The 71238-nt window shown below is 38.1% G+C and overlaps 5 protein-coding genes across 8 annotated transcripts in view; 1 reads left to right on the plus strand and 4 right to left on the minus strand.

Moving 5' to 3' along the window:
• Positions 1-5223: 5223 nt before the first annotated feature.
• LOC117296443 lies at positions 5224-9691 on the minus strand. Its single transcript, XM_033779382.1, has 3 exons — positions 9603-9691; positions 6885-7976; positions 5224-6126 (listed from the first exon to the last, which is right to left on the minus strand). The coding sequence occupies exons 1-3, from the start codon at positions 9656-9658 to the stop codon at positions 5967-5969; spliced, it is 1308 nt and encodes a 435-aa protein (XP_033635273.1). The 5' UTR covers positions 9659-9691; the 3' UTR covers positions 5224-5966.
• A 6002-nt stretch (positions 9692-15693) lies between these two features.
• LOC117296445 (transcription initiation factor TFIID subunit 13-like) lies at positions 15694-18179 on the plus strand. The gene is made up of 4 exons (XM_033779383.1): positions 15694-15743; positions 16340-16418; positions 16803-16900; positions 17317-18179. Exons 1-4 carry the CDS (start codon positions 15726-15728, stop codon positions 17479-17481), a joined length of 360 nt encoding a protein of 119 aa, XP_033635274.1. The 5' UTR covers positions 15694-15725; the 3' UTR covers positions 17482-18179.
• A 3734-nt stretch (positions 18180-21913) lies between these two features.
• On the minus strand, positions 21914-39336 carry LOC117297077 (uncharacterized protein C6orf118-like). Of its 3 annotated transcripts, none has more exons than XM_033780207.1 (7): positions 39215-39336; positions 36836-37622; positions 36107-36238; positions 28873-29060; positions 26322-26643; positions 22667-22728; positions 21914-22081 (listed from the first exon to the last, which is right to left on the minus strand). In XM_033780207.1, the coding sequence occupies exons 2-7, from the start codon at positions 37571-37573 to the stop codon at positions 22024-22026; spliced, it is 1500 nt and encodes a 499-aa protein (XP_033636098.1). In that variant the 5' UTR covers positions 37574-37622; positions 39215-39336; the 3' UTR covers positions 21914-22023. The 3 variants fall into 3 exon arrangements, with proteins under 3 accessions (XP_033636098.1, XP_033636097.1, XP_033636096.1); XM_033780206.1 differs by lacking the exon at positions 39215-39336 and adding an exon at positions 38973-39050; XM_033780205.1 differs by lacking the exon at positions 39215-39336 and adding an exon at positions 38891-39038.
• A 1002-nt stretch (positions 39337-40338) lies between these two features.
• Positions 40339-50345, minus strand: LOC117297079. Of its 2 annotated transcripts, XM_033780208.1 has the most exons (7): positions 50215-50345; positions 47559-47707; positions 46706-46908; positions 44806-44924; positions 43986-44027; positions 42642-42752; positions 40339-41163 (listed from the first exon to the last, which is right to left on the minus strand). In XM_033780208.1, the coding sequence occupies exons 2-7, from the start codon at positions 47678-47680 to the stop codon at positions 41065-41067; spliced, it is 696 nt and encodes a 231-aa protein (XP_033636099.1). In that variant the 5' UTR covers positions 47681-47707; positions 50215-50345; the 3' UTR covers positions 40339-41064. The 2 variants fall into 2 exon arrangements, with proteins under 2 accessions (XP_033636099.1, XP_033636100.1); XM_033780209.1 differs by lacking the exon at positions 42642-42752.
• A 4922-nt stretch (positions 50346-55267) lies between these two features.
• LOC117297080 (ubiquitin carboxyl-terminal hydrolase 16-like) overlaps positions 55268-71238 on the minus strand; it is a 19945-nt gene continuing 3974 nt past the window's right edge. The window contains exons 5-17 of the mRNA XM_033780210.1: positions 70534-70738; positions 69776-69888; positions 68547-68594; positions 67842-68012; positions 67392-67525; positions 66709-66796; positions 66038-66214; positions 65021-65077; positions 64273-64443; positions 62081-63005; positions 60882-60988; positions 59340-59426; positions 55268-58340 (exon numbers count right to left, since the gene is read on the minus strand). Coding sequence (XP_033636101.1) covers positions 57945-58340; positions 59340-59426; positions 60882-60988; positions 62081-63005; positions 64273-64443; positions 65021-65077; positions 66038-66214; positions 66709-66796; positions 67392-67525; positions 67842-68012; positions 68547-68594; positions 69776-69888; positions 70534-70738 — 2679 coding nt within the window. The 3' untranslated portion in view covers positions 55268-57944. The remainder of the gene's footprint in view (positions 58341-59339; positions 59427-60881; positions 60989-62080; positions 63006-64272; positions 64444-65020; positions 65078-66037; positions 66215-66708; positions 66797-67391; positions 67526-67841; positions 68013-68546; positions 68595-69775; positions 69889-70533; positions 70739-71238) is intronic.

Consider the following 71238-nt stretch of genomic DNA (forward strand, 5'->3'; position numbering starts at 1 on the left):
AAATAAAAACAGGAGGGGCGTAAAAAGTTATGTTAGTGAGTTGCTGCTGGGGGATTAGCGAATTGTTTTTGGTTTGAAGTTTCTAATTCTAGATTCGTTTGCAATTCTTGGATATTTTAACTGGCGTTGGCGAGAGCAGACAAGTGAAGGAGACCGTTGCAAATACGCCTAAAATCAAGCAATAACGTTTTGTCACAAACTTCCATCCTGTCTGCGCCTCTTTCACCCACTGTATTTAGCAAATTTTTCCCATTTTTTAAAGGCAGTGGACATTATTGGTAATTACTCAAAATAATTATCAGCATAAAACCTCACTTGGTAACGAGTTATGGGGAGAGGATATAGTATAAAACATTGTAAGAAACGGCTCCCTCTGAAGTGACCTTGATTTCGAGAAAAAAAGTAATTTTCCACGAATTTTATTTCGAGACCTCAAGTTTAGAATTTGAGGTCTTTAAATCAAGCATCTGAAAGCCCACAACTTTGAGTGATAAGGGTGTTTTTTCTTTCATTATTACGATCTCGCAACTTCGACGACCAATTGAGCTAAAAGTTTCACAGGTTTGTTATTTTATGCATAATTGTGTTGAGATACACCATGGAGCAATAAACTCCATGGATACACCAAGTGAGAAAACTAGTCTTTGACAATTATTACCAATCCTAGTGTCCAGTGTCTTTTACAGGTTTACAAACTATTGTAAGTCACTGAACCCAAAGCAACAGACGTATTACCTTTCTCCAGACATACAAACTTTCAAGAAAAATCTACACTTACTTACCATGTGTTTTTTGCAGTTTAATTGTGACCTCCACACTGGACGAGCAGACGACAGTAGGTTGTGTTTACTCAGCAGCTGAACACCGACTGCACGTGCGCAAAAATTGGCACAGCGCCCTTAATTAATGGTCAATGATCTTGGGGCGTTTGTTTATTATTTTTGTATATTTTTTGCACTTATCTGCCCTACTAATTATTCCCGTACCTACGGGGGACCAAAAGTGGACAGCGCAATTTTCCATTTTTTTCATAGAAGAAAATACGAATTTACTTTTAAGTGAAACCATTTTTTTTTCAAAATCTTCATTTTCTGCCTAGCAGAAATTCTGACTTTTTTTCCAATGACTGGCGGTCGAAAAGTAGACAACAACCCAAATTTCCAAATTTGCACTAGCAGAAATTTGGATTTTACATTTTGCACCAAACCAAATTTCAAAATTCTCTACTTGCAGAAAATCAATTTGGTTTGAACGTTGAGTACAACGTCCCATCTTTCAACTCACGAACATTATTCGCACCGCTGCACTCATAAACATTCATTATTTTCTATAATAATCCACTGCAATAATACAAAACTAATATCAAAAGGCGACATCTTAAAGGCAGATTGGTAATTGTCAAGACCAGTCTCCTCACTTGGTGTATCCAACATTATGCATAAAATAACAAACCTGTGAAAATTTGAGCTCCAATTGGTCGTCGAAGTTGCGATAATAATGAAAGAAAAACACCATTGTCATAGCACGAAGTTGTGTACGTTTTAGATGGTTGATTTCGAGACCTCAAATTCTAAATCTGAGGTCTCGAAATCAAATTCGTGGAAGATAACTTTTGTTTTGTTCTCGAAAACTATTTGTCACTTCAGAGGGAGCCGTTCCTCACAAAGTTTCATAATATCAACCTCTCCCCATTACTCGTCACCAAGTAAGATTTTATGCTAAAAATTATTTTGTCATGAGTAATTACTAATAGTGACACTATTAGTGTCCACTGCCTTTAAACACAAACTCCACAAATTACTTGATCTAAAAATCTAAATCAAACAAAATAATACTTTCTCAAACCAAGTTATCAAACACAACAAAATATGATACTTACAGGTCATTCTTTCGATCCTGGCCTAGAGTTTGTAGTACACGCCAATGAAACTGCTTTTAATGATCAGTTGGAAATATATTATTAGTTCCTCCATGGTTAGGCCGTACTTGACGCTCTCGGAGCACTCAATATTGCTCATTTCTAAGACATAATTCTACAGAATTTAATCTGGAAACTGCTCAGTTCTCAATGACCGGCTCTATCATCGAGGCTGACAAACACAACGTCCTTTCCTCGGATATCTCAAGTCGCAAATAAAATTTGCTTCCAAACGATCTTTACTGTTTGTTGCATCCATGTGACGGTTCCAAGTCGTCCATCCAACGCCTGCTTGGTCTGCCTCTACGTCTCGTCTACGTCTTGGGGTCCATTCCGTAATGCAATGTGTCCATCTTTTGTCGTGGCGTCTTGCAAGGTGGCCTGCCCACTTCCATTTCTCTGTTTTTATTTCCTGTATGATGTCCCTGGCATTTTTTTTTTCGTAAGTCCTCATTTCTGACCCTGTCCTTTCTTGCAACTCCTACCATGATCATCTCCATTGCTCTTTCTGAGACTCTCAGTTTCTTTTCCAATTTCTTAGTTGTTGTCCATGTTTCTGCCCCGTATAGCACTGAAATGAGGATGCATTGATTGAAGATACCCCCGACTTTTAAGTGAAAGTGTGAGAGTCTTGTCAAGGCTCTCCCAATGTTTTGTTACGAAAGGGGTGCATCATCGACACAGAAGCACGCACTACTGGGCACACATAAAAATTACAGCCAATCACAGAGGATTCTATTATCTTTAGCAACTCCCATTCTTTAAAGTGAAGTCTACGAACTTTACGGGCCCATTGGCCAAAAACCCCAAAATCTTGTTACTCTTAAACGCAAACTTAACTTTGTACAACTACGTAATTTCTCTAAATCAATTCACTTCGTGACATGTCGAGGCATTTTCAATCTGTTATTAATCATACTCAATATTCTCAAATCCAATAAAAATATATAATTGTAAAGATAAAACTCTAAACTTTGTTAACACCCCATCAGATATTTTAGCTTCAACCATTAATTTATTATTAAATATTGGGTTTTGGTTCACATTTTCAGATCACAAAATTGTAATAATAACTTAGTTTAAAAGAACATTACAGAATTGTTTTTTGCTAACAAAACAGTTGCTGGCAGTGTAAGCACTTTTTGTAATCCATCATGTACATAAACTGACAAACCTGTAGAAGTTTGAGATCGATCGGCTAACTGGGTCACGAGATAATAGTGAAAAACCGATTACAAATTTTGCATTGCAACGATGCCAAAATATCTGCTATGTCAGATTTTTGGCCCCAAACGTTAAAAAATAGATTTTTTTTGAGTGAATGGTATTTCAAAGAGTATCACCCGCTCTAACGAAAAAAAGGTTAACTTTTACTTTTAATGGTCAGGAACCATGACAACAATTTAAAACGTTTCTTATTAAACACACAAGAATTGGTCACGTAATATAATTGTCAGGATCCCGACAAAAACTAATTTTGAGCACTTTATTTCACTGCTACTAATAATTGGCGGACTTTTTCGAGCAATGGCTCAAACGAAAGCTTGTAACTTTCTCGACCCCCATCAAAATACCTATTCAATTTTAAGTCAAAATTGTTGGGTCAAATCGGCCAAAAATCTGACATAGCATCTTTAATAATGATCATACCAGCACATTAAAAACAAAATCTATGACCTTACTTTTTCTCTTTTTGTGAAACCACTCTTGCTGTTTAAATTAATTTATAAAATACATTTTTGTACTAAAAGTTCCCTTTTTTATTGACAGAACGATACTTTTCCAGTGAATCCCTGATTATTACTGAACAGGGTGTGTAATTCATAACTAAAAAAATAATTGTTTGTTACAACAAAATTATAAACAAATGATGCTCTAAATATTTTCATCTATTTTGATCTAGTGGTCTCTGTGAGACTATTTTAGAGGGAGTTTAAACTAAGTTCCCACTGAAAGATGATCTATTGTGTGAAAGACACAAGCTGAAACATGACAATTAATCTTTCCAGATGAAAAGTAGTTCGCAAGAACACAATTAAAGAAATTATTATTGACCACATTACATTTTCTTTAAAGGCAATTGGTAATTGGTAATTACTCAAAATAATTATTAGCATAAAACTTTTCTTGGTGATGAGTAATGGGGAGAGGTCGATGGTATAAAACAGTGAGAAACAGCTCCCTCTGAAGTGCCATAGTTTTCGAGAAAGAAGTAATTTTCCACGAATTTGATTTCGAGACCTCAGATCAGATTTAGAACTTGAGGTCTCTAAATCAACCATCTAAATGCACACAACTTCGTGTGACAGGGGTGTTTTTTTATTTCATTATTATCTCACAACTTCGATGACCGATTGAGCTCAAACTTTCACAAGTTTGTTATTTTATGCATATGTTGAGATACACCAACTGTGAAGGCTAGTCTTTGACAACTACCAATAGTGTCCACTGCCTTTAAACTAAGAGCAGGAATAAGTAATACAAATTATTATATCATTAAAAAACATTCTCAAACAGCTGAATGTAAACTAGTATGAAAACTTCACTCACCGCGAACTTGTTAATAACTTTTGCTCCAGACATGCCAGAAGAAATGATAAGGCACACAACATTAATTATCAATGAAACATTAGCCTAGATATCAACAATGAGTCTGTCTCATAAAAAGTAGTAATTGTTTGCACAGAAACACTAAATAGTATACATGTGCAAAACCTGAGTATAATGTAGAAAAAAGTTGCTATTTTCTAAGTTCATGTTAAACATTATCTTTGTAACACATCTCTCGTCGCGAAAAATATTCAAGTTCTCTTTGTTGCCAGACTATTTCACTACAAGTATCACTACGCAACCTGCAACCTCAATTTCTGGGCCCATGTACATCGGTTTTTAAATTTAATGAAATAAATTAATAAAGGAATCAATGTGTGGTGAAGAGGTTTTCTACTAGTGGTTTAATCCAAACGAGGCCTGGTTCTTGATAATTTTACCGAGACGAAGTCGAGGTAAATTATAAAGAACCAGGCCTCGGCGGGTTTGAACCACTAGTTGAAAACCGATTCAACACACTTTGATTCCCATTCATAAATACCTTTTCAGTCAAAAACATCATCACTTTTTAGTCAAAAAGTAAAGTAAAATAAATGCAAAAATTATAATTGTTAAATGATTTCTTTCAACACAACACCCCTCCAGCTATGAAATGGTAAAGCCCTCCGCCGCCCTCGGGTAAACAACTCCTGATAAGGGAATGCTGTGCGCATCACGCGTATCGCTTGATGTGGCACAACTGTTTCAGCCGTTGCTCTCGACCAGTAGAAATGAAGAAACTGTCTAAAAAGAACAGGTGCAAGGTCACGCCCATAAATTAACACTTGTTACCGGTCATAAACAGAGGTTTATACACACCCACGTGGCGCGCTCTCCACCAATAGGAATAGCGAAACTGTCTGAGGTATTTTATGAATGTACATTTAAAATCAGTTTCAAAGTTTGAAGCATGCAAGACATGCTCAATCTATCTGGCCTTCAGTTTCAAAGTTTGAAGCATGCAAGACATGCTCAATCTATCTGGCCTTCAGTTTCAAAGTTTGAAGCATGCAAGACATGCTCAATCTATCTGGCCTTCAGTTTCAAAGTTTGAAGCATGCAAGACATGCTCAATCTATCTGGCCTTCAGTTTCAAAGTTTGAAGCATGCAAGACATGCTCAATCTATCTGGCCTTCAGTTTCAAAGTTTGAAGCATGCAAGACATGCTCAATCTATCTGGCCTTGAACTGCCCTCTTGAAGGAGCACAACAATTTCCCTCTGGTAACGGGACCACTATAAGGAAAATGTCAATTGGTATTGGACCTAATTTGGACCTAAGGTATGATTTCAAAATAATTTGGGGTTGAACAAAGAAAGATTTACATGGGACTTGAACCAACGACCTCAGGATTAACGTGCAGGCACTTTACCAACTGAGTTATCTACCCCTATGTTAAGGGTCCCCCTATTGTGATATTTGTCCGGGTCGCCGGTTAGAAGCCTTAATTGAGTAGTCTTCAATACAAGGATCCACCAAGATTGGATTGAGAAAAATCTTTTGAAGATTTTGACAACTGTTCTCGATAGTCCATCAAACTCTGCCAGTCCTTCTTGCTCTCCAAAAGTTTGTTGTTTTTATGCATCTCATATGTGAACTGTGGTGTCTTCAGTTCATACCTGTTAACAAAAAATACAAAAATAATCACTTGAATATTTTACTGTTACAACTTACTAAACATGGAAATAAAAATTGAAAAGGAGTAATGAAAAAAGGACAAAATAGAAACTAAAGTTCAGTAAAGAATATTTAAGAAAAATCGTATTCAGTTCAATGCACATCTTTTTTTCATTACCCTGGCTGACATCTGATGGCACGGCAAGGTCGAGTGATTTAGTGAATTGGACTCAAGTTCTGGGTGTTGACTCATCAGGGTATGGGTTCGAATCCCATTCATGCTACTTTGTCCTTGAGCAAGACACTAGACTTGTGGACAAGTCGTTAAATCGGCCCCACGCGCTGAGATAGTGGTCTCGCGAGATCACTGCTCTCGCGCGAAGAGGAGTCGAAATCGGGGAGCCATCAGTTCGCGCGAGAGCAGTGATCTCGCGAGACCACTATCTCAGCGCGTGGGGCCGATTTAACGACTTGTCCACAAGTCTAGCAAGACACTTGACTTTTTTGTGACTATAATTGCTTCTCAACACCCAGGGGAAATGGGTATCAGGGCAGAGATGGGTTCTTGTGATCGATTTAGCTTTAGTCGGCTTTTACTGTGCTACATACTTGGCAGCACAGACTGTAAACTCCCCAGGGAGCTCAGATGGTTTAAGGAATGAACTGACGGCCCAGTGACCAGGGGTAATGTTGGAGCGCAATGCTCATTCTGTTGAATTGCGCTATGTTAGAGTAGATATTATTATGACATCTGACCTACCATTTAGGTGTAGGGCCTCTAATACGTTCGAGTTCCTCCTGCCGTTTGGATTCCAGCATCCGTTGTTCCTCCAGTCTTAATCTTTCCATCTTGAGTTGAGCAAGTTCATATTGATAAGGAGTTACAGAGACAGTCTGATCTACCAAGGGCTGCGACGCTCTCAGGTAGTTATAGTCATACAGGGCACTTGCTTTAGGGTCGTCATAAGTACTAACACTACTCCGGCCACTGCGCTGTCCAAACGTTGAATTAGACCTCATTGTTGATGATGACCGTCCACTTTTATTTCTTGATTCTTTTGCTGATTGAGCTCGTGCGTATTTTTTAGTGACTGAGTTAGGCGGCTGTGGGGTCACAGTTCTCATGATGGATGGCATTTCTCCGAGAGTTACCGGAAAATAACTGCGTGTGAAATCATCCAAATGCATCTGGTTTGCGATCTTACGCTGTGCGATTTCAGTGCCTATCATACCAGCAGTTCGATTGACTGGAGAGACACGTGGAATGTCAATACCTAAACTTTGAAATATCGGATACTCCGAGTCTTTGGTTAAATGGACAGGTCCTGTAAACCACTGAGATTCTTCTTGACTCTTCGGCTTTCCAGCAAGATCCTCTTCAAATCTTTGATTTTCTTTTCTGTCTTCCTCAATTAATTTGTGTAGTTCATCTTCAAAGCTATCGTCCAATTCATCTTCGTCGTTGTACTTGGAGCCATTTGTGTGAATTAAATGTTCACTGAAGCTGACACTTTTATTAAGACTCTTGCTTAGACTGTTACTCAGGTTTGTGAGATCTAAACTCAACTCACTGTCCCTTGGGAATAAGCTTCGTTCTCTCCGTTGTTTTCTTGCTTCGGTACCACCATTCATGGATCCAAACAAACTCTCTGCATCAAAGACGGAATCCGTTTCCTCATGTTTTCTTGACGAGTGCTCCTTATTTTGTCGTCTCTTTGGGGTGCTATGAGAACTACGTAAAGTGTCTCGAGTTGATGTTCGGCTGTCTGGACGGTAGAGGGTCGTCTGGGATAAGTTCCTTGTACTTATTGTTCGCTGGGAATTAGTCAGATAATCCTTTGGTTTGTCAAAGCTGCAAACAAAAATAAAACACTTTCTAAATTAAAAAAGAAATTGCTGTTAAATGTTGTATTAAATGTTTAAAAACATTATCCTTTGTCCTTGTCGAAGAATTGAGATCACAATTTGTTTTTGGGACTGCCAACCTTTGTACAATTCTGGCAGAACAGTTGTGACAGTACTTCCTAATTAAAGCCATTGGACACTTTCGGAACAGAAAAAAAAAGTTCACAGATTTACAAACAACTTACAACAGGGTTTACAGAAGGTAATGGTGAAAGACTTCTCTTGAAATATTATTCCATGAAATGCTTTACTTTTTGAGAAAACATTAAAACAATTATCAATTCTCGATATTGAGAATTACGGATTTATTTTAAACACATGTCATGACACTGCAACACGTGCAGAAACAACAAGGGTGGGTTTTCCCGTTATTTTCTCTGGACTCCGATGACAGATTGAGCCTAAATTTTCACAGGTTTGGTATTTTATATATTAGTTGTGATACACGAAGTGTGGGCCTTTGGACAATACTGTTTACCGAAAGTGTCCAATGGCTTTAAAGGCAGTGGACACTATTGGTAATTTTCAAAGACTAGCCTTCACAGTTGGTGTATCTCAACATATGCATAAAATAACAAACATGTGAAAATTTGAGCTCAATCGGTCATCGAACTTGCGAGATAATAATGAAAGAAAAAAACACCCATGTCACACGAAGTTGTGTGCGTTTAGATGGTTGATTTCGAGACCTCAAGTTCTAAATCTGAGGTCACGAAATCAAATTCGTGGAAAACTACTTTTTTCTCGAAAACTATGGCACTTCTCACAATGTTTTATACCATCAACCTCTCCCCATTACTTGTCACCAAGAAAGGTTTTCCTATACCCCTTTATATAATTAATACCCCACCATTTATTTTCCAACATTCTATAAACGGATCTTGTACTTCTACTTCTACTTCTAAAATTATTTTGAGTAATTACCAATAGTGTCCACTGCCTTTAAATAAAATGCATATTAGATTGTATTACTAGTACTCCCTACGATTAGGTATTTTTGTGTAAGTCATAATTAGCCCCACTTGTGTGGCCAAGGATAGCTGAATCTATCCTTGGCCACACAAGTGGGGCTAATAAGTCATAATTAGTAGTTATATAAATTTGCCTCATTATATTATTTACAGTACTACTTTAAGTATTTAGTCTCACTCAAATAATTTCGGGATAACTTTCCGTATGACGCCACCACTTTTTCACTCATTTTTACAAAAAGGGATATATCAATCAGGTAAATTAGATACTACTATATTATTTTATTTCGAATGAAAAAGTGGTGGCGCCATACGGAAACTTTTCCAGTTGCGATAACATAACCCTCCTCCCTGGCGGCCGTCGGGAGGAGGGTTACGTTATCGCAACTATGTCACATACACATGTAGAAAATAGCATTGCACTCCGTGGAAAAAAAACAATAGTTGTTGCAGCGCCTCGCCCATTCTAAACCAAAAACGGCAATGAGCGCGTCCATAACAACGAAAACAACTCGCACTGTTTAACACTTCGTACGTTCAATTCAAATGTTGAAATTGTCCAAATATATTCCTGAACTATTGATGATGAAATAAGTTTTTACCTTATTGGGGTTTGACGCCCATGAAGGACGAAATTACCGTCTGGATTTCGATTCATTTTCCAGACTTCTCGCTATCTGGCAACCATTAATAAAACAATCTTGATAAACTATTTACGCTGGTAATCGTTAATTTGTTACACACCGTATTAGCTTTACGCAGAACAGCGAGCACCAGTGAAATAGTCTGGCAACAAGTGATGTTGACCTAATATAAGCGTTTACAGAGTACAGGTATAATTATTACTGTAGAGGTTTTGTAAATTCCTGCGTCGTCTGCTAGTGTTATACAATCATCGAAACCAATGTTTTATAGGGTGCGTTCGTTTAGCTTCCCTGGGACGACACCCCGGTGTGTGGCGGTTCTTTTTTCCAGGACGAACGTGGGTAATTATCTGCACACGATCGTCCTGGGAAAAAACCCTGTCACACACCGGGGTCGACCCAGGGAAGCTAAACGAACGCACCCATAGACTTTTACTTTTATTTAGGGCTAGAGTCAGGCTAAGGAATGTCAGAAATTCGGAAATCACCACAAAAGGACGGAGTAAATTTTAAATTAATTTGGGTTGAACAAAGAAAAATTGACTGGAGTGGGACTTGAACCTCTGGCCTCCATATCAAAGTGCCGGGCTCTATCAACTGAGCATATCTAGCCCCGTTTTCCCTGGTACACTTTGGTTAACATATGGGTTCTGTATTAGTATTAAATGCTTGCAGTAACCACCGCTAATTACGGAACTAAAACTACCCCCTCGCACCGTCATACTCGGTAGTCTACTGGTTTGATACCTGCTCTAGAATGATGGGGGTTGTGGGTTCCAATCCCACCCAAGAAGTATGTCTGTGGATTTTCTACGGAACCCTGGGAAACCACCAAGTGGTGTTTAATTACCATGAATCAGTGAATGGGAAACCAAAGATACATACAGGGGGGGGGGGGGGACCTGGGCCAAATTCTACACCCCAAATTGTGAAAGCTTTTTGTTCAGTTTCCTTTCGTCAGTTATGCCTCTAGTTAGATTGCACCACAGCGCATCTCAAATTTTCCAGGGCCCTTAAGCGGGCCCAGACCCCACGCTGTAATGTAAAGGCTTCGCACTTGCATTCTGCATCTTTGACAGATTTGTCCCCTCCCCCCTAATTTTTTTGTCTCGATCCGCCTTCAGACTACTTTAGTATTGCATGCTCCCACTGGGAGAAAAAAACCATGGGGCCAGGTAGGCACTAAAAACCCAATCAACGTAGTAACCCTAGATGTGATTCGAACCAGGGTCCTTAGAGGTGGAAAGTGAGGAACGTTACCACTGGAGAAACAGAGCACTCCAACTCCAACAACATGGTATTCAAGTTTCATAGTTCAACAGCAAAAGCAATAAAGCGTAAGGAAACACAGAAATACAATGGAACCTCTCTTTAATAAACACCATTAATCAATTTTATTACGACATGCATCATCCTTCACGAGATAAAAATCGATCAGGAAAATATTAATTCGACAACATTATATTTGTATTCAAACTATTAAATTTGAATACTTTCTCACTTATTTTTACCCCGCTTAATTTTAAACAAAATTCACACTTAAAAACCCAAAATATAATTTTGTAAACCACTGTGTAGCACTAAAGACCACTTCTAAACTGGAGTTTTTTCAAAACCACTGCACACACACAAACATAGTATGGAAGATCTCAACTATGGTACAAGCTTGAATAATTGGACCAGCAACATTCACTTGACAGACTTTGCAAATTAAGATTCATGAAACTGACTGTGCAGCAAGATGGGAATGTACAACACAAATTGAGTACATGACCCTTGTACTCTGATCAAATACAAATAAATTAAATGTTGAATCTAAACTCCACATTTCTAGGTTTCTTATAATTCACTGTCCTTTAAGTAAAACCCTTCAAACTCACTGCATTTGAAGTGAAAACTCTTTAAAATCGCTGTCTTTGATAGCACTGCATTGATGCCTTTGAAATAGTTTAAAGGTGACTCAGAACAATGACTATTTAAAAAAAAGACTGGTACTTTTAAAGGCGTGCATTTAAGTTCACTTCCTCATTGGAAGACAGGGTACCAGCAGATCTAACTTGGTGTTCAAATCACCCGCATTACTCTCATAATTGAAACAATATACACAGGTGGCTTTATAAAACAGCACTGAAAAGGCTATATACGGTATACTGATGCATTTACTCCCAAGAGAACCATGAGTGTACAGTCAAACCCCTAAGGTTATTTTGAAAGTTACAAAACTCTAGAATTTATTGCATTTAGAGTGTCAGGCAATTGGACTAGTATTGAATGTATTTTCTCTTAAAGATTTTGAAATTAAGAAAACAGATTTATTAGCTAAGGTAAGTAATTACATCACACACCCAAAGAATCTACTAAAATAATCTATTCATCTATGCTACTGCAATCAAACAAAATAATCAACTCAAAATAGAAATTTAATCAATAAAGACAATAAAGAAGTATTAAAAAACAAGTTTTCCTAATTGTTATTTACAAAGTTTTGTCACACTAAAAAAAAAAGTGAACTAAATCTTTGCCTGAGGACAATCTCTTTATTTCCCAATACTCTTCTTAGTTTCCGTGCATTCTTCATCAATCCAAAGTTTCCTCACAGTGGGGTACGGGCTTGATCCTGATCTAGAAAATTAACAACAAAACAATGAAAACCAAAAGTGATTATGTTCAGTTATGCTAATCAATTGCAATGAATGAAATGTTTGGTTATAGATGTGGTATAAATTATGGTGTTAAGCTCTCTTATACTTCCAACCCAAAGTTTCAAGTCCAACTAGTTGTTTCTGAAATTAAAACAGTTATGCCTGGAAACTTTACTTAAAATCATGGATACTCTATTACAAAACCTGAATACTTTAACTTCAAAACCCGGGGTCGATTTCACAAAGAACTTGGGACTAGTCCTAGGAGATATTAACACATGAGGCTAGTCCTAAAGTCAGGATGAGTAACTCATTCTAACTTGAGATAATTAAGACTAGTCCTTATACAATATAGTACAATATTGTACATCTATATGAGGTATGATATTATTAGGTACACAATGGTTCACAATAAGCAGCAATTAGGGACAGACGAACACATGTAGGTGTACCAACAATATACACAAATGTGAGCCATCATTGAATTAATAATAAGTAATGAACATTTATAAAGCACCTTAAGCAAATCCTCAAAGCGCTTTACACAAATATAAAAATCAGCTAGATTAAGTTCAAAGAGAAAACACTCATAAAATCTTACAATAAGCAGATAAACAAAAAACATACTCATAACAAATAGGAATGAAAAGAGTTGCATAGGTTTATAATATACTCCCATTTTAAAATAAATCACTTAGAAATACATACCATTGAAATTGTAGGTTTATCTGTTACTATATATTGAATCCCATTTTCCTCATGCAACCTAAGTGAGCTTCGATGAGGTCGCCACATTCCGATTCACCTTTCTCCATTATACTAAAAAAAGAAACAAACAAAATCAACATTTTAGAATTTTAACACTGGTTGGCGACAATAATTAGGGAATAACAGTGCGAGTACCCGGTCTTCATTGCTTGGTAATGACCGGGTTGGTGGCTGGCGCTGTTAACGGACCGAGTTGGAGGCGAGGTCGGTTAACAGCGCCAGCCACCAACCAAGGTCATTACCACCCAGTGAAGACCGGGTACTCGCACTGTTATTCCAATTAATAAATACCTTTTTTAGTGAATTAAACGGCTAAAATTGTCAAAATTGTGTGACTTTTCTCTCGGCGGTACTTCCAGACATGTTCAGGGGCCATATTTGAGCTTTTGATGGTTCCCATCTCTTTCGTGCGTTAATCACATTACTGATCTTTGAGACCAGTGACTCTTTTAAATAATGATCTGTTTAGCGCCTTCACTGGGGTCAAAGGAGGCAAATGATTGGACGATAGCTGTTCCTTGTGCATTAAAACACGCGCATGAGCTCGGCGTCAGTTTATACGCGCGCACATATTACATGGCGCACTCAAAATTGGTACATTGTACACAAGCACTTAAAGCCATTGGACCCTTTCGGTACAGAAAAAAAAAAAAAAGTTCACAGATTTACAAATAATTTACAGGGTTTACAGAAGGTAATGGTGAAAGACTTCTCTTAAAAAATTAGTCCATGAAATGCTTTACTTTTTGAGAAAGTAAAACAATATAAATTCTCGTTTAACGAGAATTAAGGATTTGTTATAAACACATGTCATGACACGGCGAAACGCGCGAAAACAGGAGTGGGTTTTCCCGTTATTTTCTCCCGACTCCGATGTCCGATTGAGCCTAAATTTCCACAGGATTGTTATTTTATATATAAGTTGGGATACACGAAGTGTGGGACTTGGATAATACTGTTTACCGAAAGTGTATAATGGCTTTAACAAGAGTTTAGAATTTAACACCTGGTTGGTGATGGTGACTAAAACAATAATTAACAATTATAATTAATTTACTTAGGCCTATAGGCCTATTGTGCCTACATATAATGCACACAGGCAAAATAATACCACAAATAATTAGACAATGGATAAAAAGCTAACAACTGTTAAAAGCAAGGAAATACCACAATCCAAAAAAATGAAGAAAAAACCCCCTTATCAAACAATGTCATCAACAATGTAAAGACCAGGGCCAAATGAGATAAAGCTGTTTAACAGAAAATGCTGCTCAGAAAACGTATTTGCTGAGCAAGAAATGAGTGGGGCACCAGTGACAACAGTACAAGCTGTATTGAATATTGGCTGGTGACCTGTTTCTGTTGAGCAGCATTGTCTGTGCTTAGCTAGAGTTTGTGCTTACAGGCTTTATGAAATTGGGCCATGGCTAATTAGCCAATAATAGCTTTGGCTTCTGCTGTCACTAGAAACCAAAGCAAAGCTGTTGAGAAGAAGTGAAAAAAAGAATATTTTAACAATAAAGTCATCAAAACATAAACAACATGTGTTTATTCATGCTGTTGTGCAAACTGCTAAAAACAAATGAATCTGTTATGTTTTGAGATTTCAAATAAAGAAGTAACAGGATTTAGAAAATGACATAATAATAAAAAACATTTTCAGTTTATTTGGGCAAGAGAAAATAGGGGCAACAGAAAATGGGGGCAACAGAAAATAGGGACAAACTCCAACCAGTAATACTAATAATATGAAAATATGTTTATAAAAATGGTCTGATCTCTGATCTGTACAAACTGCTACGAACAGAAAGATCATGGGGGGGGGGGAAGGGAAATGGAAATTACTGGTTGAACTGGGCCTACTTCTAGAAACTATAGTAAGGGAGCCTTATAAATAAATAGTTTCTAGTACGTACTTAGTGTAGTAGTAGAACTATGGTTGAACCACCAGTTGATGAGGTGGTAATTAGTTGTCTACCTCCATCTATTTCTATGGTTGAAGTGTACCCTTCCTCATTGAACAAGGCTAAGCCTATACCATTGCAAGTAGAAATTTACTAATTCAATTGTAAAAGTTGTACTTCACGATCCATTCTTTTCGTATGCCTGGCTGGCTGATGACCACCAGACGAAGTCGAAGGTTTTTACACTCACCAAGCATCCCTTTCCTTTTTTGTTTCTGGACAGGCACAACATGCTTTCAGCTTCGGTTTCTCAACTTCAGCTTCGACAGCTACTGCTACAGCTTCAGATTGCGTTTCAATTGGTTCAGGCATTTTCCTTCTGGCTCTGGATTCACGTAAATTGTGCTAAAACTTTTGACTCAACTCGATCAGTTGTCGCAGAGAAGCAAGAGTGACTAGACGAATCGTAGCCAGGCAGCGTTTTCAAGGGACCTTTGGCCCTGAAGTTACGTAATCAAATCGCACAAAACTAGACTGTACAAACAACTGAACAATGGTCAATACTCCGAAATTGATCTAACACAAGTCAAGTCATGCAGTGCACATCAAAGCTCTTACATCATACTACGTACATGTAACGTACAATGTACGTAACACACACATGTGGTACAGAGGTCATCGTGTCGTGCCAGAGAAAAAAATATTACCGTGGGTTTGGTCGAGCGCCCTCTATTGATTCTCATCTTGAGATTTGTTGACATCTAAAAATGGCGGAACCCACGGAGGTAAATTTTGTTAAAAGCTTTATTAAATTATTGTCTGTTGGAGGACTTTCTTTAAGATTCCATGTATACAGATTGATACAAACTTTTACATCGAAATTTGTGTTATTTAATTTTTTAAGATGGACAGCTTCGTTTTACAAAAAGAAAAGGAATAATATAAATTTATGTTATGTTTACTTTAAAATTAAATAATTAAATTGGAGGGGGGGGGGGGGGGGCTGGCCCTTTTTTTGGGGGGGGGGGCGGTATTTAGGGGGTATGTGAATCAAATAGTTAAATTGATACTATTTTGACTGATTCAGTGATTGTCAGACTTCACTTGTCTTTTAAGACTCAAGTATTACAATAACAATCAATGAGCAAAATAAATACTATTTTATTTCATAGCAAATGAAAAAGGTGATGGCGGGGGATCGGATACGGAAACTTTTCCAACTGGCAATTGCTAGTGTAGTGTCTGGGTGTGAGACTTTTGTCAAAAGAAACATGTTTTTATCAATAAACAGATTCTTTCCACATGGATTGAGTAAGGTTCTCATAAGTTTGCGATAATTTGAAGTTAAACACCCTTTTGCCTCTTGCTGTTTATATTTCAGGATAGCGGCGATCATGCTTCAGCGAGTGAGACAGAACAAGGAGAAGGAGGCAAAAAGAAGAGAATGTTTTCCAAGGAATGTACGTAGCCCCTGCCTGTAATCCAATCCTAGAACTATGGTTTGTTCTGTTATCATCATCATACTCATAAAAGTCATAGCAGAACAAATCATAGTTCTAGGATTACTGTGATAAATCAGTCCTGTTGAATTCTTGACATTGTTTTTATGATTTAACATTGCATGGCGACAGAATGTACTTCATAGAGCAAAAACTCTTAAGGCACCTCGATGAGGGAAATTAAGTTTTAAATAGAAACTTAAAACTGGTAATTGTTTGCATTGCATTTGGGTCAGCATGGTCAGGCCCGGTACTACAAATTGAGTTTATGTTAATAATAGTTATCGTCTCTTAATACACATAATAATACTAGCAGTTTTTATTTCATTTTATTGGACGCTACAGTGAGGTGCATGATGTACGGCTTTGGTGATGATCAGAATCCTTACACCGAGTCTGTAGATTTACTGGAAGATCTGGTGCTAGACTTCATCACAGAAATGGTAAGAAAATAACCACCAACTTTATTCTGATGACGACTAGAGCAAGCTAGTAAAAACACTCAGACTAAGAACTCACTCCGCCAAGGTAGTAGTAAAAAAAAACAGGACATTAATTTTCAGTACTGAGAAGTCTTCCAAATTCCAAAAAATCTACTCCGCGATAATAGTAGAATAGAGCAAGACAAGTACCTGAAAGAATATAATCTACTCAGCAAGTCACACATGGTTTTGGTGTTGGTTTTGTATCAATAGACACATTCAAGACTTGGCTAGATAAAATTCAAATGACCACTTTCATAAGGGGAGCTCATTACTAATTTTTGTCCACTTGCCACACCACTGTAACTTATATATCCTGAGAGGAGTTTGTTGCAGTATTCGACTGACCATATTTATCTTTGTGTCTTTATCTACAGACTCTTAAAGCCATGGAGGTTGGTCGTCCTGGAAGAGTACAAGTGGAAGATATGATCTTCTTGATTCGAAAAGACTCTCGGAAATACGCCCGGGTCAAGGACTTATTGATGATGAATGAAGAACTTAAGAAAGCCAGGAAAGCATTCGATGAAGCAAACTATTGAGTTTGGATGTAGATGCAGTATAGACACTGCGCTTATTTATATGATAAGCCTTACAGGACTTATAGAGGCACCAGTCTTGGAACATTGTAGCCTCATTATGAATCGCATTGGGATGTGTGATAATAATCCAAGATGGAGACTTGTCTGGATTAATGGCTTTGACAGTCAGCCTGCTACCTATTGGTATTAAAGTGCGCGGAGTGGAGCAGAAGATCCTGATAGTGATAGTTGAGTGAATAACAGTGTCTTGCACCCAGAATTCATGCCAAGTGTGGAGTACATTCATCATACCTCCCTAAAACCCTACAGAGTGAATTACTTGAATCCTTCTTCCCACTTTGATCAAAATCCAACACTATTTATTAAGCCAACTCAAAACCAACTGTTTGGACTCTGATTAGGGTGGTATGCCTAAGCCAATATAAAGCATGATCAGTTTACTAGTGTGCAGTCCTCAGTCCAACACCATTCAGTTACTCAACACCCAAAGTGTTAGACTCTGATTAGGGTGGTATGCCTAAGCCAATATAAAGCATGATCAGTTTACTAGTGCAGTCCTCAGTCCAACAGACAAACAGACAAACAATGGCCTTGTGGGTTACTATTGTAAAAACTGGGCAACCCGGTTAATTAAAATGTTCATACATGTACTCCTTTTCAGATGTGAATAACAAATTAAAAAAATGTGACAAATGAATTTTGACCGTGTAAATTTATCTTTCATTTGACTATTACAATACTGGTTTATGACAATCACATTGCTATCTGGGTAATACATAAGCTTCCTGGCAGTAAGTAAAATAGTCTGTCAGGCTACGATAGAAACAAGCTAGGCAGTTTTCCCTTAATAGACGGCACATTAAAATTCCGCTGGCAACTTTCAATGGGGCTCCAAGGCACTGACCAGGGGCATTGTTTCTGTTGCGTTTCAGGCCTGATGTTGCTTAAGGAACAATTTAGTGAAAAGGGAAAAATATACACAATTGATTGAAAGGTCAATCTTGTAATACAAAACAAAAACCCAAATGAGGATGTCGATTAATTAAACTGGTAGTATTTTAGCACTCAAATAACACAACACCATGACTCAAATTATTGGATAAAACCTTGAAATGGCTTGTTTTAATAAAGGAAAGACCATTCGTATTAATTGGGTGGATACGCAACTTGTCTTGAAACTAGGCATTAATATAGTATTTACAAATCTCAACAATTAATTGTATTAAAACGGAGAACGCTTTCATTTGGATACTCAACAGAAAACCTTTTAATTTAAATGGAAAATTGTCATATTTTTCAATCGGGTTATTCAATCATAAAGTTTTAGCCCTATGTTTTACATTTAGGGAAGTACCTTTGTAAAAAAACAAGAGATAACATTTTGTGATCAATATGGGGCAATATGGAGTAAGATTTGAGTAAAGTCTGGTACAATGAATTGCTAAGTCATAAGTTACATCTTATGTTTGAATTCCTCCTTATAGAGACGGTTGCTGTGCCAAATGGTTCAGGGCAAGCCTTTGCATAGCAACCTCCAGATGAGCAGCCCCTGGTGCCATTGTCCCATACACATCCATTCAGACTTGTGTATGGGTGAACGTCTCTAATACGTCACTATAGCTTGCCCAAAATCATGTGACATAGCAACTGTACTGAAAGTCCGGAGTTCAAATTAAAGCGGTAACTTGTGACTAAGCAGGTTATTGTACTCGCATGTACAAGACAATATTATTCAAATCTTAATCACAAATGGCTCATTGTTTTTTGAACCATGTGATTTGCTGAGCTCACTCTGTGATGACGGGCCAGCTAGAGTCCGATTGTGATAAATCTAATATTAATTGTTACTCTAAGGCAAGAAGTGAATCACATTAAATGACAAGCCTCTCGTGAAATCTACCTCATTTGAGTTACCTTGTCATTTGATTATTAAATGTCGGAACCGAATAAATTAATAAGTGATTAATTTTCTTTTAGCTGAAGAAGCTTTTAGCTTATTAAATTTATTTACAATTTCTTTTTAATTTTCAAAGAAATGTATCAAATGGTTACAAATTAAGTGATCTTGTGTGTGTGGGAAAAATAACACAAACATCTAACTGAAAAATTCGCCTTTATGCGCCATACAAATGCAGTTTATTATTATTTTAGTTTTTATTATTATTAAATATAATTCGCTTCTGCAACAACTAGCCAACCTGCCAACCAAAAGGGCCGATGGTAAGAAAAAAAGAGTTAATGGCCTGATGTTCCATACCTAGCAGAGTCTTTCACGAAGGCTAAAAATATTATTATATGAGCTACATACTTTCTGCTCAACGCTATTCTTTAGAGAAAACAAGTAGAATTTCCTCGTTAGACGGTAGAGCAGTGGAGGTGATGGAGGTGTCTGTAATGCAATAAAGATGAGACCCAGGTGGACGTTATAAAAATAACAAGATACAACATCAGCCGCATCTTGATTATAAACTTCCATGTGGATTAGAGGATTAGATTGGAAAGAGTCATAGGTGTCAGATTAGTACGAGAACCAATCATCATACAAATAAATTTGCCTTACGCTGGGGGGGGGGGGGGGGGGGGGGAGGGGGGACGTTTTCTATTAGAGGAGACTAGATTTGTTGCTTAATTCTCTGGTTTTTTTCCTCCCACATCTAAAACTGAAATTTGTTCATCATGTTCTCTTCTAGTTTGGTTCTAATTAGAACTTTGAGAATATTTATCCAGATCCAGATCTTAAAAGAAATTTTAAAGGGTTTTGTTTGACTACTTTGTGAAATCGTATAAAGCTATGCAAAGATGAAACTAAATATGAGATATGCACTCAACTACAAACTTGAATAACCTTAATGACATCTCAAATCAGGAAACTATGTACACACATGTATATGAATACTAATTATTTGAACCAAGTCTATGCTTTTTACCCATTTGAAGAAAATCAATAAATGTCTGTTGATTTTGTGGCATGGTTCCTACAAAAAAAGCAAATGATATCGGATTGCTCTCAATACTGGAGCATTCCTGGGCTAGATTTCACAAAGGGCAGTAGGTTAAAAGTGTACATTTGGTTTTGGGGACCATTTGATTGTTTTAATCTTATATAAATGTCAATGTAAACAATACAACCAACATCTAGAAATTTCATTTCTAAAGGTGCTTGGGTTTTTCAGATATAACGCTGACAAATCCAGAGAGAATGTATACACGCAGGAAGAAATAATTTATATAGGATTAAAACAATTGTAGGTTCCAAAAACAAAAAGTTACTTTGCCTTTAAGATATGCACATGTAGTGATAAGAGTAACAAGACATTTGATTCGCCTGGCCATAAGTCACTGACTGACTAATTTAAGTCAACATTAGTTAATGATTTGTTTAGTTTGGCTTGAATCCCTCGGGTGTCATCAAGATATTATTAAGATACCCAGCCGGACGGAGCGTTGATTTTACTATCCGTGTCTGCCACTTAAAATGATCTTTATCCTTTAAAGTGATTAATTTCATGGCCCTGCTAAGCCAGAAATCATCTTTAAATTAAGTAAAGAAAACCACCTGATTTCGTCATAAAAAAAATGAAAATAAAATGTTAATTTTGTAATTAAAATGGCTTAGAAACCCACTTTCATGGGTACAAAAAAATGTTGGTTAATATTTAGAACCAGCATAGTGACACAATCTGAAGGTCGAGCTTTGTGTGGTCAATTTTAGGTGAATTGAATTAGGTTGAGTAAATCATGATAAAAGACAAAATTGTGATGTCAAATTTGGTTTGCGGGGCATTCAAAATCTTGTTGTTCAACAAACTTCTGCTTAGCACACTTTTTAAGAGCTTTTAAGCTAAAATTAAAATTATTAAACTTAAAAACAAATACAGAATGAACATCATTTGTCAATGAATAAATAATTCTTGGTAAATTGTGTACAAATCATGTACATCAGTGTTTTACACTAATGTGATGAAGCAAAACACATTCAAAACAAAACTGCATTTTGAACCTCCAAAGTAAGCTCCAAGTTCATGAAATTGGTTCCCGCCTTCTTGGATTTCTAAATTCTAGATCTCCTTCTTGGCAAGATGTTTATTTTGATCACCGAGCACCTCTCTGCTGAATGAGCCACAAAGTAACATTACAGAACTGGTAAGAAAAACAACTTGTCCTAAAATCAAAGATTTACATAAAACTTACACGGTCTAATGGTAATGATAGTAGAATACATCCCATGAAATAGTTCTGTCTGAAATGTCATTATTTTATGAGAAATAAATAAAACTAATTACCCGTTTGGAGTTATCTCTCAATGAGCGTTTTATTAATTTTTTTAATCGTTAACATGCAAAATGTGTAGTCTCTATTTTCTCACGACCCAGATGGTCGATCAATCTCAAACAAAACTTCTACAGGTTTGTCAGTTTATGTATATGGTGGCTTACATAAGTTGCTTACACTGCCAGCAACTGTTTTGTTAGCAAAAACCAATTCTGTAATGTTCCTTTAAGATGGTTCTAAGAAGGAAGACCCAGCTCTTGCCAGCTGAAGTTAATCATTTTCAAGCGATGTCCCTGCTGATAACATATTAATGCTCTTCCAAATTTTCCTGCATCCGAAGAAAATGAGAAAAACAAATCTATTCATTAGGAGTTTCAAATTGAATTGTGACTGCCTCCTTTTACCATGACTACATCAAATTAAAGCCTAGAACATCCCAAACCTCTATTAACACTACAGAGAAATAAAGAAGCGACTATGATGATGTGTACTTTCTTAATCTCATCAAGTGATGTAATCTTTGCATGTCTCATAAGATGCTACGGAAAGCTTTGCCTTTCATTATTAGTGACTTCATCTTTTCATACTCACCTTATAATAGATGTTAAATTTTGCATCGGGGATAAAGAATATTTATTTTTGATTTTTACCCATACACTGATGTGTGTTAGCACTGTATACTCAGTACTTTCCCGAGTCCTGTGGAAAAATATCACAGGCATGTTACTTGGGTGGGATTCGAACCCACGACCCTTGCAATTCTAGAGCAGTGCCTTACCAACTAGACTACCGAGGTTGCCCGGTAGCTAGAGGCAGTTCAAATCCTTTGTTTTGGCAGCGGGTACCGCAACGATATAATAGATGTTAAATTTTGCATCGGGGATAAAGAATATTAATTCTTAATCATACTCACCTTGATTCGTTGGAATCAGCATTGGATTTATGCATCAATTTCTCCAAATCTGCTTCAAGTTGCTATGGAAATTGAAGAGAAAAAAAACCAAGAATACAGTTTAGCCTAAGGGAAGCTCTAGCATTGCAGACAAGAATGTTTTTTTCCTAATGGTACACCTTGCTTTCGTATGGTGTACTAACACGGTATGCCATTTTGTAAAACTAAATTTTGGACTCCACAAAATTACGGACGGTTTGAGTTCATGAAGTAAAAGAAAAACCACACAAAATCAAGGGATTAATGAAATAATATTAAATTTGCACCGGGGAAAAACAAAAATGAATTTTTTCACCCCTGATGAAAATTTAACATCTAGCATGATATTGATCGAACTGTTGAGGTGACAACCCATCCGTTGTTCTTAGAACTTTATGCAATATTGGTGTCCCTGCAAATCTAATTAAATTTTGATTAGCCAGAAATAAAACAGGTCGGCCTGACTCATCTTGTTTTATTGATTGATAAAAAATGTACGTAGGTTACAAGTACAACCTGACTAGACGAAGATGAAAGTCATGGCTGACAAAAAGGTCAGAACCAAGGATCCACCTTTAAGGAGCAGGGCTTGCTCTTAAGCTTTTTGTTTAGTAGCCAACTGGGCTCTGGGTTTTACTTTCCCCCAGGAAGTTTTATTCGCCCTGATTTTAAATATGTACTGTCATAAATCTTTCTGATGCATTACTTATTATAAAGGTATTATAGTAGCAATCACAACAAAGTATTTTAATAGGCAAATAAAGTTCCACTCAAACACCTAAAAATAAATTAAAACATTTGAAAAATGTAGGCCTATTATTCATCTGAATGGAAGAAATCTAACATTTTAAATAAGTAGGTTGCACAGTTTTTAAGTAGCCCACAGGACAATTTGAGAGGTGATGTTTACTAGCCCATAGTTTTTACTAGACAATGTATGCCGGGCTAGTGTTAAGGGGTGAGCCCTGAGGAGCTACGTTGAAATGATGGCAATTCCACCGTTTAGTACGAAACCTCTGGAGTTATAGATTCCAGGAGCTTTAGGGAACACTATCCTCAGAGCTAGAGAAATTTATTATGGAGCGTGACTTCTTTGTATTTTTGAAGAAATTGAATGCACTTTTCAAGGCGTAGACATAAAAAGTCTGAGAGGCCCCTTGGCTTTGAATTAAGTCCTTCACAATTCTAGAATAGAACCCTGGATGTTAAAGTGGATTGTATTATTATTTTGTCTTCTTTAAGAATACGCAGTCCTTGAATTATAAGCTGACTACGGCCTTCAATGCCCCATGTCTTGGCCTTCTTTTGGTGCCCCTTCAAAAGTTTCCCATCGACTTAAAGATTTCCAATGGAAGTGCCCTTTTCAAAAAGAAAAAATTGCCTTGCCCTTTCAAACATAAAATTCTAAGCCTGGAGACGGTCAGAGCAATCTGATCGTTGACACACCGGTTCTTCTCGTCAGAGCTGACGCTAATCACAAAAGAGATTTTCACATGGTGTCACCCCAAACCAAAATGTGGATTGTCTTTTGCAGTGTTTAAACTATTACAAGGTTTATTGATCTCAACCAATGCATCTCAAGTTCCCACGTGAACAGAGTTTGATCACCCATGGGAAATCAATGGATTGTCATTAGACTTTAGTCAGAATCTTTATTCAATTCTGCTCTTTCATCAAGAACTTTTTTTCTTTCTGATTACAAAAAAAACTCAAAGGCACTACACACTAAATTTCTCCAAATAATTTTTTAGCGTGAAAATTTATTTGGTAACGAGCAAGGGAGAGCTGTTAATGGTTTAAAACATTATGTGAGAAAAGGGTAATTTCTCGCTGAAATATTAACAGAAGGTTTCAGGCATGAATTGAAGTATATTTTAGGCATCTAAAAAGACACACTTATGTGCAACAAGGGTGTTTTTTCTTTCAAGACTTGCAACTTTGATCAGATTTGTTATTTTATGCACTTTAAAAGCAATGTGTTCTGCTTCTACATTTGTAGCTGTTATGCATCTGGAATTTGACCCATATAAGAGGCTGTCTGAACACATATTGCTGACAAGCTGACATAATTGACTGACTGTTTGTTTCTATCATAAACATATATCTAGGTCAATGGTTTAGTAATATCGACTGATTTTCACTTCATGTGGTTGTACATCAATAACATGTAATGTGCATTGTCTTACTTTGATCCCAGTCATAGAACTAAAAAAATGTGAACACAATTTACATTATCAACAACAAAAACAAAACAACCTTTGATTTAGGGGACATAAATATTGAAAAATATTTAAGTCTCAGAAGATATTTTGAAGGAGCACCCAGGACCAAAGGTAACCAAAGCACGAAATAATAATGTCAATATTTTCAGTTATCACAAATTTACAAACTAAATGGTTCCTATGAATAGATTGCCTCTAAAGGTCCAATTATCTGCTTGTAAAATATTGGTCTTGTTATCTCTAATTGCGTTAATTGAAGCACTTTAAGTGCAGTTAATGACAACTTTAAGCCTTTCAAGACCCTTCCTTCACTCAGGATTTGTAATCATAAGTAAATTTTGCCCTAATTCATCACCAGGTAATTACATTTTGGGCCAATTACTGGGGAAGTATTTCAACAAGAACACTCAACCACCAAAGCCCACCTAGATTAAACAACCTCTAAATTATCGCTAGGTTTGACAAGGTCACAAGTAAAAGGTTTTTTCATTTAAAATGAACATTTTTATTAGTGGACTTCATAAAATCGAAATTGGAGGGATGGGTCTCTGCAAAGGTCAACACAGATACTCTGCAGCAAATGATTAAGTAAAAAGGGGTACTGGAGGAAAATTAATGGATGGGTCATCCTCAACACACAAGCAAAGTAAATTAGTTGGCCTGGCGCTTCACTGTTTTTTTAATATATTTATAATTTATTTTTAGCCTCCGAGAAAGACTCTGCTAAGGGCCAAACGTCAGGCTATGAACTTTGCATAAAGGTCACTTTAAGATCAGACGATGAGTGTTATAACTGTATGTTATTACTGGGTCTGACTGAATCAACTCTGCCAATATACAGCTAGAATACAAATATTGACTGCTTCGAGTACTACAATACCCGAGGTGATCCTCGGTGCATTGATTTCCCAGAAGCGAAGCCAAAAGAAAAAAGACCTTCTCCGTGGTTCAGGGGTGTTGCAATATTAAAATCAGCAAGAGAAATACTAGAATTCAGAAGTATGCAAATGATGACAATGAGCCACAGCTCACTCATATATACAAATTACTGTCCTGCAAGAGAGTTTGTATGTAAACACCCTCCTTTTAAAACTCAAAGTAGTTCAATTTTAACGAATTTTAACCTAAACAAAGGATTGCGTTTCCTGTAGAAGATAAACATTTCTAAACAAAATGATTTATTTTCTTTGCCTTACACACACACCAAAGGTGGTTTGATTCATTATTATTCAGGAATAATACAATTCAGGATTATTTTTACAGCGTGATCTTATTTGCTCTGGATTTGAAATGAAATTTTCACATGTTAGTTTTTATTAATAAATCTACATAATAGGATTGAAACAATCAAACAGTTCCTAAACCCAAAAGAAAGCCAAAATGATAAAGAAACTCCGAACTTAAAACCATCTTACCTGAATTGTCTTCTCTAGATATTCATTGGTACTCAACACCTTCAAGACATCCGCCTCCGTATCTCGTACACATTGATCAAGATGTTGACAAACAGACGCAGGGACGTAATTCTCATTCAGTTCAGATCTGAGATTCTGTAGTTCATCCATCTGAGCTAAGATACCAACATGAAGCTCAAGTATCTGGTCCTCGATACCTTTAGGTTTATCGTCTCGATGATGATGTCGAGCGGCTCTTAAGGATTTCTGCGTCTTGGATTCTGGCTCTGGAGGAGGCAGATTGTCTAGAGTCTCCTGCTCGTTTCGAACCTTCTTTCTTAATCTGTTAGAATTCAAGAAAATAAATGTTTCAGTCAGGTCAGTATGCTTGTGAGAAACCATTAAGTTGCCGAACACAGGCTGGTCAGGTTGGTGTAGTGATGTCTTGCCTCGCCTTCTCTCGAACCCTGGTTTGAATCATGCAGGGGACGTGGATTGGGTTTTCACTACTTGGCTGCGTGGGTTTTCCCTGGAATATATCTCTAGGGTTTTCCTCTCACATCTAAAACTGAAAATTCTTCTATGTCTTTTCTCTTCTCGTTTGGCTCTAACAAGAGCATTGAGAATTTATCAAAACCCCAAAACATGAATATTCAATCTGAATCAAAGAACACAATTTGGCAAGAATTCAATCTTTCTGACATTTCCTGAACTATTGATCATATTAAAAACTATCATTCAATCCATGCACAACTCTTAAAGACACTGGACACTATTGGTAATTACTCAAAATAGTTGTATACATAAACACTAATTTGGTTAGTGAGCAACGGAAAGCTTACAGTATAAACATTGTGAGAAATGGCTCACTCAAAATATGACTTCAGCTGAAGCCTTTTATCTAAAAGTCACACAGTAATGCAACTAGGGTGTTTTTTCTTTCATTATTCTCTTGCAACTTCAAAGACCAATTGAGCCAAAACTTAAGAGGTTGTTTCTCACTAAAATATTTTAGACTTCAGGCCTGAAGCCTTTTATTGGGCATCTGAAAGCACAATTAATATTTGTGCAACAAGGGTGTTTATTGCAAAATTTTGATGACCAATTAAGTCAAAATGTTGACAGGTTTGTTATTTGATGCATATTGGATAGGGATACAGCAAGTGAGGAGACTAGTCTATGACAACTACTTAAAGTATAGCGTGCCTTTAACTAACCATTAGTGGACAGTCACAGCCTTGAGTCAATTTGATCTTACACTTAGTGAGACAATGATGACTTCACTCAATGCATTGATTGATCTTAGATATTCATTAAATGAGTACAAAGACCTGAAAGAAAACACAGCCAGGGAGAGAGGGGGGACTTTGATCTGGACAATTGCGGACTGTTTAGGCCAAATAAAAAATGTTTAGCATCCCCGCCCGCTTTTTTTAGAAGCATTTATAAAAAAAAAAATTATGAAAAATTATATTTTAATTTTTACTTGTGGACTACTTAGGGCAAATAAAAAAACATGCTAAGCGTCCCCTCCCGCATCTTTTTTAGAGACCGCTTCTGTTTTTCTTTTATTTATTTTAAAATGAAAAACTTTTTTGAAACTCTTTTAGAAGCCCAGATGGTTGTTTTTAAAAATGTGTAGGTTGGCCTTTTTGAAGAAAAAAAAAATCCCCTTCTTCTTTAAAAAAAAAAAAGACAGGACACTAAACATGTTTTTTTTTTAATGGGGGGGGGGGGGCCTTCAGTCAACATCTCTCATCACACTTTAACACACTCTCATTCCCTGTAACTTATTAAGGAGAGGTTTCTCTAATAATCTTATTTTTTTTCCTTTGTTGATTGAGTTTGCAGAGTCTGTTTTTCACAACCTCATTATCTTTGGCTGAAAGCTTCGTATAATAGAAGGTGATTGTCCAGGCCTGTATGGTTAATTTCTGAAAGGGAAAGGGCACCAAGGCATTTTCTCTTTGGTACATGTAACGGGCACCCTAGGAAATTGGAATGTCTACTATAGCAATTTAAGGGCACCAAGGCAATGAGAGGGCAAGGCCATTTTCAAATAGAAAAAGGGTACTAACTTTTCTTGGAAAATCTTAAAGTCTATATGGGAAACTTTTAAAAGGGGCACCAAGGCCTAGTGCCAAGACCAGGGGCAACGGAGGCCATGGCCTCCATGAAATCTCAGGCCATTATTCTGTGAAACTTAAAACACAATGAATCTCTATAATCGTAGGACTTAGGACGAGTTAAGTTCCGTGTCGGACGCATTTAACATCCTAACTCGAGATAAGATTAATCCTGGCATTTGGTTAAGATTAATCCTGGCATTTGGTTAAGATTAATCCTGGCATTTGGTTAAGATTAATCCTGGCATTTGGTTAAGATTAATCCTGGCATTTGGTTAAGATTAATCCTGGCAATTGGTTAAGATTAATCCTGGCATTTGGTTAAGATTAATCCTGGCATTTGGTTAAGATTAATCCTGGCATTTGGTTAAGATTAATCCGGGCATTTGGTTAAATCAATGGCAGGATTCCTTTTTAGAAACTATTTTCAACTTTGAACATCTCACCTGTCATTTTCCTGCAGTAACTCCTTAGCCTTCTTTTCAAGCAGTTTGACTTCCTCTTGTGCATGGCTCACCTCCCCTGGTGCTATAGGTGTACCACTTGCCAAGCTCTCAACTTGTTGAACCAAGACCTGGCTGTGTTTTTGAGGTTGGGTGTCCAGTAATGAGCCCATGTACACTTCATACTCATTCTAAATAGACGGATAAACAAAAAAAGGCAATAAGTTATCATCCAGGTAACACTAGTGTCTTTTTGCCAAGTAGATTCTTTTTCAAAGAACTCTCTTGCTGAACATCGACCATGTTTAGACACCCAATATCCTGAGGGAATGCATGCAGTTGATTTAAAAGTAAACTCAAATTAATTTTAATGGCTTTTGCTGATGAGAAACACACTGCTTCTAAAAAAAAATTGTTTTTTCTTTCTCCAAAAAATAAACAAACATCAGAACGTTTGAAGTTGTTTAAATTATGAATACAAGCACCTAAGGGAATGTGCATCCACATAAACACACTGCTGCATACAAAAAAAATTCTGTAATAAATAAACATGAAAATGTTCGAAGTTGTTTGAATTATAAATATTACCAGCACTGACATGCAGTGAACAGTGCAATTATTGACAATTAACGTCAACGACATAAGATTGCCTCAAGCATGTTTGGAAAATAAAGCTATTATTTTTTATTTAAACTGCTGTTCCTACTACTAAATTAACATGACGTCTGAGCATAATTTGACATTTTATTCATAAAGGCACCTGCAAATTGTTGTTAATGAAGTGGATTGATTCCTGCTTGAGATTGAACCTTGGGGCATGAAATGAATATCAATCTTGATGCAATTATTTGCTTATTATTTTACACAAACTAAACACCAATATAATAAAAATAAAAGTACAAGTGACCTGTATGCTTCGTTTTTGAAAGGGCAAGGGCACCAAGGAATAAAGACACCCTCTGAGGAAATTGTACATTTAACTAATAGAGCGTTTCAAGGGCACCAAAAGGAGGCAATCACGACAACTTAACCACGACAATAACGTCCTTTGAATCTTTGGTCTTGAAGATTTACCAAATGTTTAAGAGATACTGTAAATGGTAAACAACACAGGCATGAAATTTTGGGGAAAAAAGTAAGACAATTTTATTAAGTGCAATGGCTGACCTACATGTACCCGTGGTGTAGGCTCTAATATTTTTGTTTTGGCTTTATTAATAACAGATTTTCAGATATTTCAAAGGAAAAGAAAAAATCGAAAAAACAGACTGAAGCAGGGAGAATATCGAAGGCTTGTAAACAGTAGACTCAATGTACATTCTACCCTAATCAATGGTTTTGACTTCACTCAAACAGGAATGGCCTCAGGATATTTTGTCCCCTAGGGTATACACAGCTGCATATTTGCGGACTTAATTGGAGCCTGTGAGTCTTGAATCCACAGGTTATAACCTCTTCTTGTCAGTGTGTACTTTCAGTTATTTCCCATGAGACATAAAATATTGAAGATGAAACTAAAACACCGTGGTCATGTGACGATGTTGACACTTAGTCTGATGATGCTTGTCCGATACTTCCTAGAGGAAATGACATTCCCCAGGTCATTGCCTTGGTGCCCATGAAATGCAGTAGAAATTTACAATTTCCTCAAAGGGTGCCCTTTACCAAGGAGAAAATGCCTTGGTGCCCTTGCCCTTTCAAAAATAAAGCATTAGGCGTGTGACATGGTAATTTCCCTGAGCCGGAGTCTAGCTAACTGACAGATGTGTAAATGCTGAGTATTTAACATTATATGAAGCAGTAAAAGCATAAAGAAAAGACTTTGAGCGTAATCAATCATGGATCCATTAAAACTTCATGTTTTGTTAACCATCAAAGCATTAAACTGTCATTCCAATTACTCAAATAGCTCATAAAGAATTCATTCAATGTCAAATTCAAGCATGCCAGACTGCATTAAGCCACCGATAGACAAACATTTCTTATCTTAAAGCGTCATACTTTTCATTTAAAGCCATTGGACACTTTCGGTAAATAGTAATGTCCAAAGCCCACACTTCGCATATCACATCTTATATAATATAAAATAACAAACCTGTGAAAATTTAGGCTCAATCAATCGTCAGAGTCGGGAGAAAATAACGGGAAAACCCACCCTTGTTTCTGCTCGTTTCACCGTGTCATGACATGTGTTTAAAGTAAATCCGTAATTCTCGATATCGAGAATTGATATTGTTTTAATGTTTTCTCAAAAAGTAAAGCATTTTTTTTTAAACCTTCTGTAAGCCCTGTAAGTTATTTGTAAATCTGTGAACTTTTAATTTTGGTTCTGTACCGCAAGTGTCCAATGGCTTTAAACACACGCTCAGGCCTGCAAGCTTCGTTTTTGAAAGGGCAAGGGCACCAAAGCCGTGTTCGCATTGGACTAACGTTTCACCGAGACAGTGGTTAACATTCCAAAAGGGGAAACTTACCAGCGTCCGCACTTAAATTTATTTGACTTGGGTAAACTAACCGAGACCATGGGTAAACTAACCGAGCTGGCGCCCTGCGTGACATTGAATAGTTTGATAATCACGAAAATATTATGACAAAACATGTCAGCTTCTTCGGGCCACGAACAGATGGGAGACTTAACCGAGTCGTCGCGTCTGCATTGGACTTTCTGGCTCGGTTAAACTGACCTGGTCAATCTTCCTGGGCACCTTTGGCTCGGTTAAACTACCCATTCGGGTTGGGTAAGTTACCTGGGAGGAAAACTTCCTGGGCTGTTCGCATTGGACTTAAAATGGGTAAGTTACCCATTGGCTCGGTTAGTTTACCCAAATTAAGTCCAATGTGAACAGGGCTCAAGGCACTTTCTCCTGTGGTAAACCAATAAATAATAAAGCGGAAAAGCATCTCATTACATTAGTATTTCCCTTCAACTCAATTGATAAGAATAATTATGAATTGACAGATATCCTCACTACTCCAAGTACATTCAAAGTATATTCCATTTTAAATAATCTGGTCCAACTGGGGAAAGTTCCATATATATGCCCCACCTAATAGAATCGCAAACTTGTTTATTGTGTCTCAAAAAGGAGTGAAGAAGTACGGGAAAGTACTGAGTATACAGTGCTTACACACATCAGTGTAAGGTTGAGCCAAATAGTATTCTTTATTCCCCATGCAAATTTAACATCTATTAAAACCAACTCAACTTGTTTTAACTACAAGTCTTCTGAGACCTTCAAAATTTGAAACACTTTTAAGGTGGTTTCAGGCATTGATAAAAATTACAGCATAAAAAAACCCTGCAATTCACATCAGTACAACTGTAATTGTTGTAACACCACTCTCTCACTCACTCCTAGATATGGGTTGATTATTACACGTAAACAAATAAATAATAAAGCGGAAAAACCTCAATATTACATTAGTCTTTCCCTTCAACTCAATTGACAAAAATAATTATTAATATTGACCGATATCCTCGCTACACCAAGGATGTCCAATATTAAATTATATTTTTTTTATTTTACAATTTACAAACGTTTGCAATCTTCAATCTTCATTGGATGAAAAACAGCAGTTTGCACTGAACATTTTGTGCACAATTAACACTACTTTGATTTTTTAGCAAAGATGAATTTCTTTTTTTGGGGGGGGGGGGGGGGCAGCAAAAGCAACTGGAATATCATGCTCCTGAAAAAGGGGAAAATCATTTACACTTTGGATTTTTGGAACAATTTGATTGTTTTAATCCTACATACAATCAAACGGACATGTGAAAAATTCATTTCACAAGATCACAAAAGGACCTCAGATTAACATTTTTGCCATCAAAACTAATATCAATTTACACAACCACATACCTTCAAAGTATGTTTCTCAAAATGTCTACTAATACTATCAAAAGCTGCCGTCTACTTTCTTCTTGCCAAAAGTTTGTATTGCCATTCATTTTAAGAGTGAGATTCATCATCAGTTCTGGGTTTTTTAATATATTTATTTTACCCAATAGTGTCCAAACTAAAACATCTAAAACACAAAAGCACTAAAGCGATTTTTGTTTTCAGAAAGAAGCCAACCAAGTACCATGAAGAAGTAGGAAGAAAAATTGTCATGAAGTTGTGACAAAATATTTTTCCTTTTTTAACCATCACATTACTAGTCACAAAATTGCTAGAAATAAACAAATATTTTAAAAGTCTACCTGTATCTGAAGCGTGTAAGAGCCACAATCGATGCATTGCACTGTTCTTTGTCTTGATACCATAATACGAACAAGTCAACTTCCTCAAGAAATGAAAACAATCGCTGTGAGAAATCTTCTCTTTTAACCAACGATAACGATCACCAAGCAAGACCTAACAGTAAAGATGCAGTGAAAGTATTCACTGTACCAGTAGCATCAAATTACAACCAAAAGCTCTTCTGATACAATAATGAACAAAAGTCAGCTTTCTCAAGAAACAAAAACACTCGCTGTGAGAGCTCTCCTCTTAAAACTGCAGTGACAATCACCAAGCAAGATCCTACAGCCAGTAGTGATGCAGCGAAAGCTTTTAACACTGTACCAGTAGCATCACATCACAACCTAAGGTTTTCTATATGAACAAGTCAACTTCCTCAAGAAACAAGAACACCCGTTGTGAGAAGAGAAACCTCCTCTAACTGACGATATCACCAAGCAAGACCCTACATACATGTAACAGCCAGTGGTGATGCAGCGAAAGCTTTTAACACTGTACCAGTAGCATCAAATCACAACCAAGATGTTTTCTATACATAATCATTATGCCGGCAGCAGTGAGGCAGCCTGAGAACTAGGCTCTGGAGCAGTCAGTGTCCCTATGTGATGTCTCAAATTGTATGCTTAGACAACAAGTCACGACCAATTTGAACTTTGTTTCACAAAGCTATAGTAATAAAATATCTTGTTTCTCCCGAGGAATTTTGAACTGGTCAATAATCTGAATATTCAAAAAAATAACCTCTCCACATAAAAACAAAAAAAATTTCAACCAAATTCAAATTTTTATTTGTTTATAAATCAGTTGCAGGTTGACATGTATTATATTAAAATGATTTAGGGCTGAAAAAAGAAAATTGGCTTAAAAGTGTGTTAAAAAAAGAAGAAGTAGATTGCACAGTTTTTAATAGCCCACAGGGCAAGATGTGAAGGGTGTTTAGTAGCCCGTAGCAGATTTGACTAGACAATGTACGCCGGGCTAATGTTAAGGGGTGAGCCCTGGCACTTCATGTCAATAGAAGTTCCTGCAATAAATGAGATCGTATTGAAGGCCTAACTGATGCCGAGGCAAATAGCCAGTAATTTAAATCATTCCCTGTGGAGCAGAGGTTTATGGACGTTCTTCAAAACAGATTCTTTGTTGCAGTCAATTTCACACTGTTCAATGTGTTATAATTGGTCACAACGGAACCCAGTTAATACAATCAGTATTCAGTCTGACCTACTCATCACAAATTATTCATGGATGTTATCCACTTGGATAAACCCATCAGAAAACTGACCTTGTAAACTTTGTTGTTGCTTCAATTATGAATGTACATGTATATATTAGCTACATGTACACATGTATGGCTTAGGCCTAGATAATAAGCTCAGAATTCCTATCACGAATCACCCAAAGATATAACAAATAAATGGATAAAATAACTAGAATTAACTTGTTTTTTCCCCTCATTAGGGGGCCTATAGATATTCCTAATTATCTTATAATTATTTAAGCTCTTTGGGTTATCTACATGTATTTGCGATTTGTTTTCTTCAAAATAGTCAGCCATCAATAAGACAAAAAAATTCCTGGAACAAAAAAACAAAAACATAGGCCTACATATGATTTTCAGGGAAAAAATGTACAACTTTGAATCAACTATTAATCATGTCAATAGCCAAGGTGTTTGTCCCTGGTGTGTGTCCCTCATTATGTTGAATTAACAGTAAATGAAGGAAAGTTTGATCAATAGAGGGCACTATTCGCGTATAACAGGGCTCAATTTCATCCAGCCTGTAAGCAGGGTGCGAAATTAACGGTTGCCCGGGGCAACCAAATCGTCCGGGCAACCTGTGATTGTGTCGCCGTTGCCCGACGGGCAACCTTATGAAAAACAACAATTTAGGCCTAACCTGCTTATTGTGCCAGCTCCAAAGATCGTTTGAATTTTCCACAAAAAAAAAATATTTATGATTGTCAACCATTTTTGTATATTCCACGACGTCAACCGGACCGCGAGCCATGTGAGAACTTTCCAGCATCATCATTCACGTATTAAATAATATGCGATGGCACAGCGCGGTTAAAATTGCAGTGCTGTGTAATAGCGGGACAGTAATGCACGTGCGTACATGTAGGGTACACGTACAACATTTACAATTGGAATTCACGTTCTTGTTCTGTCCCAACTATAGAATCAGCCTAACTGCAGATATATGGGCCTTTACTTACCATCTTTGCTGTGTAGCAAAACACATAGTTGGGTCATTTCTATAGTTGGGACTGAACGTTTGCACCGCTGATCCTGGTCGCACACGCGCTTCCCAGCAACCGCTGGTGCCGTGCAGTTGTCATGCTGCACAGTGTGCCGCGCGCGGGACCAGCTTGCAAATGATAAACACGATGAATGGAGGCTGCGGGCACACACGCTTTCTAGAAATTGCGCTTTTCCGGGGATCACTGGTGCCACACGTGTTATGCTGCACGCGCACATAACAAGCGTGTGGGAACAGCTAGCGAGCATGTGTGAGCGCAGATCCACTCGCTACTTTAATTTGCGTGGTTGACACTGACAGTTCTAATATTTACGAAAGTTGCATGACACAAAGAATATCTCTTTTTTTTTCGGGCAACCTATTTTTCTTGTGGGCAACCTATTTTCAGTTGCTGGTTGCCCTGGGGGCAACCAGCAAATTTTCTTAATTTCGTACCCTGCTGTAAGCACAATAACCTGCTAAGGGCAGAAAAGTATAGCTTAACAGAAACAGGTGACCAGGCAAAGTTAAATTGTTGTGACTGGTGCCCAACTTAATTTTTGCTCAGTAAAGAATTTTATCAAGTATTTTTTTCTGCTGCAAACAGCTTTATGAATTTAGCCCGCTGTAGATTTCAAATGCCAGTGTCTGGAATGTTGTAAGTTTATGTGGGGGAGAAAATAAATTACTAAAAAGAAGATTCAGCTGCTTTCTAGACTTGATTTGAAGATGAAACTTTGAATAATGTCCACGTACTTTAACACCGGCAAGTAGGTCACCAAAGGTTGGGGTCACTGTCATTAACTCCTCCCAAATGTTGCTATAAATCTGAAGACGATGGAAGTTTGGACCACTCAATCGATGTACCTCATCGAGAGACATTAAATCCTGGAGTAGAAAACAAATAAAGTAACTTAAGGCAAATCATTTCTTATATTGTGATCATGATTTTTTAAGCCCCAGGTCTTGAGGATTTCCCCCAAAAATGTCAATCCCCTGCCTTTACTCCTGTGTCCCTATACTACATCCCAAAACGATCGCTCTATGCACAAGCCAGGCACTTTCTGCAAAATTTTTAAACTCTGTTATTTGCTCATTTAATTTTTCAAATGGATGGGTAATGTTTTTGTTTTCTTCAATTTCATTGCCGTTCACTGCTATTTCACTATTTGATTTTTAAATGAGGCATCATTGTTTCTAGCAACTGGCTTACTTGCCTTCAAATTTTACTGAAATTCAGTAGAAGATGATCTGAGAACTCATTAAGCACTAAATGTGGTACATTATTAGTGGCAGTGACACAGGAGACGAGGAAGGTCAAAAATATCTTACACCAAGGTGCTGAAAAAGGGAAACTGGTGTAAAATCACTTTGTAGACAACCTGGCCACCCTCATGTTAGACCGAACTACATGTACTTGGAAAAGCCAACTTCAAACCACCAGTGGGCAACAAAGTGAGTGAGTTTTATAAATAAAACACTTACCGTTTCCAACTTTTTCTCAAGATGTTGGACTTGCTTCCGTCCAGCTAAGACATTCTGTTCAAGCATGTCTGGTCTCTTCATGACGTTAGTCTGAAAGTCTACAAAGCGCTGGAATTGTTCTTTCTTAGTTACACCTCCGAGATGACTCTCAATAAACTGATGTCTTTGTAGATTGGAGCCGTCATCTTTTTTCATTTCTAATGGGGCTAACGATTTAGGAGATCCAGTCCTGTGTGGATACTTTGGTCTGGTACCCTGACTCGATGTAATGGGAAGCATAAGTTCAGGCAATCTCATTTCTTCGACGAAGACATTATCACTGATATAAGACGCGACTGTGTTTGGTCGCTGATCGGTGGGGGATTTTCGCTCTTGACTTAATGGCCTGGTCTGAGGTGGACTTTTTCTTCTTTTTTGTTCATTCCCGTGGGATTTGGGTACATTTTGTTGTGGTACGTGAATACTTCCTGACGTCCCGATACCAAAGTTATACATAGCATCAGTCATTTCATCATGGTGTTCCGTTGAGAGACGAGGGGACGGTAATTTTGAAGGTTGATGCATTAATGGGATTCCCTTTCCAGAGCTCTCCCACGGGATATGCGTCGCCTTGTCTGGCGGCTTCCATAAACGATTATGATTCAAATGACCTCGGGTCATGAGGTCAATGTCATGTTTCTGTTCTTGGAATATTCCTTCTAAAAGGTCGTGTAGAGGGCGCTCTTGTACTTTCTCCATTGTTCCGAAGCTTGCGAACTCTCAGTCTTGAATTCTCAAAGGAAATCCTCTGTGTGTAGAATGGTTTTTAATATTAAAATTGATTTTCAAGAGGTCGGGGTCAGGGACAGGTGGTCAAGTGGGATTGAATTTAAAGGGGGCCTTTAATCAAGATCTAAGTCTTTAGCGAAAGTGGCGCATTGGTCGTCGCATCACAGTGTAAAAAATACTGCGCTGATTGTTGTGAACGACACAGACAGTGCACAGGTGCAGTAGCCGGGCTAGAGATCATAATTTTATATGCAGGCCTATGTACCTGCATGTGTACAGTGCCGGGCCTGCAGAAATATTTCCGTATCCTACCAACCACCACTTTTTTATTAATTTGGAATTTTTTTTTGTTACTTCACACATGTAGGCCTATTTTATAACAAAGTTTTCATGTTTTTTGTAGGAATTTACTCAAACAAATTCAAAACCAAAAGTCAACAAATTTGCTTTTTGTAAAAATGTTTTTCCTGATTTGGAATATGACTCTTCCTTCCACTCCATTTAATTTCTAACTAACATGGTTTTCCGTCATTTAAAAAAAAACAAAGAACAGAAAAACTTTTTTTGGGCGGCTAATGTCATGACGGCGGTCGCACTAAATACCGACCCCTCACGACAACTCACGACAACTCATGACAACAATTTTTAAATGCACTTTAACAGAACATTTGAACATAATTCAAACCGTTTAACATGTTTTTTTACCCCGAATTTAGTAACGAACGGAAATATTCGCCATGTTGTCTTTCGACGTACTTGGACGATTCTATTAGTTACACAGCAGGGGGCAAGAGGGCTGAGTTGTATTTTTTTCTTTTTGGTTTTAGCTGCTGTTTATTACTTTCTTGTTAGTAACTATGCCGCCACTATGGATTTCGAAGTTAAAAGGTTAAAGGGGAGATTCAAATATAATATTTTGTTAAACTCCATGAGAGGCACATAAAATGGTAAATAATTATCTTGCATATTGTATCACTCCTGCAGTAATAGAATCGTTCTACCGTTCGTTACTAAATTTGGGTAAAAAACACTTTTTTTTACAATTAAAAATACAGTTTTGTCAACAGTTTGAAAATGATTTGGGTGCATATATTTAACGGTTGACTAATTTTCAAATGTTCTGTCAATTAAAGTGCATTTGAAAATTGTTGTCGTGAGTTGTCGTGAGGGGTCGTGAGTTGTGGGTATTTAGTGCGACCCCATGACGGTGGTGGCAGGTTTGCATTGCAGTTGCACCATTCTACCTCCATGGTTGCACTAACTAATTTTATTTTTAGGCCTACTTACAGTTACACGTCATTCATTCATTCTTCTGGCTCAAAATTACTACTTGTCCGTCCAATTTGCATGCAACAAGTTAATTATGTACCTTGTTGTTTTTATGCTGTCTTTATTGGGGAAATACTTCAGAAGTGTGTTGATTCTGTTGCCAAGTTTCAGCCGAAACTAGTTGATTTCTTACGATTGAGGGCGCTCTGTAATTTTCGCCGTACGGGCACCACACGTGGGCACCCCCCCCCCCCCCGCGGCGGTCGTCTACTTTTTGTGCAAATCAAAACAAACAAATAATCAGGAAATGCGTGTTTCTCAGTATATCACTCTAAAACATACCTCGATATCTCCGGTCAGCGGGTCAGCCTCTGTCGAGCAGCCACATTGAAACCAAGCATGTTGATTGGCTTAAAGGAGACATTTTTCCTGAAGTTTACAGATAAAATTGACGATGATCACATCGTCACCGTACCGCCTCAGCCCTCTAAAGGGCGTACTAGTCAAGAGGGGGTCAACCAAAACTTTCACTTTTGAGAAGATGTACACATGTGTGCACATGTGTACACATGTACAGTTTCCTGAATAAATATGAAAATATTTGTTTAAACTCTGAAGGGTTAAATTTGAATCCTCAATTTATAACTACCGGTACTATAAATTTAATACATTTTACCAACAATGTTAAAACTTCTTATTGCCTTAAAGGGGCACCCTCAATCTGCCTAAAAATAGCTGAAAAAAAATCAACCGCAAAAATAATATCCATGTCACCGTACAGCAGAAGCATTGTTATTAAAAAAAATCACGTTTGATCATGCATGGCTATGTTTATTTTTAAGTGCGGCGCGCCCTCTAGGTCCTCAAAGTGTGTACTTAGCTTGCCTGAATTGTGTACAAGGGTGTACTTTTCACATTTTGCCTGAAAAAGTGTACAATGCCTTGTTCAATTTTTATAACAATGCGGGACCTTTTTTATAAAATTATTTTCAAAAGATACAATAAGAAAGGTTATTCACAGAATTAATATTTCCACAAAATTGTTTGATTGTTATTGCCATAAAATATGCATAATTTATTCCTTCTTAATATTTACAATTGTGTTAAAGCAGTAAGAAGTACACTTTAGTCTCAAGAAGCAACCATCAAAAACAAAACTCTTGAATCCAGGTAAAGTTGTGATGTGCTTTCCTGAAAATTAACATGATAAAAAAAGTGAGATTTAAAGACACTGCAAACCTTTGTTTAGTGTCAAAGACCAGTCTTCTCACTTAGTGTATCTCAACATACGCATAAAACAACAAACCTGTACAAATTTGAATTCAATTGGTTGTCGAAGTTACGAGATAATAGTGGAAGAAAAAACAAATTACTTCTTTCTCACAAACTACATTACTTCAGAGGGAGCCGTTTCTCACAATGTTTTTTTACTATCAACAGCTTTCCATTGCTCGTTACCAATTTCTTTTTTAATGCGTATCATTATTTTGAGTGTTAGATGAATCGTTATTTTAACTGAAAATATCAGCAAAATGCAAAATAAGAACCTTCCACCATAACAAGGATAAACTTAGACCCAATGGACCATAATAAACCAAATGCAGTTGATAAAATCAAATATTCTATTGCTTCTGATGTGTCAAGATTATTGCAAGTCGTGTAAAAACACAAATTAACAATAATAAAACGAGATTAGAATAATTCCGGGATTGTTGAGTAAAGGGTACACCATTTCCCTTCATCGTCTAAATTTATATTTTAAAACTTTTTGTAAGACACTCTTGAATGCAAGTCGGTTAATCCATCTCCCCTCCCACATCTCGTTACCCCTTCCACATCTCATTGCCCCTCCAACATCCTATTCCAATGTTGGAACGCGAGACTTGCACAGTCTTTCCAAAACAAAACTGGTACACTGTAACAAGTTCCATAATCGGAATAATGCAAGACTTGTATAGTGTAAACCCTATTCATTCTTAAAGATTGAGTAGTAACTTTGAAGAAACCTTTGATTCCAGGAAGATATGTGATGTAGAAAACCTCTTTGGAAAACTACGTGCAGTATTTACACGAGTCTGAACTGAGAATCCATTCAAGAAAAGTAAGATGAAGTTTTTTGCATGGCATGGTCTCCATTGGTCTCCATTGGTCACCATTGGTCATCCTTGGTCACAATTGGTCATCCTTGATCATCATTGGTCATGAGGATAGATCTTCTTCAGCCATGGACGAGCAAGATATCTGGTTCCATCAAACTTCTCAAAATATTCTTCAACTTGTGGATGTTGAACCTGTAAGGATCAAACACAGTCAAACTTCAACAACTTACTGTGATATTGTATTTGGTTTGTGGTAACACCATAGACCTTATCGCAAATTAATACTAAGTACGCGTACATTAGGCGTGGAATAAGGTGCATGCTGGTCTAGCTAGCTAGACCAGCATGCACCTCATTCAACAGTTGGCGCTTGCGCAATGGGTATTTGCGAAAAGGTCTATGTGTATACTTACAGGGTAGATTAGTTCTTTTCACAACTTGTTTTGCTATTTGATCTAATGCTGCAGGAGAGTTTTTTTTTAATTCAGGATATTTCTCTTCTGCTGCGGAGTAGAAAACTTAAATAATTTTAACATTATGACTTTTGTAATCATTCTACTTTGTAAAACGACAAAACTTAAAGAGATAAAGTTTCATGTATAGAAAATAGAGTTGTTGGTTCAGTGAGACACAAGCTCAAAATAGCACATGATAAGCAAGCTGGTGGTTTCATGCGATAATCGTATGAGATATTATTTTGAAAATCAACGCAGATTTGTCACATGTAGAACTTGAATGAATACATAAATAGGCCTTGAATCTCGTCTTTAAAAGGGCGGAGCAATTTTCCTCTAGTAACAGGTACTTAAATGAAGAACATTTAAATGTGCACGTTTGAACTTTGCAAAGGGCACAACAGCAAAAGCACAGGGCAGTCCGGAAATTGCTGTGGGTGCTGTAGGCTATTCTGAGGCATGCATACAAGTAGGCATATTAATAATATTTTCTTTCACAGAACTTGAAAGTATTGAGTACAAAGTGCTTTACACATATTGGTGTTCGGGGATATGAACCAATCGAGTACAAAGTGCTTTACACACATTGGTGTTCGGGTATAACAACCAATCGAGTACAAAGTACTTTACACACATTGGTGTTCGGGTATAACAACCAATCGAGTACAAAGTGCTTTACACACATGGGTGTACGGGGATATGAACCAATCGAGTTCAAAGTGCTTTACACACATTGGTGTTCGGGTATAACAACCAATCGAGTGCAAAGTGCTTTACACACATTGGTGTTCGGGTATAACAACCAATCGAGTACAAAGTGCTTTACACACATTGGTGTTCGGGTATAACAACCAATCGAGTACAAAGTGCTTTACACACATTGGTGTTCGGGTATAACAACCAATCGAGTACAAAGTGCTTTACACACATTGGTGTTCGGGTATAACAACCAATCGAGTACAAAGTGCTTTACACACATTGGTGTTCGGGTATAACAACCAATCGAGTACAAAGTGCTTTACACACATGGGTGTACGGGGATATGAACCAAATGAGTTCAAAGTGCTTTACACACATCGGTGTACGGGGATATGAACCATTCGAGTTCAAAGTGCTTTACACACATCGGTGTACGCGGGTAACAACCAAACAATATTCTTCATGTTCTGTGCAACACCTGTAGCTAGAGGCAAGAAGAAATTCAGAAAACAATACCTTTGTATTTTTGATAATCTCAATATTCTCTTCGGCAACGTAGGTAGTCTGATCGTCTGATCTATCTCTTGAATCAACTAGAACTGAGTAATTAGGCAAACTACGCCAATGCTGCATGAAATGAAAAGAAATCAAACGATGGTGATATTGATACATGCAATGATGATTGTGAGCTGTACAGGGCGAGTCAGAAAGAAGTTGACCAGGATAGGTGATGTTATGAAAACAAACAAGACACTCGAAAGTTCAGTAAAGCATTTTACAAAGACTCTCTCCTGCTTGTTAGAAAAAGAAATAAAAGAAATTGATCATTCCTAAGAGGAGCTGTGTCTATTTTAATCAAGGTACTTATTTTTCAAGCTGTTCACGGAATGACTTCTTTATACCCTTTGCTACTAACTCAGATGTTTAGATCCAGTCAAGCATTAACATTCCACGGAAAGCTACAAAGCGCTTTCAGTAAAACAGACATAGCTTCTCTTAGAAAGGATCAAATAGTTTATTTTATTTTTCTAGATAAAAAGGACAAAATACTTGTTTAATATGTGCTTTACTGGGGTTTTGAGTGTCAGTTGTTGTTTTGTTTTTAAGTTACTAATATCTGTCAACTTCATTTTTACTCACCCTGTAGTGATAAATAAAAAAAACCTTCACCTCTAAAGAAAAGGAAACCCTTCACAAAGGAAAGCTTTATTTTGATACCTCAGTGGGAACTATCAGATCATCGCAATCTTCCTGAGGAAAATAAACCAAAGCTGGTACAGAGTCTCTACCATCTAAAAGAATGGCGTAGAAAGGCTGAGCAAGCGTAGGGGGCTATATAGGTCAAAGGTTAGAAGTGAGGGTTAAAGGTCAGAAACTTATATTAGACTAAAGCCCAGATCATACTTCCTGCAAATGCTTCCTGGGAAGTGAATTTCATTGTGTCACAGAAGGAAAGGGAACGCGTACCGATTGTTGTGTCACCAAAATTTGCTTCGCAATAGCATTCGCCTATACTTCAACCCATGATGATGTGGTGATCTAGCCGTAGCCGTAGCTGTAGCTACCAATTTCACCAAGGCCTAAGGCTGATGTTGTTGTAATGCAGTAGATGGTTAAGATTCTACAAGAGCAAAATGCTTGACAAATTTCTCTGATAAGCACAAAATGACTGGGGCACCGGTCCCAACAGTGTTGACTTAATGAAACTATGGCTGGTATACTGTTTTTGCTAAGCAATATTTTCCAGTGCTTAGAGGTTTTTGTGCTTACAGGCTAAGTAGCTAATCAGGTATGTATATTATAATAACAAAACAGATGCCTTAATTTACGTGACTAAAATGAATGAAAATAAAACCTTACTTTATGAGAGCCATGCATCCTCCCGATCCAGTCTTCGGGAGCCTTTAAAGAAATAAACAATATGGAAAAGGAAGTCCTCATATGAGAATTAAAAAAATAATCAAAAACATTCAGGTTGAATCATAGTTTCTTTCACTGCCTTTCACCTCTGTGAACTCGGGTTTAAACCCCAGATCGGAGCTTTCAAGTATGTGATAGGCTGTTGAAAACAACCTAAACTATGAGCGCAAAGCAGGCAAGTTTGCGCGCCCAAAAGCTTGTGAGCGTAACCCTGCTTTCAATAATTAAGTAATTAAGCCCTACTTTGCAATCTGGGGTGTTCTTTTTGGTTTTATCTTCACGTTCTAATGAATTTGATCTTTTAGTAGGATTTGAAACTTTGCATGGTGGAAATACGATAAAGTAAGGCTTGCGATAACAACATGTAATGATAATCTCTATGAATGAGATTGGATATCTCGTTGGATATGGTACACAGAAGCGCTACATTTTCCATAATCCACTCGCACTTGTGTGTTAATCTATTTACAATATTGTAATTTGTTCGCTTAGATCTGCTTCTGGCTGGTCCAGGTTTTAGGGATGGTTCATTTTCAGACTTTTTAGTGTGTTTTTATAATTGTATTGCTGTTTTTAATTTCTTATGTTTGTTAATAATTAATTCTTAGATTGAGTTGTTTAGCCTTTTTTTCTTAAATTTCTCTGTGAAGCGCCTTGCGTGTCTTTTAGGCGGACTTTGGCGCTAAACAAATTTTCGTTATTATTATTATTATTTTAACATCATAATTATAAGGTCAAAAATAGATTGTGTATTCCATACCTTTGCTGTTTCATCCCATCCAACAATCACACCCCTGTAACCCCAGGTCTTGTGACGTATCACCTGACCCACTCGGAATTTGACCTTTGGTGACCTTGGACTTCTCGGCTCGACTGACCCTGTTCATTGAGACAATTAAGTCATGTTACTAGAAATAATCACAAATACATCAATTATTCAAGGCAAGTATTAGTTGTAAACAACATAAAACAATTACACAGTCCTACCACAATTTGTGCTTGATTTTAGACAGTGCCTGGCAGTCTTTGATTGTTTGAGTTGGTACATGAATTGGAAAAAGAATTGAAAATGTGTAAACGTTAATATTTCATAATGGTTTGATCAGCTCTGTCTGCAATCTCCATTTGTCAATACCCAAAGGGCGGTTTAACTTTTGTTAATTAATTTTGTAATAAGCTTCTTTTAGTTTTTTTAATGAAAGATCCCCCTAACATTACAAGGCCTGATGGCCGATACAAGGTGAGGGCTACATTTGATTGACCCAAACCAACTGCCACTAGGGGAAAGCTGCCACCTACTCCTGGGGCTGAAACAGGGTTATCCCCTTCACAGTCTGTAAGGACGTAGGCATGGGTATCATCCACTAGGAACCTGGCTGGTAGAGCAGAATGTACTAGGAGAGGGCTACTGCCACCAGGGGCACGCTGTCAACTACTCCTGGGGCTGAAACAAGGTTACCCCTTCACAGTCTGTAAGGATGTAGGCATGGGTATCATCCACTAGGAGCCACCTACTCCCTGGGCTGAAACAGGGTTACCCCCTTCACAGTCCGTCCCTGGGCTGAAACAGGGTTACCTCCTTCACAGTCCGTAAGGATGTAGGCATGGGTATCATCCACTAGAAGCTACCTACTCCTGGGGCTGAAACAGGGTTGCCCCCTTCACAGTCCGTAAGGATGTACATGTAGGCATGGGTATCATCCACTAGGAGCCACCTACTCATGGGGCTGAAACAGGGCTACCCCCTTCACAGTCCCTAAGGATGTATGCTTGGGTATCAGCCACTTGGAGCCACCTACTCCCTGGGCTGGAACAGGGTTACCCCTTCACAGTCTGTAAGGATGAAGGCTTGGGTATCATCCACTAGGAGCCACCTACTCCCTGGGCTGAAACAGGGTTACCCCTTCACAGTCTGTAAGGATGTAGGCGCTGGCATGAACATCATCCACCAGCACCTACTCCTGGGGCTGAAACAGGGTTACCCCCGTCACAGTCTGTAAGGATGAAGGCTTGGGTATCATCCACTAGGAGCCACCTACTCCTAGGGCTGAAACATGGTTACCCCTTCACAGTCTATAAGGATATAGGCTTGGGTATCATCCACTAGGAGCCACCTACTCCTAGGGCTGAAACAGGGTTACCCCTTCACAGTCTATAAGGATATAGGCTTGGGTATCATCCACTAGGAGCCACCTACTCCTAGGGCTGAAACAGGGTTACCCCTTCACAGTCTTTAAGGATATAGGCATGGGTATCATCCACTAGGAGCCACCTACTCCCTGGGCTGACACAGGGTTACCCCTTCACAGTCTATAAGGAAATAGGCATGGGTATCATCCACTAGGAGCCACCTACTCCCTGGGTTGGAACAGGGTTACCCCTTCACAGTCTGTAAGGATGAAGGCTTGGGTATCATCCACTAGGAGCCACCTACTCCTAGGGCTGAAACAGGGTTACCCCTTCACAGTCTATAAGGATATAGGCATGGGTATCATCCACTAGGAGCCACCTACTCCCTGGGCTGAAACAGGGTAACCCCTTCACAGTCTGTAAGGATGAAGGCTCGGGTATCATCCACTAGGAGCCTGGCTAGTAGAGCAGAAAGCACTACCTCCCAAACCCTATTGCTCGACTCAGTTGTTATTATTCTTTAGACTCACCTGCAAAATGTCCAGATTTATCTTTATATTGAAGGACTTCAACTGCAGGAGATTCTCCTCCTTCAGACTCATCTTCAGTTATTGTTGGATAAGCGTATTTCTGGACTGTTCCTGTTACATAATCAGCTGCAGTATTACACCACTGCTTCCAAGCTTTCAACGACAAGAACTGAGTCCTCCATGAGTTCAACTTTAGCATCAATCTACAAATGAAAATAAGCAGGAAATATAACAAGAAATCTGTTTGACGCAAGAACAAAATCTGGCCTCGAATTACAGGGCCTTGGTGCCCTTCAAAAGTTTCCCACTGACTTTAAGATTTTTCATTGGAAGTGGCCCTTGCAAAAGGAAAATTGCCTTGCCCTTTTTAACAATGTTCAAAGGTTTGATACTTATGTGCGATAGTTGAAATTTCAGCAAGCAATTTCCAAACCTGCGCTGGTAGCAGCTAGCTACCATAACATCACTCAACATGGATAGAAATTCAATGAAGAGTTGAGGCGAGGTGAGGCCAGGTCTCGAAATAACCCACGGCATTCAGGGCAATTGTCGTGGTGCCCTCTACAAGGTTCCTGTACAAATTTACATTATCTTCATAGAGGTACCCCTTATATGAGGAACATTGCTGTGCACTCCAAGATGCATGTGAGGCTAAACCGTCAGATCTGCTCCAACTTTTTGGATGTTTTTAACAGAAAGATATTTATAAATGGGACTAAAAAAAATGGTGACTCAGTCTCAAATGGCAGGTTAAACATTGCGGGCTTTGTGGTCACATACATGTAGCTGCGACCCTGCAAGGTTTTAAACAGGCGTCACTCTTTTATTCCCTTATTAAATATTGACTACTTACACCTGCAAGTTATGAGTTCTTTCCGTGTTGCTCACTGGATTCCATTGTGTGATGATAAACTGAACGGGTAAAACTAACAGCAGTAAGCTGAACTGGAATACAACAGCTCGATTTACAGGCATTGTCGGAGTGCGTGTAGTGCATTCAATCTGCATCAAACAAACCACAAAATACACGATACATATAAATAAAAAAGGAGAAAACATGGGCCCAATTTCGTAGCATGTGCTATCAGACTACAGTGTAAAACTAGGCTATATGGCGTGATTTGAGAGCTTGAGTTTGCCATAGCGATGACATAGCCGACGGTGTATGTCTGATGTCACGACTATGACACGATTGTCAGATTTTTCTGCTTGTAATGTGTGTGCTTGTGTGTATACAATGTGTTATTCAGACACACCATCACTTACTACTCTGGCCCCGCCCACAAAAGAGGGGATAAATAAAGAAACTATTTAAATTCATGGAAATTTTTTTCTTCTTTTATAGAAAACTATGTGTTAAAAACGCCCACTGATTTTCAAGTTTATATTTCTGGTCCAAAATATAAAAAAAAAAATTTGAAGTGTAATTTTGCCTAATATTTATATACAAGACCCCTTTTTATGCAAATGCAGCTCCGCCCCCAAATAGGAGAGACCCAAGATGGGTCCAAGTCTAAAATTGATTATTAGCCCAATACCAACCATCATAGCAAATTTCATGCTTTTACCACAAAGTGCACAATTTGTTACCTTAGCAGCTGCACTAACTGCCGAGCGATCACCATTCTCAGCTTGGACTTCACAAGCCCAAATTCCTCGCTAACCCGTGAAATAAACTTGACGTACGCTACATGTAGGATTAGGAATTCCCTGCTTCCACAAGCGCATATTCTTTGATCTGGACAATTCTTATGTGTTTTAACTTTTAAATGAAAATTTTTAAATTTTTGTCATGGTTCCTGACCATTAATTAAAAGTAAAAGTTAGTTTTTTTTTCGTTAGAGTGGGTGATACTCTTTGAAATACCATTCACTCAAAAAAAAATTTTTTTTAATGTTTGGGGCCAAAAATCTGACATAGCGTCTTAACTAAGAGTATGGGAAACAATATCACAACTACACATGTGACTAGGTACACTACACTAGCTACAGGAATAAACAACAAAGTTATGATAATGATTACAAATTTGTGATCTGATCTGAAGTGAAAATGAAATCCAGATAATTAACGGCCGGCTACAGTGAAATGAGCAGTTTCGTTTCACCAATTCACTGCTGACTGATTATGTTATGACTACGACTAGGAGCTAGGACTTTTTTTAGGAGGTATCGTAGCGTCATACGTTATCGACCCTCATATGTTTTCGGTCCCCAACTTTGATTCCCCCCGTTTACAGCGAGATTGTGCATACTGCACAGGTGACAGAAGCTATGCAGTTTACTCACAGTCTGTATTTTCATCAGGCTTAATCATGCTGTGAGAAAAGAGTTTCCTGTTGTTGGTTATGCTCAAACATTTATAAAATGATTGATTTTTGGTACTAATCACTAGTGCATTATTATGCCAACATTCAAATGAGTCAACGAAACATCATCCAACCTCAAAAGTTCAAAACAAAATTACTATAGACTGCTAGATTGAGTTTCATTCTGCTTTAGTCACTAGATGGATCACGTGAGGTGGTTACTATTTGGGTTTCTATGGTGTGCCAATATGGGGAAAACATTAAAATATTTTAAAATTAAGTGAAAATTACCAAAAACCATTTTTTTTTATTTACTGAATACTGTAATAAATTCCGATAAGCGTAATAAATTTTAAGTCTACATTAAAGAGAAAATATCATAGATTGGTTTCTTATCTCCTGAAACCAAACATTACTGGTCTGAAATGGGGGAAAACGGAATGTTATGAAGTGTGTGTGTTTCAAGGGGGATGGGGTGTTTTACTTTCATGCCTTATGATATCTCTGGATTCTAATATAGTAGCCAAAATGCCTTTAGGACAAAATTGTAATTAAATTTGTTAAGTAGTAATTACATAATATTTTTGATTTATTTTGCACGCCATACTAGCTTCTGAAATACCAACCAATTAAAGGTGTGAAAACATGTGACGTTGCTCCAATGTCATGCATGCATATATATAACTTAAGCACTGTTAATGGCGGACTGTCTCTCGCAACGTAAAACACATCATGAAGTGTAAGTGTTATTGTTAAAAAATTGGATAGATGATTTAAAAAAAAAACATTTAGTTTTTGATTGTGAACAATTTTCCTGTTATCCTACTGAAAACACATGACACCAGGATACTTCTGCTATCGTCTTCACTAGTAGTACGTGTAGTACTACATGTAAATGTCATGATGAAGACTAGTAGTACACTGTAGAATACTAGTAATCAATAGAAAAATTAGATGTAGTTTCGAGAAGGTGCCTGGAGTAGTTTTCTACTTCTCCAATGACAACGATCTGTCTGATGTCTGACCATGATGATGGTGTGATCATGGTCTGACCATGGAGCAATAAATCATGCTCCATCCCCCCATGGCCATGGTGATGGTCTGACTGACGATCGAGCGGAGGTGGATGCCGGCCACAGAAACTTGGAAACCTAAATGTAAATAATGTGATCTAAGCCAAGTTAAAAAAACACCAAAAGCCCACCTCATTTCCTTGGACTTTGTTGACACCTTTACGTCCCCTCCGTGAGCCGTCTTCGAAGTTTGAGGCTTCTTTTCATAGCATTTCTGACGTGTTATTCGGACGGCCCCGCATGCAATGAAATAGTGCCACGATTGGTGACCTCGCTCATTTAAATATAACCCCTGTCTGGCACCTTGTACATAATACACTTTTGGGTAGAACAGTCTTTGGAACCTGACTATATTACAGGAATATCTCCATATCATGGGTTCAGCGAGGCCCATACACTGTGCACAAGCAATGGGTACAGGAATATCCCCATATTACGGGTTCACTAAGGCCCATACACTGTGCACAAGCAATGGGTACAGGAATATCCTCATATCACGGGTTCACTAAGGCCTATACACTGTGCACAAGCAATGGGTACAGGAATATCCCCATATCACGGGTTCACTAAGGCCCATACACTGTGCACAAGCAATGGGTACAGGAATATCCCCATATCACGGGTTCACTAAGGCCCATACACTGTGCACAAGCAATGGGTACAGGAATATCCCCATATCACGGGTTCACTAAGGCCCATACACTGTGCACAAGCAGTGGGTACAGGAATATCCCCATATTCAGGGGTCCAACGGACAAAACTTTACGGTGGGTTGCCCCGTTGGCTGTGCGCAAACGATGGGTACAGGAATATCCCCATATCCCGGGTTCAGTACGGTCCATACACTGTGTACAAGCAATGGTACAGGAATATAGACATATTCAGGGGTCCAACGGACAAAACTCAACGGTGGTTGCCCCGTTGGCTGTGCACAAACAATGGATACAGGAATATCCCCATATCCCGGGTTCAGTACGGCCCATACACTATGCGATACAGGAATATAATATATTATTTTTATGGATTCAGTACGGCCCCAAGAATAAAGAAATTTCATTAATACGCATTTCTGTATAATGCGCCTATATTCGCGCGTCCCTAGCGGCATTATTACATCCTAAATTTAAGGCGGTGTAATGCTCTGTTCACGCCATTATTAAGTAATAAAGGCGTTATAATGCCGTAAATTATGGAGTTATATACCCCTTTAGTTTGTATTTTACGCCCTAATTGAGCGTTAACTATGGCGTTATAATGCCGTAAAATAGGCTGCCATAACGCCACAATTTAGGGCATTATTTTATATTGCCCGTAAAAAATGGCGCGAGTGTCTCCTTGCGTTCCTGTCGCATTTGTGCAAGCAGCATAACCAGTGTGCCCTCTAGTTTCTTATATTATTATAAACTTGGGCAACCACCGTCGTGCTTTGGTCGGCTGGACCCCTTACTTAATATGGCTATATTCCTGTACCCATCGTTTGTGCACAGTGTATGGGCCGTAGTGAACCCGGGATATGGGAATATTCCTGTACCCATTGCTTGTGCACAGTGTATGGGCCGTCGTGAACCCAAGATATGGAGATATTCCTGTACCCATTGCTTGTGCACAGTGTATGGGCCGTACTGAACCCATGATATGGGAATATTCCTGTACCCATCGTTTGTGCACAGTGTATGGGCCGTACTGAATCCGGGATATGGGAATATTCCTGTACCCATCGTTTGTGCACAGCCAACGGGGCAACCCACCGTTAAGTTTTGTCCGTTGGACCCCTGAATATGGCTATATTCCTGTAGCCATCGTTTTTGTGCACAGTGTATGGGCCGTAGTGAATCCGGGATATGGGAATATTCCTGTACCCATCGTTTGTGCACAGCCAACGGGGCAACCCACCGTTAAGTTTCGGTCGTTGGACCCCTGGATATGGCTATATTCCTGTACCCATTGCCTGTTCACAGGGCCGGGTATGGGCCTTGATGGACCCGGGATAAAGTTTTATTCCAAAATATGTCAATTTAAAACTGTAAATTAAATTTGTTTACAAGTTTCATTTTGTCAGGTGTTGACAATTTAGTACATAATTGATTAGTTAGGGGTGACCACAATGATGGGTTTTTTCAGTTTTCAGATCTTTTCTCTCTGCAACAATAAGCATATTAATTGAATGCCTTCTTGAGTTATTTGAAAAAGATTCAGTAATAGTTAATGTGTAAAAGACTGCACTTGCCAAAGGCTAAGGTAAAATGTACCCTTCATGTTTCAAAAAGTGGATTTTATTCCATAATCCACTAGCACTGGTCACACCTAACCTAATCAGTTCAGATTTGGGCTTTGGGAAATAAAAGCAGCAAAACCAAGAAGAAAACTCACACAAAGACACAGATTATGGATAAAAAATAGTTTAATACCCAACTGATGTACAAGGTAGTTATCTTAAATACAATCCAACTGAATTTCCCAAACTCTAGTCATGACTTTCTTTTATTTCTGGGTAGAAAATTGCAGGATTTTTAGCTAAATAATTTGCTTTATTAATCTTCAAACACTCCATTGTTAGACACATATAATACATAATTGGGAAATTTAAACTTTAAGTAACAATTACATTTTTGTTGTTATACAATTAATTGTCGAGAAGATAACCAAAAGAAATTGACAAATATATATATGATTTGGGAATATTGTTTGAAATAAAACTGAAACTCATTATATACATTATACACTCTGCAGCTGCCTCAAACATTAACATTATCCATAAACTTAGATGGGTAAAACTTATAAAGGACAAAAGAATAAAAAGCTAAAATAACTACACTATAAGTTTAAAAGATAGGAAGAAAGTACCTCAAGTTAGGTTAGGTTTGTTTCTTGATTCTCAACTTCAATTTTCACTACTTTAGAGAGAATTCCCTTAAGGTTATTTTATCCTCATTTATTTGTTACTATAGCTACAGTATTATATTAAAATATGGAAACAACAGCAAAAAGGAATAGTTTGATAATTGTACTCTTCTAATTAGCAATAAAGTCTGACGCATATATGAATGGAACTATTAAATAGAAAATCTACAATACTGAAAAAAGGTTACACCAAGAAAAATGTTGCGGGCGACCATCTTGTTAAGTTTTTGGATAAAAATCCACTTATAAATTCCTGAGAACATCCCAACATATTGTTTTGATAACAAAATATAAAACAAGTTTCTATCATGAAACTACACAAATCAAACATAAAAAGAAACACAACTTTTCATAATTGCAAAAGCATTTCCATCAATTTCCCAAATTAAAAGAAATTCTACAAAAATACAAAGATTAATTCTTCTACCTTAATCTTCCACAAAACAGATTTCCTTGCAAGGTTTGCTACAGTGTTGATTTCTTTTAATTTTTAGGAATCGTCATAAAACAACCTGTCAAAAACATTTCAGCAAATCAAGTAATTATTGTGCTTTTTAGAAAGTTTCCTTATAAAACAAGTCTTTTACTTTCAGTCTATTCTTCAACGAAGATAAATACTTTCCAGATAAGAAGATTTTGGTTTTGCATCAACTTAGCATTCACGAAACTCACTTATTAGATAGTTTTGAAATTAGCATTTAAATGCTGAATCAACTCTTTCACTAGCACAGGAGCTTTGAACCCGTGATATGAGGATATTCCTGTACCCATTGCTTGTGCACAGTGTATGGGCCTCGCTGAACCCGTGATATGGGGATATTCCTGTACCCATTGCTTGTGCACAGCCAACGGGGCAACCCACCGTTAAGTTTTGTCCGTTGGACCCCTGAATATGGCAATATTCCTGTACCCAACGTTTGTGCACAGTGTATGGGCCGTAGTGAACCCGTGATATGAGGATATTCCTGTACCCATTGCTTGTGCACAGTGTATGGGCCTCGCTGAACCCGTAATATAAGGATATTCCTGTACCCATTGCTTGTGCACAGTGTATGGGCCTCGCTGAACCCATGATATGGGAATATTTCTGTACCCATCGTTTGCGCACAGTGTATGGGCCGTAGTGAACCCGTGATATGGGGATATTCCTGTACCCATCGTTTGTGCACAGTGTATGGGCCTCGCTGAATCCGTGATATGGGAATATTCCTGTACCCATTGCTTGTGCACAGTGTATGGGCCTTGATGGACCCGGGATAAAGTTTTATTCCAAAATATGTCAATTTAAAACTGTAAATTAAATTTGTTTACAAGTTTTATTTTGTCAGGTGTTGACAATTTAGTTCATAATTGATTAGTTAGGGGTGACCACAATGATGGGTTTTTTTCAGTTTTCAGATCTTTTGCCTCTTAGCAACAATAAGCATATTAATTTTATGCCTTCTTGAGTTATTTAAAAAAGATTCAGTAATAGTTAATGTGTAAAAGACTGCACTCGCCAAAGGCCAAGGTAAAATGTACCCTTCATGTTTCAAAAAGTGGATTTTATTCCATAATCCACTAGCACTGGTCACACCTAACGTAATCAGTTCAGATTTGGGCTTTGGGAAATAAAAGCAGCAAAACCAAGAAGAAAACTCACACAAAGACACAGATCATGGATAAAAAATAGTTTAATACCCAACTGATGTACAAGGTAGTTATCTTAAATACAATCCAACTGAATTTCCCAAACTCTAGTCATGACTTTCTTTTATTTCTGGGTAGAAAATTGCAGGATTTTTAGCTAAACAATTTGCTTTATTAATCTTCAAACACTCCATTGTTAGACACATATAATACATAATTGGGAAATTAAACTTTAAGTAACAATTACATTTTTGTTGTTATACAATTAATTGTCGAGAAGATAACCAAAAGAAATTGACAAAATATATGATTTGGGAATATTGTTTGAAAATAAAACTGAAACTCATTATATACATTATACACTCTGCAGCTGCCTCAAACATTAACATTATCCATAAACTTAGATGGGTACAACTTATATAGGACAAAAGAATAAAAAGCTAAAATAACTACACTATAAGTTTAAAAGATAGGAAGAAAGTACCTCAAGTTAGGTTAGGTTTGTTTCTTGATTCTCAACTTCAATTTTCACTACTTTAGAGAGAATTCCCTTAAGGTTATTTTATCCTCATTTATTTGTTACTATAGCTACAGTGTTATATTAAAATATGGAAACAACAGCAAAAAGGAATAGTTTGATAATTGTACTCTTCTAATTAGCAATAAAGTCTGTCGCATATATGAATGGAACTATTAAATAGAAAATCTACAATACTGAAAAAAGGTTACACCAAGAAAAATGTTGCGGGCGACCATCTTGTTAAGTTTTTGGATAAAAATCCACTTATAAATTCCTGAGAACATCCCAACATTGTTTTGATAACAAAATATAAAACAAATTTCTATCATGAAACTACACAAACATAAAAAGAAACACAACTTTTCATAATTGCAAAAGCGTTTCCATCAATTGCCCAAATTAAAAGAAATTCTACAAAAATACAAAGATTAATTCTTCTACCTTAATCTTCCACAAAACAGATTTCCTTGCAAGGTTTGCTACAGTGTTGATTTCTTTTAATTTTTAGGAATCGTCATAAAACAACCTGTCAAAAACATTTCAGCAAATCAAATAATTATTGTGCTTTTTAGAAAGTTTCCTTATAAAACAAGTCTTTTACTTTCAGTCTATTCTTCAACGAATATAAATACCTTCCAGATTTGAAGATTTTGGTTTTGCATCAACTTAGCATTCACGAAACTCACTTATTTGATAATTTTGAAATTAACATTTAAATGCTGAATCAACTCTTTCAATATCACAGGAGCTTTGAAAGATGTTTGGATTCTCTAAGAGGTTATATTTACCTACTCCCTTCTGATGAAAACTCTCTTAAGACAGCTTGAATTCTAAATGTTCCTCAATTTGACATTCTAACTTATAACATTCCTTGGTATATTCCAGGAGCACAAACATTTAAACAACCAACCTAACATTCTGGGCCAATGTCATGTCCCTGTGTACCACCGTAGTCTGCACTTGCAATCACCATTCTCCGCTTACGTGCAATACAAATCTCTGCACTTGCTGTATAAGCATAGAATGCCTAGTACAGTTGAGTACACACGCGCACAAACCAAAATTCCCCACTAACCTGTGTAATACACTCGACATAAGCCACCGGGCAATCTCAGTGGTCTAGTTGGTAAGACAATGCTCTAGAATTGCAACGGTCATGGGTTTGAATACCACCCAAGTAATAATGCCTGTAATTTATTTCCACAGAACTTAGGAAAATACTGAGTGTACAGTGCCAACACACATTTGTGTATTGGGTTATACTAAAAATTGATACATTTCTATTCAAGTATAGGGTACCAGGTGTACAATACAATTCACAGGGTAACCGATGTAACTATGTCACTGTCAGTACAAAAATAAGCAGAATCAGTAAGATATCAAATCAACTAGAAATGGGAAACTTCTGGACAGTCCTTTTTCACAGTTTTGCGCATGCTCAGGCCTGAGTACGCAATACTGAGCGTGTGTGCACGCTCAGAGCTGCAAACAAAAAAGGACCAGTATGTCTGCTGCCGCCAGCGTCTCAAAAGTCTCCCATTGTCAAACTTTTTATCAAAATACTAATGCATTCCCAAATAAATTAATTTGCATTATTTGCATTACAGCAATTCTGCAGATCACAGCAATTAAACAAATAAAGTGATTTTTGTTTAGCTCAGCTTAGTTCATACTCCACACAAATAAACTATTGTATAATTGAAATCATTACAATTGATGCACATGATATTATTATGTAATACTAACAACTCTCTGAGTAGAATCTGTGTACAATGTAATCGAGATTAAGTATGAATCATAGTTCTTTTGTGAATTTGACTACATTCTCTTGGCCTTTTCACACTACAAACAAATCTGTGTTGGACACAGAAACAATCTGTGCAATATCGACTGTTCACTTTCCGACTTTCAACACTGTGTCTATCCGGATAGAGCGATGCGTCCTGCTTGAATCCGGTTAAGACCGTGCAGTGTGAAATTATCACAAAATACCTGGATCAACAGTTATCCGAGGATGATTCTGCGCAGAGCAGAGCTAGGGTGAATGCGGCGCAGTTTGTATCCCTGTTGAAACTTTACCGAGTCAAAACTGACTCTAACCAGAGATGATTCTGCGCAGAGCTAGTGTGAAAGCAACACAGTTTGCATCCCTGTTGAAACTTTACTGAGTCAATACTGAATCTAACCAGATAAGTTTCAACACAAATAGAAAGTCGACAGTGTAAAAAGGCCTTTTGTAATGATTGCGGCTAGGCTCTAACTATTGACCTCTTCACGTAGAGTTTGCAGTACAATAAGTTGTTATACGACTATCAGTATTAACACCACTCTATCATTAACTTACATCCTACACATACGAATAATTCATCCACCTGCCAGGAACCAATTTCATCAAGCTGTTAAGCAGAAAAAAATGCTGAGCAAAACTGTGTGGGGCACTAGTTGCAACAATGTAAACATTATGGCATTTTGGCTGTTAACCAGTGTCTGTTAAGCAAGATTCTTCTGTGCTTAGCAAGTTTTTATGCTCACAGGCTTTATGAAGTTGGGCCCTTGGTGTCTTTAATATGACCAGGGCCCACCTTCATAGAGCTGATTAAGCAGAAAAGTAGCTAAGCACAACAAAATGATGCTAAGCACATTAATGTTACCAGCATTTGTGACTGGTATCCTGCTCATTTGTGATTAGCAGGAATTTGTTAAGGGCAATTTTCTGCTTAAGGCAACTCAATGAAATTGGGTTCAGTGGACCTGTTTGACACTAATCAACCCTTCCGCTGGATTTTGATGGATTCAGAATAGTTGAGGACTCTAAAGGATTCTTTCATAGAAGAGTATGTAAGCCTGTGAGCTAAGTACTTTAGACTCGGTGACTTCACTGACATGCGAGTCGCTGATGTAGTACCATTTACCTTCAGGGGGCGTTACCTTACGAGATGATGAAGAGGAGGAGGATGCTGAGTGGTTGTCATGACAATAAGCCGATTCTACACCACAGTCCTCTCCATTGGCAAGTTTAAAGGAATTGTTCCATTGTTCATTTAGGGAGTTGAGATTGTTAGGGATGCTGAGTACGTAGCGTCTTAAGGCTTCCGCCGAGTGGCGCACCTTGACAAATGCTGTGTAGTGACCAAAGTGTAATCGTCCACTGTGCTCTACTACGCCATAGAGGGCGTACATCACTTGCTGATTACTGTCGCTGTAAGGCTACACAGAAAGAAACAAAATAAACGCATCAACATGAATGTGAGGGGAGTGAGAATTTACAAACATTCTGAATATCAGAGTTAATAAAAACACAAGTTCTTTTTTACATGTAGCGCATTTCACAATAACGTATCCATGCGCTTTACACAAGGGCCCAGGGATGGATTTCACAAAGAGTTAAGATTAGTCCTGTCTCGAGTTAGGACGAGTTACTTGTCCTAACTTAGGACTAGCCATATGTTTTTCATATCTCCTAAGACTAGTCCTAAGTAAGGACTCTTTGTGAAATCGACCCAGGGGTCGATTTCACAAAGATGGTCCTAACCTAGGACTAGTCCTATGACTCTGGGAGTTATCAAAAATTTAGGGTAGTCCTAAGTTAAGAAGAGTAACGTGTCCCAACTCGGGATCAGACTGATTCTTAACTCTTTGTGAAATCCACCCCTGGTCATGGCACCAATAACATTCCTTTTAATCTTTCTCAGCTCCCAGTATGCATAAAAACTTATTTGGTTACGAGCAACAGAGAGCTGTTGATAGTATAAAACATTGTAAGAAACAGCTCCCTCTGAAGTAACATCATCTTCGAGAAAGAAGTTATTTCTCACTAAAACATATGAATTTGATTTTGAGACCTCAGAATTTGCTTTTGAGGTCTTGAAATCAAGCATCTGAAAGCACACAACTTTAAGGTAACTCATGCGTCGAGGGTGTTTTTTCTTGAATTATTCTCTCGCAACTTGACGACCAATTGAGTTCAAGTTTTCACATATTTATTATTTTATGCGGATGTTGAGATACACCAAGTGGGAATACTGATCTTTGACAATTACCCATAGTGTCCAGGGTCTTTAATGGAGCTTTCCCATTCCGTGAGATTTCACCAGATTCATCGTCATTATTTCATTTGGATTTGGGTATTTATTCTCAACGCTCTTACGAGAGCCAAGAGAGAAGACAATGAATAACTTTTAGATGGATTCTACATAAAGTACTTACTTTGCATGAGGTGCTGCAGAAAGGAGCTAGGTTGAGAACCAACGGGAAATTAATATGTCTTGTGATCTTCCGCAATGAATATCCAACCTGGTTGAAAACAAATACAAGAGCTAGAATAACAGACTAATTATCGACTACATTGGTTAATAATTGACACTTTGGCCTCTAGAACCTACGGTCAAACAACAATAACCCATGTTTAGCACCCTCACTGCAGGGTTGTCCACAGTTTTTGAAGTAGCAGGTGAAAAAGTAGCCGGTTTTTGTCTAAGTACTTAGCAAGCACGCAAGCGTTACTCTCAGAGCAGAAGCTGCTCTATGGTGCATTTTGAGAAACTTTTGCTTAATCCATTGAATAAATGTTCTTAAAATCATGACATCTTTTGTTAAATTGACTCCTGAGCCTGCCTTGTCTTGAAAGATTGGGGGAGACATCGAAAGTCAAATTTTTTAGGCCGTAGATGCTCTCTGGTGCAATCTAGGTAGTCTGACGGGTGATGTGCCCCTTCTCAGATGTTGGCCTATTTCAAGTTTTTATACACCATTTTGCTATTGGTGATGTGCCCCCTCTCAGATGTTGGAATTTAAGGCCTACTTCAAGTTATGATGCACCATTTTAGATGCTATTTTGGGCAATTGTAGGCCAATAACAGGCATAATAAATGAAACAGAACATAAAGCCTTTAAAATGTGGGCATCAGTAGAAGCTATTTGGTTAACAGCATCTTCAGTTGTGGATCTATGACACCAACTTTAGGGGGCAAGAGAGAACATGCAAGTGTGAAGCCTTTACGGTGTGGGTCCCAGCCTGCTTAAGGACCTGAATTCTTTTTTGCATTTTAGATGCTCTGTGGTGCAATCTTAGGCCAATTTTGAGAGGGGACATGGTGGACATTTGATATAGTGTTCCCCACCCATCAGAAGAGAAAGTAGTGTCATCCGATTCCTACAGGATTGATACCCATGGCAGGGCTCAGTGCAAAGTTGAGCTGGTCAAAAACATGGGGGAATCAACTTCTGTTTTGTTAGATGGACTCCTGAACCTGTCATAGATTTTGATTCCATTCAAGTATTTGTTTTGCATGTCATTGTGAAGGGGGGTTTCACAAATGGTAGAAAGGTTTCTTTGTATTTAAAACAGGTTTTTGAGGCTTTGACAGGAAAAAGCTTGGGGGAAATGGAGGAGGCCAACAAATCTAGGGGAAAAAAAGAAAAAAAAAGTAGTCGGCGGCAAAGGACCCAGTAGCCGGCGAAATCGCCGGCTGCTGGCGCTTCTGGACAACACTGCATGAAGAAAAACAATTAGCCCAGTCGGTTGTCTTGAAAAATGTGTTGGTCCGCCATTAAAATAAAAAAGAGGCTCTCCTCCTTCCTTTTATTTGGCTCAACGGTATCCACACTTTAACAGTGTAAAGAACTAGCCTGGCGAGTATGCACATGAAGACTATTCCAAAGAAATGGAGCAGCGTCAGAAAATAACCTCCGAAATAAAAAATGAAAGAAGCTCTACAGTGACTCAAGGTCAAAGTTGAAAGGTCATACCTGTTGGAATCTCTTAAGATGGAGAGTCAGAACTGAAGGAGGTTGATGGATGAGTAACTGCTTGCTAGCATCAGTGTAGACTATCTTCTTCTCCTTGTTTGTCTCTTCTAAAAGAAAAAATCAAACAAAAGGTTCTTTTAAGAAAGAATTATATGCAACTTATTCAATAACTCCAAGCAGGTACCATGGTGGCAGAAGGACACAAAACACAATGTCCACAGATTTACATTAAACTTCAACAGTTTGAAGATAATGAGGGTAGAAAGCATCCCTTAAAATATTACTGGCCGAGGTGCTGACACAAAAATAATGTTCATCTCAGTGAGATGAAAATTATTTCACTAATTAACAAATGCTTGTTTTGTAATTCAACACCTGATGACATCATCATGACCTCATGAAAACTAGGTTGATGTAGTCTTGATGTTGAGGTTCAATTGTCAGATGAGTTTCAAGGTTCAATTCTGTTTCAATCTTGAGTTGTTCTGTAGAGAAGAGTTTGCCAGGAGGACAAAAACAATAGGTTTTCGGGCTATACTAACACCGAACAAGAACCCATAGTTGTCAAATGGGTTTAACAAGTACATTCATAACATTGTATCTTCCAGTACGTGTTAATCCACCAATCAGAAGCTCCAACAAGAGGGTGGTATAAAAACCTATATATACTACTTCCAGTGTTTTTATTGCACAGTGTGTATTAATGATAATAAGAGACATTTATTTAGCGCTCTCACCACAGCGATTTGTATTGTGAACGTCAATGCATCACGCTCCATGTACGGATAGTGCAAAAGTTACATTCTAAACTTTGTGCACGTGCATGCTTTTCATCGCGAAATAACGTTCTGAATTTTTAAACTTCGCACGTTGCACGTGAGACTGGAAGATAAATTCGTTGTAACATGCGCGACGTGGAATACAAACAAATATAGCGCGTCTGCGTCTTGGCCTCGTTGGATATGGGACGCAGACGTGCTATATTTTTCTGTATTCCACTCGCGCTTGTGTGATAACATAATAACAGGCAGGAGGAGAATGAGCTACCCAGACACCATCACCAAAGACACGAATCTTAATCCAAACAAAACCCAACAACTCATGAGGGATAAAGCAACCTGGCACCATTTCATCAAAGCTGCTTCTACTATTCCGTCCAAGGATGAAGGATGACGGTGAGATGATAATAACAGACATACCTAATTTCTTGGAGCAGTTTTCACATCCGAATTTATTGGATCCAGTGAGCCATTCTGGGACGGTAAATTGGCTGAGACAGGATTCCACAGAACACTCAAGTGACTTCCCCTGGTAGCGAGGAGCTAAAGTTGACATAACTCTAGACCGGCTTGGAGAGGTGGGAGACAATGGCGGTGAGAAATCTTCCTGCTTAGCGAGTTTAGCTGCTGTAAATCCACAAGCAATACTAGACTTATTAGCTTCGGTATCATCTTTGCTAGCCTGGTCCTTAGCTTTACTGACCAAATCATTATCTTTAGCACTTGCTGTGCTATCCCCTGTACTGCTCCCCAAGCCATTACAGGCTACGTACTCAGTTTGACCGTTTTGTTTGGCTAATTGTTCTTCAGATAGTTTTGATGAGCTAGTGGTAATATCGTAGCTACTTGGAGGATTAGGAGCTGTTGATGAATTGCCGTTGATGTTTTCTGATGAGGTAGCCGCCACAGATGACTCCATTTTGTTTTCATTTGTCTGACTTTTCAACGGAGCGCTCTCAATTGTTAATTTTTTAATCCCTCCTACTAAATTATTTGACTCTTCGTCAGTATCAATCTCAGGCGGATCATCTTGACATTTAGTTCTTTCCGATTTGATGTCATGATTCGTTCCACCATTGACAGTTATTTTCTCCTTCTTAGTCTCAGCTCCAGTCTGATTTTGCGCTTTATTAGAAAGACTGTAAGTAGACCCAGTGGTTCGGACCGTCCTGGAAAAGTCAACACTTCCTTTACGATCCGGACGATCAAAGAGCGATGTTTCACTGTCTGCATCGTTTGAATCCTGGAACACTTCTTCTTCATTCTCTGATTGGTTAGGAGTTTCTTCAGCTCCTGCTTGATTGGTTGTCTCCTGCTGGCTGCTTTGTGATTTACGATGCTTTCTCTGTATTTATTGAGAAGAAAAATGGCATTACGTTTAGAAGCTTTGTATTCTATGAAGAAGGTGTGACATAACAAATCAATTTAATGAAAACCATAAGAACCCAAAGTTTTTTTTATGCAAGTTACCAGACACACAAGGCCTGAAGGCCACTTCAAGGTGTGGGCTACAACTATTTTTTTCCAGAGGCCGTTGCCACCTACTCCTAGGACTGAAACAGGGTTACCCCCTTTACAGTCCATATGGATGTAGGCTTGGGTATCATCGGTCCAAGACCTGATCGGTAGAGCAGAAAGCACTACCTCCCCAATTTTACGTAGCAAGTGTCACGACCGGGATTCGAACCCACACTATGCTGATCAAACGCCAGAGCTTGAATCCGGTGCTCTAAACCGCTCGGCCATGACACGCCACAAGTTTATCTATAAGTAACACTCGTGATAGTAAATCGGTTTACAATTAGGATCACCAAGTAAGACAATGAAGTTTGATGCACAAACCCTAAAATAAAAAAATATTTCACGACTAGATATTAGTTCATGTCGTTGTTCAGTCAATGAGTAAGCATTTTCAAATAATAAGAAAAGGTTAATAAAAGGGAGAAAATAGAGAGGGGACCCGTAGGAGGCCCAATTTCATAGAGCTGCTAAGCATACAAATTTGCATAGCATGAAATTTTGCCTTGATAAAAACAAGATTTCTCAACCAAATTTCCACGTGATTTTCAGGATAATTAAACAACAGCTGAATACAAGTACCAAGCAATATGCAACAAATGTAAATTTTGTTGGTAATCCTGTTTTTATCAAGGAAGAAATTTCATGCTAAGCAAATTTTCGTGCTTAGCAGCTCTATGAAACTGAGCCCTGGTCCCAATATCATTGCTCTGCTTACGATAAGCAAAGCATTTTGGCTAGTTCGCATGCGTACTCCACGTTACCAGGCATTCTACGCTTATGAAAGCCTAATGCAGAAGTTCTCACTAAAAGGTTTACTCGAGGTTAACAATAAATAAAAATAAATAAATAAGGAAATAAAAGGGTAGTGACGAGTTCTAAAACTGCCGTTTAAAACCGGCAGGGTTGTGGCCGTGCGATAAAGGCCCAAGCACGTAGTATGCCTCTAAATGTATCAAAAAACAACCGGTTATAACCAGCTCCAGCTGGTCATTATCAACCATTAAAACATCCAGGTGACGCGCTTTCCACCAAACGGAATTGCAAAACTGTCTGAGGTATTTATGAATAAATATTAATAGATTTATTCTGACCTTTGCTTCTCTCTTAGCTTTCTCTCTTGCCTTCTGGATTTGATGTTTACTGAGTTTGTTTTCATCTCTTGACCCCGATGCCTCGGTAACGGGAGATGTGACCTCTGAACTCTTCTCTAATAATGTGGCTTGTTTCTCTGAAGGTCTTGGGGGCGCTGTATTTCTCTTTCCCTGTTGGAAATTAATTTTAACTTTACAATCAAACTCTCCAATAATTCATAATAGAGTGTAAATCACTTTAAAGGCAGTGGACACTATTGGTAATTACTCAAAATAATTGTTAGCATAAAACATTACTTGGCAACAAGCATTGGAGAGCTGTTGATAGTATAAATCATTTTGAGAAACGGCTTCCTCTGAAGTTACATAGATTTTGAGAAAGAGGAAATTTCTCACTCAAATATTAAAAGACTTTCGCTGAAGCCTTTTATTACTATTAGGCACCTGAAAGCGCAACTAGTTTTGCAACAAGGGTGTTTTTCTCAAAATTTTCACAGCTTTGTTACTTTATGCATTTATGTTGGGCTACACCAAGTGAGATCACTGGTCTTTGACAATTACTAAAGTTGCCTAGTGCCTTTCATTGGTCAATAATTTTATCACATACAATCACATATGGCACTTTGCAATTTTATTTATTCATAAATGTATGGTTTTTAATAAAATTGTCATTCCTTCCTGCCAGTAGTGTTTCTCGTTGCTGGTTGGAGAGCATGAACTAAAAAAATAGAATCTATAAACGACGTACCTTTGATTCCACGATAGGTAGCGATAGATCTAGGAATGGTTCTAGTACTTCAGATACCTGTAAATCAAGCACACAATCCAATCATGAGTACATATTTGTATATTTTACACACATACAACATATAAATTGGAACACTAAATTGGCAATCCATGTAAATGTGTAGTACCCTGGCCTCTGGAAAACAAACAAGACACTGCGAGAGCATAGAAAGTCAGTTCAAAGTCATGTTGTATTTTGTAATGCACTAGTCTTTGGGACTTAAAGGGAGGGTACACGTTTGGTAATTACTCGAAACAAATGTGAACTTAAAAACTGACTTGGTAACAAGCATTTGAGAGCCGTTGATAGTATAAAACATTTGACAATAACTAAAGTATAAAACATTGTGAGAAATGGCTCCCTCTGAAGTAGCATAGATTTTGAAATGGAGGTAATTTCTCACTTAAATAATAAAAGACTTCTAGCTAGAAGTCTTTTATTCCTATACGAAAGCACACAAATTCGTCCAACAAGGGTGTTTTTTCTTTCATCATTTTCTCACAACTCCGATGACCAACTGGGCTCAAATGTTCACAGGTTCGTTATTTTAAGCATATGTTGAATTACACCAAGTGAGAACACTGGTCTTTGACAGTTACCAATAGTGAACGTTCCCTTTAAGCCTGGTTCATACTTTCTGCAAATGTGAATGCGATACAAATTTTGACGTCACAAATTCGCAATGAATAATTCGCCTCAGTTGAATTGTGCTCAACTCCTGCAAAACAATCGCTGCAAAAACAGCCCTGTGAACTCTTGGTGGCAGCAGACACCTGAGTTGTACTGCGCTGCCTTGCGACGAGTTTAAGGGTAGGGCTAAGTGGCAATCATCTAATCGGTCACAGGACTTTTACTTTGCAAATCGCTTGTACAAAAGAATGCTGGTCAAACTCGTACAAAAAATTTCCAGGTACCACCGAAATGTCTGCTGCCACCAAGAGTTCAAGATTGGTTGAAGGATTGAATTTATTGACTCACCTCATGGCACTCATTGCAATGCACCAGACTCAACAGCTGACCACTAAACACACTATCAACAAATGTATGTTTACAATGTAGACCATACATCTTAATCTTCTTCTTTGTAGCATCGTCTAGACTCTTCACCTTTGACCCCTTGATGTCAAAGTGCATCAAGATGGCTTCTTGCATTCTCTGAGTTAAGTAAACAGAAACGTGGAAGGTCATAAGTTTTGTGCTTTGTGCAGAAAACTATATTAGGACAGTTCTTTTTAAAACTAAGCAGTCTCCCAACTTTAAAAATCTACTCCGTGACAGAAGATTTAAAAGCAAGACCTAGTTCCAAAAGAACAAAATCTACCCAACAAAGTAGGTATACACATGGTGTTACTGCAAACCGAGTATACACATAGTAATCTTGGTTGGGCATCGGCCTGGCTTCAAAAATGGATGACCATGTGCACACAGTAGCCTTGTTGGATGTCAGTCCATGAGGTCTATAAGCTGATCCATGAATGCAACCCTGGGCCGCCATTTCTGCGTTGCTAGCAGCACAAAATCATTGAGGAGACACTTAGTTCACATACAGCGCAACAAAGATTATGATTTATCCATGTCTTTGTGTACAAAACATTGAGGTGCCAGAGCCTCAGTAATGGTGGTACAGCTGATCTATTTCATGTGCTTACCTTCATCTCTTCTGCTCTCATTCCATCTAGAAGATAACGGAGCAATTCATGACTATCTTGTTGCTGGTAGCCTTTAAAACGAGACGCCCTGGTAAATAAAATATCCAACAATCAAATTATGAGAGTGAAATCACTTCTAGGGTTGTAGCAAGAGTAAACCCAGAATCAGATTTATTAAGCGGTTTATGGTGGTGGACTCAAGTTCAGTAATTCACAAAATGTGGATTTGAATCCTGGCCTGAACAATCGTGACACTTGTGTCCTGTGGCAAGGAACTTTAACATTGCTTCTCTCCACCCAGGAGTACAAGTAGGTACAGGCGAGAGCTGGGGAGTAACATGTGATGGACTGGCATCCTGTCCAGGGGGAATAGAAATATTCTCAGTTGTTTAATGCCAAGGAAATTGGTATAAACACAGGCCTGATGAGCTATATTGGAGTGGGACAGACTTTACTACATCATAATAGTGTGTCGTGGCCTAGCGGTTAAGCCTCAAGCTCTGGTGTTTCTGAACAGCAGAGTGTGGGTTCGAATCCCAGTTGACATCTGTGTCCTTAAGCAAGACACCTAGGTCACAGCACACTGACCAAAACGTGAAGCAGTACCAACTGGCTCTCCTCAGAGCCACACATGGTGTCACCGCAAACCTTACTTACTATTCTTATTATTATTACTGACTTACTTTTGGCAAATCTGATTGAAGAGCCCTCTAGGGTTGACAATGCTTGACTTGCCTCCTTTGTTCATCTCATCAAGGAAGCCGACAAGTGAAGAGGTCAATGACCCAGGAGGTGGAAGACTAATGGTGACTGGGGCCTGATAGGGAACAAACAATGAAAATAAAAACACATTTCATAATAACCGTCTCAATGTTTTTTATGCTAGTGTCCTCATCATTGGGTCAATAACATTCCTGTAATCTTTCTCAGCTCACTGGGGAGTATACAGCTCTGAGCTGCTGTGGCGCTCCAAAGGTTTTTTTATACACAAAATCAACCTCTACCCTCACGGGTACCGATTTAAACCCCTTGGTGAAGAGAAGGAATTACAGTAAAGCATCATGCTAATCAGGAAACAAGTGTCAGGAACAAAAAAAAAAGGCCTTAGTTATGTCTTTGAGTTTTCTCCTTACCGGTGGCTCAATGTAATCTTCAGATTTCTTCTGACCATCGAACGAGAAATGAGTCTGAGTTGATGAGTCCAGTGAGATGCGGAGATGAGTATCATCCGGAATGCAAACCTCCTTCCCAGACATCCACTTCTCATGTAGGAGTTCTCGCAAGACGTTGGTTTGAGTAATATTCTGAACAGGCAAAAAAATACAATTAATCAAAACATATGGCGCCATATGCTGACGATAATAGTTCATGGTGCTGAACAGTAAGCTCTTGTACACAGGTGAGATTTGAGTGATGTCTTGAAAGTCTGTATTGTAGGTGATTGTCTGATGTTATGAGGAAGACTGTTCCGTGACCTGGGGTCCAACAGAAAAGGTGCAGTCACCCCAACAGTGTTTGCTTCCAGGAATGAAAAAGGCAGATTTGTTTGAACTGGAGTGCAAGTTACGAGATGTTTTACTCAGTACTTTCCCAAGTCCTGTGAAAAAATATCACAGGCATGTTACTCGGGTGGGATTCGAACCTCAGTAGTCTAGTTGGTAAGACACGGCTCAAGAATTGAAAGGGTCGAGGGCTCGAATTCCACCTGAGTAACATGCCTGTGATATTTTTTCACAGGACTTGGGAAAGTACTGAGTATACAGTGCTAACACACATCGGTGTATGGGTAAAAACCAAAATTATAAAAAGAGAGAGATCATAAATTATAATAAACTTACTTGCATAACTGCATTGAAGAAACATGTGTTCCCTAAATTGTTGAGACCCTGCAAAAAAAAGAGAACAAATTTCATAAACATATGTGTTAAACCAATGTTTGTATGACACGGATTGGCTGTTGCCAGCTTGGTGTTTTCTCCTTGTGCGAGTTTGCCGAGTTCCCTTGAGAGGGAAGATCATCTAAACAGGGATGTGATGGGCTGTTGAAAAAGAAACCTGAACTGTGAGCGCAAATCATGAAAGCTTGAAAGCGCAAAGGGTGAAAGCTTGAGAGAGAGAAAGCTTGCGGGTATGAAACCTGCTTAACATACATTCATCTTTGGTTTTGAAAGTCCTATTCTGCAATCTGGGGTGTTCCATAAGCAGGCCTGTGAGCGGGTCATGAACAAAAAAACGGAAAATTGTTGTCCGGATTTTGGGCCAGCACTACGAACGTAATAAAAGGCTTTAATTAAAAACTTAAGCATACACAACACATTCACAGAAACATAGGCCACAATTCTTACATGTTACAATGTGTTGTACATCATCATTTTCAAGTTTTTTTGTAGCATTCCTAAAGGAATAAATCCACAAGGGCGATGAGTCCCCGCAGTCGACTGCCATATATTTTACTTGTTGCAAAAAAATACACACCGTACACAACATACGTCGCGTGGGGGAAAACCATGTGTGCCTAATCTTGTCTCAAGGTGTTGGCTTTTTAGTAAAGCGCCCTCTATTGATGCAATGGAACATCAGACATTGAAGTACATGTAAAACAGACATCGCGCTAAAATTAACAATAACGGCTTCAATGAAAGACCAACACGGAGCTTTTTACTGGGTCTAGCCCCAGACTCACATCAAATTGCATTTAAAGCGCTTCCCGATTACACGTACGTGCTGCTTGACAATCTATTTCGAATGTAAACAAGAAGAAGATAAAAACGGAACGGGAAAAAAGCGGAGCCTGCAAGAAAAACAAGGACGGGAAAAAAGCGGAACCCAAGAAAAATGCCGACTGGGAAAATTAAAAAGAGTGGAAATCCGCTTTAAAGCGGAGATTTCACAGGCCTGCATAAGGTTTTATCTTAATTTTTATATGAATTTGATTTAAGTTATAAAATATAAAAAAAAAAATATATAAACAAATTGTTGTTGGGGTGGGGGATTAAAAAACAGATTTCTGGATAAAAACGGAGAAATAACATCCCTGTCTAAAAAATTAAACAAACAAAAAACAAACCTTGACTTTCATAGAGCCTTCTTGTTTGACGCTGTTAGTCGATGCACTTCCTCCTACCATACTCCCTTTCATTGGTATCGAGTCACCGTCAGAATCCTTGGATTTCTTCTTAGCTGCAAGTAAAGATTGGATAAGTCGCACATATTATTTGGATGCTGAAAAAACAAGATCGCCCATCATTTTCTTATTGGATACCAAACCAAGATTTGATAAATACAGTGTTATTGTCTCCTACTTGTATCTCTTTCAAGTTGTTCTAATATTCTGGCCTCGTCTCATAAAATATGCAGAATGCTGCCAAGAAAATCAGGAACACCGGGGCGTATCTTCTTTTTGCTAAGTGCACTAGGTTCATTTATTTGTAGTGACCAACGGCTTTACGTCCCATTCGAAGGATGACCCCTAAGAGCAAGTTCGAGTGTGCACAATGGTTAACTAAAGGTTGACCATTTGCACTTGAACCCAGGCTGGTCGACCATTGGTTGACTACTGTGGTCGACCATTTGGAACCAGCCTCGAGCCCATGGTTTATTCACTGGTCCCAAAAGCATGTTCCATTCAAACATGTGTAAAGCGCAGAGAGGAACCAGTGACACTGTAGCGACAAGGCGGAAGGTTGACTAGACCTCCAAATGAGTTGTTCGAGTTGGTGCGACACTGCACATGTACATTGCTGGTCAATAGTCAACCACGGGTCGACTTATTGTGCCCACTCGAACTTGCTCTAACATGAAGAAATAAACAAAACATAATCTTACCTGGAAGTTTGGGTGCTCCCATCTCTTTACGCAACCATTCCACACATTCATGTAGCTTCCTGCTGTCGTCCAAGAACACCGCATCATCACATTTATAGCACCACACTTGCATAGTATTGATACATAATGAGAGTGCATGGAAGTTACTACGAGGTGTCTCATAGTGCTTCAAGGCATGTTCATGTTGAGAACCTCGACCACATCCCTAAGATTAAGAACAAGAAAACAAATAAGAAGAAACTCCACATATAATAAACTTGCAGGTACAAACATGTTATAATTCTCTTTTGAGGGACTGTTGGCTCTGAAAAGAGCTGGTTTGGTCAGGACATTTCGATTCAAACAGTATACTCTCCTCGTCTTCAGGAGAAAGCTGGAATGTCGATGGTGAGGCTGCTTAAGTAGTGCTTGAAGACGAGCAGAGTATACTTTTCAGGGACAACACTCCCTCAAAAGAGAGTTATTGAATAGTGTTTTTTCTATCCAGTATTGCAGTAAACTCAAAAGAGGAGTTTTTGAAAAGTTTAAGAAGTTTGTTGTTTGGACTGATGTGCTCAAGTTCTTAGAAGACATATCAAGGTCTAATCAAGGTCAAATAGAGGTCACCATTCATCATCATTTAGCGGTCGCAAGCATCCTCTATTAGGGTGCAGAAGTTTCCAGACTAGCAAGTCTTTAGCACGACGGCAGTGGCCAGCAAATAGA

The sequence above is a fragment of the Asterias rubens genome, chromosome 11, assembly GCF_902459465.1.
Source record: "Asterias rubens chromosome 11, eAstRub1.3, whole genome shotgun sequence".
Taxonomy (NCBI): Eukaryota; Metazoa; Echinodermata; class Asteroidea; order Forcipulatida; family Asteriidae; genus Asterias; species Asterias rubens.

Excerpts from the sequence above, each read along its gene's own strand:
- LOC117296443 (XM_033779382.1), bottom strand. The coding sequence starts at position 9,658 with ATGAATCGAAATCCAGACGGTAATTTCGTCCTTCATGGGCGTCAAACC. Across the intron at positions 7,977-9,602 it reads GGGCGTCAAACCCCAATAAG|CTTTGACAAACCAAAGGATT; the intron begins GTAAAAACTTAT and ends TTTTGTTTGCAG. Across the intron at positions 6,127-6,884 it reads AGAGGCCCTACACCTAAATG|GTATGAACTGAAGACACCAC; the intron begins GTAGGTCAGATG and ends TTTTGTTAACAG.
- LOC117296445 (XM_033779383.1), top strand. Across the intron at positions 16,419-16,802 it reads GAGAATGTTTTCCAAGGAAT|TGAGGTGCATGATGTACGGC; the intron begins GTACGTAGCCCC and ends TGGACGCTACAG. Across the intron at positions 16,901-17,316 it reads TAGACTTCATCACAGAAATG|ACTCTTAAAGCCATGGAGGT; the intron begins GTAAGAAAATAA and ends CTTTATCTACAG.
- LOC117297077 (XM_033780207.1), bottom strand. The coding sequence starts at position 37,573 with ATGGAGAAAGTACAAGAGCGCCCTCTACACGACCTTTTAGAAGGAATA. Across the intron at positions 29,061-36,106 it reads ACCTACTTGCCGGTGTTAAA|AATGAGTATGAAGTGTACAT; the intron begins GTACGTGGACAT and ends CCGTCTATTTAG. Across the intron at positions 26,644-28,872 it reads TTACTGCAGGAAAATGACAG|ATTAAGAAAGAAGGTTCGAA; the intron begins GTGAGATGTTCA and ends GAATTCTAACAG.
- LOC117297079 (XM_033780208.1), bottom strand. The coding sequence starts at position 47,680 with ATGCCTGTAAATCGAGCTGTTGTATTCCAGTTCAGCTTACTGCTGTTA. Across the intron at positions 46,909-47,558 it reads AGAACTCATAACTTGCAGGT|ATTGATGCTAAAGTTGAACT; the intron begins GTAAGTAGTCAA and ends TTTCATTTGTAG. Across the intron at positions 44,925-46,705 it reads TAAATCTGGACATTTTGCAG|GGTCAGTCGAGCCGAGAAGT; the intron begins GTGAGTCTAAAG and ends CTCAATGAACAG.